This window comes from Cibotium barometz, chromosome 13 (genome assembly GCF_041138505.1).
Source record: "Cibotium barometz isolate CiBa-2024 chromosome 13, ASM4113850v1, whole genome shotgun sequence".
Classification (NCBI taxonomy): domain Eukaryota; kingdom Viridiplantae; phylum Streptophyta; class Polypodiopsida; order Cyatheales; family Cibotiaceae; genus Cibotium; species Cibotium barometz.
In genome coordinates this window covers 14785849-14857937 of record NC_141058.1, presented here as the reverse complement: position 1 = coordinate 14857937, position 72089 = coordinate 14785849, and the positions used below count along the sequence as shown (strand labels likewise).

The 72089-nt window shown below is 38.4% G+C and overlaps 1 protein-coding gene across 5 annotated transcripts; it reads right to left on the bottom strand.

Annotated features, from left to right (window-relative positions):
- Positions 1 to 21727: 21727 nt before the first annotated feature.
- LOC147632398 (MADS-box transcription factor 23-like) lies at positions 21728 to 56916 on the bottom strand. 5 transcript variants are annotated; one of them, XR_015267190.1, is made up of 8 exons: positions 56440 to 56916; positions 49647 to 49722; positions 26936 to 26997; positions 26579 to 26678; positions 26441 to 26482; positions 22480 to 22521; positions 22166 to 22283; positions 21728 to 22005 (listed from the first exon to the last, which is right to left on the bottom strand). XR_015267190.1 is itself a non-coding variant. In XM_086807198.1 (8 exons), the coding sequence occupies exons 1-8, from the start codon at positions 56850 to 56852 to the stop codon at positions 21981 to 21983; spliced, it is 885 nt and encodes a 294-aa protein (XP_086663324.1). In that variant the 5' UTR covers positions 56853 to 56916; the 3' UTR covers positions 21728 to 21980. The 5 variants fall into 5 exon arrangements, 4 of the variants coding, with proteins under 4 accessions (XP_086663324.1, XP_086663325.1, XP_086663327.1 ...); XM_086807198.1 differs by having other exon boundaries at positions 22166 to 22290; XM_086807199.1 differs by lacking the exon at positions 22480 to 22521 and having other exon boundaries at positions 22166 to 22290.
- Between the last annotated feature and the right edge of the window lie 15173 nt (positions 56917 to 72089).

The window sequence follows — 72089 nt, the reverse complement described above, 5'->3', positions numbered from 1 at the left end:
CATATCGAGTCTTAGGTATCCTCAAGAACACAGAGTCTCCTTCTTTGAATTCCAATGGCCTTCGATGTGCATCTTCATAATGCTTCATCTTCTCTTGAGACTTCTTGATGTTCTCTTTGCATGTTTGCAAAAGAGTTTGCATTCTTTCCACTTCATCCCTTGCATGTGGATTTGCATTCTCTTGCTTGAATGCTAAAATCGGTACATGCACCTTATAGCCATACATAACCTCAAAAGGTGACATTCCAATGCTATTATGATAGGTGCTATTGTAGGCAAACTCCGCCAAATGCAACCAATCATCCCATGCATGTTGTGTTTCATATCAATAATGCCTCAAGTAAGTCTCAAGCCACTTATTGACCCTTTCGGTGTGACCATCGATTTTCAGATGATAGGCCGTACTAGGAGTCAACTTAGTGCCCATGCTCTCAAACAATGTACGCCAAAATGTGCCCATAAACTTCACATCTCGATCACTCACTATTTGCTGTGGCATACCACGCAACTTGAACACATTTTCCATGAATTGGTGTGCCACCATAGATGCCGAGTGTCTCACTTTTGTTGGTACAAAATGGGCAGCTTTTGTCAATCGGTCAGCCACCACATAAATGCTATCCCATCGATTAGCCACTCAAAGTATGGAGTGACAACATGGGTGTAGGAGCACCATCCATGAGTAGGAAGAAGGGAAAGATTGCTATGAAAGCTGATTAGCTTGTAAAATTTGATTAGTATGAGTTAATTACGATTAGTTATTCACATTGGCCTATATACCATGGCTCCCTTTTCACACACTTATTAGTGTCCACCCCCACTTGGCCTTTGGCCCATAAGCCTATGGCCCTCAATTACAATTGGCCCTTTGGCTCAATACACTTATGCTTGGCCCTTTTGGCCTCATATGTACAAGTCGTGTCCACAATTATGTGTCGACCGCTTCATTACAACACACCCTTTGATGTGTCTGCAAGCTTACTCCGTTGATGAGGGACATTGACAGTGTCTCTCTTTGATTGAGCTGTTGCCTCCTCACCTGGATCCGCTATTCATAATTTACCACTCCTTCTGCACAGCTCTAGATCTGATCTTGTGTTTGCGCCTGGGGAAGGGCTTGTGTCCTTGTGGCCTGGTCCAGCTTCTATAGGCTATTTCAACTTAGTCATCATGAACTTAGCTATGTCAACCCAGTTGGAAGGCCTCAGGGCTCCTACCTGTTGTGCGTGAAGAGTGCACTAATCGCTGCATACACTGTAGGGCTGTCTCTTTCCAAGTGCTCAAGCTTTTCTGGCCTAACTCCTCTTATAGCTTAAGCTTCCACTCTTCTTTGGCCCTTTTTTCATGGTTGGCCTAGCCTTGGAAATCCTGAATCATTTTATCTTTGGACTATAGTTCCTCGGTGTAGGATTTTCTCATGGCATCCATCTGTTTTGCTTTCTTTTTGATCTCAGCATTGGCAGTTTGTTAGTGCCACATTAAGCTCATTAATGCTCATTTTCATGCCTTGCCCCCTTGTCATCCTTGTGGGTGTGGTTGCCTCTACTTCCTTCATTAATGTTTTGATGGTCTTGCCATCTTGCTTTTGCTGTTCCTTATATTCCTCGATGGTGCTTCCAGCTCCTCCACCTGGACACATAGTAGCGCTGCTTCATCATTTGTTTTCTCTTCAAATTTCTTTTAGCTCATTTGTCAGGATATGATCCAATGTAGAGCCGGTCCACAACACTATTTCTTTACCTTTTCCATCTGTTTCTGTTTTGCTGGCTTCTTTCCTTCTCCTTTCAGGGCAACAAATTTCTTCTTCCATGTTTCCACTTCCTATTGTGCAGCTCCTCATTCTCTTTTTACAGTTCTTTAGTCCTGTTGTTGCCACCACCTCTATTGCCACTTACTTCTTTTTAAGCTCCACTTGAGGCTGGTGCATCCGGAGCCTTTCTTGATTCTGGGGCTGAGGATATAGTCAAACTTGGATATCCTGACCCTCTGTCCGGATTCTTGTCTCCTGGTTTAACGAGGAATTATTTGTTTACAGGCAGGTGTGGGTGCTTCTTTCCATTATTGATTTCAACTTTTCCAAGTATGTCCTCCACACCTCCTTGAGGTCTCCCTGACATGAGTTTCCCATTGCTCCATCCTCTCTGCCTCCAACTCATACACTTTTGGATATTCCTCGGCATCCACCAACACTGCCATAGATGTGTCTCCGCCTTCACCAGATCCACTTTATCTATGTCTGATCTGTTTGGACATCCGTTATGATTCTTCTGTGCTCCTCCCTAATGAGGGCGACTTGTGCTTCCATGCTTCCATGCCTCTCTATGGCCCTATTGAGATCATTCTACATCTGTTGGGCTTCTTGGTCCCTTTTGGCCATGTTTCTTTTCATCTCTTCCACCTCCTTCCCCAACCATTTGTTGGCTTGTTGGAGCTCCATTAGCTGCCTTTGCAGGTCGTCTACCTTGCTGGATTCTGCTCTTCTTTTGCGTAGCTCTTCTTGCAATGGCTCTTCAGGTCCTGTAGTGCTTTTGTGCTTTGAGCACATGTAACATCCTTCTCCCTGATGATTTTTTGTAGCTTGGTCATTTTGTTGACCCCATCATTCATGCATTTTTGCAGGCACTTTAAGGATCCCTGCACCTATCATCTTCGAAAAATTGGACGGGCTTGACACAAGCGGAGCCATTCTAGAGATTTTCCCTTTCTTTGTGCTGACCTTCTTCTCCCCAAACTCAAACAACCTCTTTTTGCCGCCCTGACCTGTGGTGGCTGGTTCTTCTTGCATCCTTCCAGAGGGCTTTGAGCTTTCAGATCTTCTAGGGGCATTGTCCTTTGAGCCTTCCTCCTTTTCCTTCTCTGCTTCTAGTTGAACCTTGCCTTTGAAGAGAGCATTAAGGTATGGCCTGATTTTTGTTTTTGTGTTTGGCCTAGTGAGCTTCCCGGTCTTCTCTTTGAGATTGTGGTAGAGTACCTCTTCCCATCCCACCCATGTGCTTGATTCTACAGCTTTCACCATGCCAAACATTTTCTTGGACATGTAACAGGGTTTGTGAGTGAGGTTTATTATCTCCACCACAAACCTCATCTGCTTCTACATGTCCTCATCAGTAGTTTTAGTTATTTTATACTCTTTGGCTTTTCCCTCTATAGCGGGCCGAATTCTGCGAAAATGAGGTCATCATCTTCTGTAGGCTTGATTTCAACTTCACCTTCTATCACCAGCATCGTAGAACACATCAAACACGTACAAGGGATTGAACTCCTTCTCTCTTGAGAGCAGTGTGATGATGTTGGAATGTAAAGCTGTTCCAATTGTTCTCCTACCTTGAAGTTACGTTAAAGCTCTTCCTAGGGTAGCTTTGCAAACTCCTTCAAGTCCATCTTCTCTAGCCATTCTACGTGTTTGTCTGCTTTCTTGCTATAGGGTGGATGATGACAGGTACTCAAACTCCACCATCCTGCCACGCAACAGATAGCTAGAGGAGGGTGAGAGAAGGCAGGGGTTCACAACGAAGTTTAGCAAAGAGGGGACATGTAGCGCAATAAAGCTTATCAAAGAGAGAGCACAGAATCGAGCTTTTGCACAATAGAGAAATGCAAACCAAGCACGGTGGGCATTTGAGTGAGAAATTGCAGTGCCTCCTCCTGGCCGTTGTCATGGTTGTCGTGGCGCACACGTCCCCTTGGTATAGCCATAATTGCCTGATGTTTTCATGATTTTTGTAAAATTCGTTTGAGATATTGTTTATCAATGCCTACTGCACATGCCATGAGGCTGTTTATACCCGTGGGTAGTGGTGGGGTAAAATTGATATGACACCTTTCCCTTTCCATCCATGCGCCCTTTTACGGGGCGGCACTATCAATTTTCCTGCTACCTCCATGTAATTGCCAAAGTTGGCTCTTTGCTTTCTACTCATAGTGAAATTACATTTAAAGTGATAGTTTCTATTTTTAGATCTTGTGCTTTTCCCTTTTTGCTCTTTCCAGAATCTTGTCCCACTTTCTATTCTTGATCTTGATTGGATTCGGATTCTGCTCCTTGGATGCTTTCTGGTCCATCCCATCTTCAGGGTGAGGTCCCATTCTTGGAGAATAGCAGGACTACATCTCCTTCCTCGAAGATTTTGAATTTGGTGTTCCTGTCGACGTGGAGCTTTTTTCTTTCCTGCACAATCTCAGTTGTCCATGTACAATCTTAGCTGTCCATGCACTATGCAGTCTTTTTTCATCCAATTTGAGGAATTGCTCGATTTTGTGAACTTTCGATTCTTCCGGAGATAATATTTCTACCACGGCTATTTTGAGAATTTGTGTGAATAATTCCATGCTTCCATCCCATACACCATGCTGAATGGCATAAGTCCTATCGCATACTTGTAAGCTATCTTGAATGCCCAAAATGCAGAATGTAGTTTTGTGTCCCAATCTGTCATGTTTTCATTGACTGTCTTGATCAAAATTCCTTTCAGGATTCTATTATTGGATTTCACCTGTCTAATAGCATGTGGGTAGTATACTATTGATTTCTTGTACATAATCATGTGTTGCTCTCTGTTAGCCTCTTGATCACTTCATTGAGGAAGTGTCTTCCTTGATTGTTGACTATTTCAATCAAGCATCTAAATCTTGTCATGATTGTTTCATACAAAAACTTTGCCATTGATGATGCCTTACAATCTTTCAAAGCTTTTGCTTTTGCCTGCTTTGTGTAGTAGTAGTATGTGTGGCAACAAGTATATACTTGTTTCCTGTTCTCTGAGGTGCTGGCTTGAATGGGTCTACAAAGTCCAACTCCATTTCTGGAATGGCTCTAGTGGTAGTATCGGGGTGTGAAGCATTTTGTCTAAATCATTTGGCTGCCATAGCCTTTGGCACATGTCGCACTCTTTTACAAACCTGTGGGAATATTTCAATGCTATTGGCCACCACAATACTTCTTGGAAAGCTTTCCTTGTGGTGATTTGTTTGGAAAGCGTCCTCCACTATTCCCTTGCTGTGCCTCTACCAGCACAGCTTGCTGTTCATGTTCAAGAACACACCTTCTTATATAATTGTCCTGCCACCACCATGAACGACTTTCTTTGGAGAGTTAGCTTTTTCCTCTGATCTCTTGACATATGTACTCTAGAAAAGACGTCAAAAAGGAATTGCAACATCTCATCATACCAACTTGGTCTCTCTCCATCTATGAATGAAGAGGTGTGCATCTGGGAAATCATTGTCCACCCCATCTGGAGTTTCTCATGACTCCAGTTTGGATAAGAAATCTGCCCACTGCATGTTTATTTCCTAGGGTATGCTTAATGGTGAACTCAAATTCTTGCAACAACATCCCTGAGGCTAACTTACCTGCTAAATCTAGCTTGTTTACTAGATACAAGAGTGCCTTGTGGTCCACATGGAATTTGAAAACGTTACCCAATAGATAATGTCTGAATTTTTTAATTGAATAAATCATTCCCATTGATTCCTTCTCCATGGTGGAGCAATTCCTCTCTGGCTTTGACAGTCTTTTGCTTGCATAATATACCAGACGAAACCAGCCTTCATGTGACTCCTGCATTAAAGCACTTCCTATGACAAAGTTAGCAGCATCCACGAACATATGAAATACTTGCTCAAAATTTGGCTGCTAGAAAATTGGTGTTGAAGACAACATCCATTTCAAATTTCAGAATGCTTCCTGAAAGGCTCCTGACTAGACATATTCTGCATCCTTTTCACAGTCAGCAGACTGTACAGAGGTATACCTTATTTGCCAGGAACCTCATGAACCTACTGTGCCACCACTTAATCAATCCTAGGAATCTGGCTAACTCCTTGGTATTCTTAAGAGGTTGTTGCAGCTTTACTATGATCTCGACTTTTCCTAAGTCCACTGCTAGTCCTTCTAGGGACACTATGTGTCCCAATAAGGATCTGCTTGTGACTGCAAAGGCACACTTAGATCGGTTGAGACTCATCCTGGTTTTCCCTTACACTTTTCCATACACAACATCAAGTGCTTTATGTGGTCTTCTTTTCTCCCAAACACACTGAAGTCATCTACAAAAACCCTCATGAATGTGGTCTTCTTTTCTCCCAAACACACTGAAGTTGTCTACAAAAACCCTCATGAATGTGGTTAAATATTCATAGAATATTTCTTCTTGCACCATTCTCAAGAAGGTGGCTAGAGCGTTCTTCAGTCTGAAGGTCATCACATTAGAAGCAAAAGCCCCTCATTCGATTATAAAGGTTGTTTTTTTCTTTGTTTTTTGGAGCCATGCACACTTGGTTGTAACCACTGCATCATCTAGAAATGAATAAATCTCATGTCTTTCTAGAGCATCTATTAGTGAGTCGTCTTGAATGTAGAGGAAATCGATCCGATATTGTGGAGGCGTTCAGCTTTCTGTAGTCTATGCAGACTTTGAGCTTCCCATTCTTCTTGGTGGGGACAATGACCACGGATGATGGCCATTCTGCTGTCTATCGGGTAGATGAATCCCACTCTCAATAACTTATCTCTTTCTTGACCTGCTTGGCGCGGTCAGGATTCATCCTGTACCTACTCTGCCTTATTGGAATTGCATCCTTCTTCTAGATTGATCTTGTACTGATAGAAGCTTGGATAAATTCCTTTCATGTCAGAGTAGTTCCGTGCACATACATCTTTGTAGGGTCTCAATAGCTCCAACAGTGTTTCCCTAAATTCTTGACTTAGTTTTGCAATGACTTTGACTATTTTGGGCTCTTGATCATCTCCTAAGTTTATCTCTTCAAGCTCATCTTCCTCCACTCTGATGTTACGCCTCTTCCATTTGTCTTCTTCTTTATTGTTGAGAACAAACATGTCCTTCTCTTGCTCTTCCTCCCTGTATCTCTGTTATCCAGTCCTGATTGTCTTGACTATCTTCATCTTCTTCCCCATTTTGTTATTTTGAATTTTCTTCATTCATTAGCACCTCAGATTAAGTGACCAAGACTTCTGGATAGCACCTCTGGACAATCCACCACTCTATGTCTACTTCGAAGAGTGATAGTAGGTCTGAATTCTCTCTCTGGATCTTCTCTTCTTCATCATCTTCCACCCCTTCCAAATAGTTTAGACCTTCAGTATGCAATGGCCGGCTGGCTAGACTGATCTTGTCCTTCCCCGCCCCGCAAACTAAGATGTATACATTTTTCTTTCCTTTCCTCATTGTAATCCTATCCGTCTCCCAGTTGTGTTTGATTCTTCCACTCCCGAGCCACGGTCTTCCTAGCAACATGGGATATGCACCTATGATCTCCGTCATCTTCAGGACTATAAATATGACAGTGAACACACATCCTGCCACCTCAATTTTCTCTCCTGTGATGATTCCAACTGGCCGAAGCCTTCTTTGATCAGCCATCTTGATCTAGAATGGAGCAGCATGCATTTCTGTAATTCCTAGCTTCTTCGCTAGGCTGTCTGATATTATATTGACTCCCAATCCTCCATCCAGGATGACTCGTGACACTGCCTGCTCTCTATTTTTATAATCACTTCAGGAATAGCTGTGTCGTTGCAGTCTTGAATTGTTTCCATATTTCTGTATTCTCCCATCGGATTCTCCATTTTTAAAATGGGCCCTTGCACCAGTTTTTCACTCGGCACTATTGCATGGAGCAACTTTTGCTTATAGTTGGGCGCCGGATTCAATATTTGATCTAGCGTTATATTTAGCTTCATTTTGCTGAGATCCTCCCATAGGTTATATTCCTCCTCAGAGTTGTTGCTCCTCACTTCCTGACTTAGCATACTTTGGCCTCCGTTCACCTTTCCTTTTTCCTTATTGGCTTCTCTTTCTTTTTCCTGACCTTCCTCTTTCAGTTCTTTTATTTAGACTTTCTCTGGATTCCTTTCCAGTTCCTTTTGCAAGATGCTTTTAGTACTTTGGGCTGTTATAGGCTCCATTTGGCACTTTTGCATCCCTTCTTCAGTCATCGTAACATTTCTTAGTGGCTTCTTGCTTGCTACAATGTCTTTCTCTTTATTTTAAATTTTTTTAATGTGTTGTTCTCTCTCTCTCTCTCTCTCTCTCTCTCTCTCTCTCTCTCTCTCTCTCTATCTTCATAAATGGGCTAGTGCATTTTGAGTGGAAGGCCGAATCATTTGTTGAATGGAAGCCAAAGTATTGTATGAATTTGAATGGAAGCCAAAGTATTATATGAATTTGAATGGAAGGCCGAATCATTTGAATGGAAGCCAAAGTATTGTATGAATTTGAATGGAATGTTAAATCAATTTTTGCATTTTGAATGGAATGATATAGGCTTCAATCTCCCACACTAGAGTTGCCTTGAGGATGCCATACAAAAATCCCTTAAGAAATCTTCTCTGACATGGTCACAGCCAAGTGGGAAGGATAATTATGCTAATTTTAGCCTTCTTATATTATTTAATGTTTTTCAGCATTTAAACAATTGCAAGATAGTACATGCATGCATATATTCAAACCAATCATTTCATGTTATTTAAAATTCATACTTATTATTGTATATATTATTTACCAATGTGTACATGTTTCATATTCTCTTTAGTATTTACATATTATTTATTTATCTATTAGATATGGTAAAATATAGGGATGTGTGTGTATGTAAACCTAGATGTTTTGAGATTGTTGCATGCTAACTTCTATGTTAGATTTGTGTCTCGTAGAGGCATTGCATATTGGCATGCACCAAACATAAACTATTCTCGATAGACATGATTTTGCCAAACAAAGGAAGAGTTCCATGAAGAGTACAACCTTAATTTGGAGGGAGAGAACCATCATAATTGAATGACAAAGATATTCCCTGAAAACCAGTGGCTCACAATGTTCAGACATAAGCATAACAATAATGATAAGATTTGTCTCAGATCAGTGTGACTAGAATTCTATGAGGAGTGTGTATTATTATACCATAGGGTCTACCACGCTACCCAGCCTAATAACAAAATCACGGTTCACTTTACTTGTGGATTTGCATTTGAGAAGTGTAGCTCAATGTGGAGTCCTTTAAAGAAAGGAAGGTATAATATTTCTTGGTGGGCAGTGTTTTTGCCGAGAGTGTAATCAAGAATGTGATTGGCCAGAAAAATTTGCATAGCAAGATGGACCAATGGAGGATTAGAAAAGGTCCATGTAACATGCATATATCTAGCACCCCCTCCGCACCACAATGCTTTATGGGGCATAAAATCTTTGATACCTCTCCAAGAGGCCACCATGCATTTTTAGGAAAACCTTGTAGCATGTTTGACATGCCATATTCAATGTAGCTAACTTCTTTAGAACATGTTTAAATGGTAGATAGCATGGTGAGTGCAACAAGGGAAAAGCTGGAAGAGAAGAAAAAAAATGCTAGAGCACGTTAGAGACTCATTAGGATGAGGCAAAAATAAAGAGAGATAACATTAAAGGTGTCAAGTATGCTACAACAACTGTGCTAGAAGATCATATCAATAGGGCCAAGGAAGAGGTGCAAGCTTTGGAACATGCTTTGATTCTAGACGAGGTTTCTAGATGTAATTACAAAGCTTAGATCATGGGATGAAAAGTAGCATTGAGTTTGCTTGGCCCGCATGTACACTTAGCCACCTTGGATGCAAGTGTGTCTTCATTGCAAGTTTTCTTGGGTCGGATGCCACCTTGGATGCAATTGTGGCTTCATTGCAACTTTTCTTGGCGTGGATGTATTCAAACACCTTGGATGCAAGTGTGGCTTCATTGTAGGTTTACTAAATTCAAATAGCTAGACCTTTTTGTTGAAATTTTTGTTTATAGAAAAGTAGAATTTATTTGAGAGCTATTGTAGAATGTTTACTTATGACAAAAGTTGTCTTATGTTTTCTGCAAGAACAACAAATTTCTCTGTTGAATGAAGTCAAAGAAATGGTTGCGCAATGCTGCTTTGTGGATGACTTGTTGAAACAAGTAGAGAAGAGTCAACTTTATACTTTGGCTCTTGCCCATACAAGAAGGGAACTTTCTTTCTGATATAGATGAGTGTGATGCTCAGATTATCAATAGAGGTCAAGGTAGTGGGTGTCTACATGCTTCCATGTAGACATCCCTAACAGCCTCTATGTTTTTCCAGTGTGTGCCATGCAAAGGAAGATTGTGTGTAGCTTGGTGCACACATAGAATCCCCAATGCTACAAAAATGATAGTGTCCATTCATCCTCAGATACTTTTCGACCATAAAATGGTGAAAGGTGTGTCATTTTTAGCACTTTGTGCAACCATGTTCATTACATCTCACTTACATTATGTGCTAGTTGTGGGCTTAGTAACATTACATTGCTTGTTTCCCTTAAGTGCTTATTTCTATAGGGGTGCCTCATATGGAGGCTTTAAATCAGTCCAAATTGCTTAGACATTAGTATAAGGTGCTTTGAAGCTAGTATTGAGAACTTGCAAAGTAGTAGAAAACACTACTTATAAATCACTGTAGACTACTTAGAAAAATATACTACTTATAAACCACTATAGACTACTTATGGACCACTATAGATTACTTAAAAAGTAGTAAAGCCTAGGAAGTAAGTAGCATTTCTAGGACCCACTATAGATTACTTAAAAATTAGTAAAGATTTTTCTAGTGCTAAGTATTGTAGTGGTGCCCCATTTGGATACTTTAAATTACTTCAGATAGCTTAGAAAGTAGTTTAGAACTGTCATGTGCATGATCAATGCCATGTACAATCCTCAAGTGGTGCTGATCCAGAAGAGGCAGCCAGATAAAGACTATGAACCAGATAAGAACCAGAAGTTGGAGCAAGGAGTGTAGATAAGGTAATAGATTAGACTTGGAGCCAAGAGATGGAATGTTGCATTGTCGGGGCTGAACCAAGAAGGGCTATCGGACAGAAGGTGGGCGGCTGGACCAAAACAAGAGGCGGATGGGCTAACCAGAGCGCTGGATTTTATGGATTTAAGGGGGCAAGACTGCTGGCCGACCAGCAGTCGGCCAGTTCTCCAAGGAAGTAGAAAAGCTATAAATAGGCCAGAATGCTCCTAGATAGAACCATTTAATCCTCTAGGGATTGGGTCTTAGGGGTCCAAGTAGGGACCAGATCTAGGGTGTTTACCACCTTTTTATGAAGGCAGCCTAGGGCTGTAGCAAAGTACCCTTTTGTACTATATGAAATATACTAAATTTTCCAGCACATCTCTCTCTCTCTCTCTCTCTATATTTGCGTTTTGCATCAGATGGTTTTCAAGCGTGTTTAGGGCTGAAAGAAGACTCCCAGAGCTTTCACGCATTACGTTGGTATGAGAGCATTAGGCTCAGCAAAGCTAAACACTTATTCAGTTCCCCATATGATGGTGTACAGGTCCAAGGTATAGGAAAGTACACGGATATGAAGCCCAAGGCAAGGAACACAGAATCGAGAAGAGCTCCCAGGAGGTTTGTTGGTGGTGTTCCACACAGAGCTAGAGGGGATGGCAGTCCCGTGAGCCAGATAGGTTCTCGGGCAACGGTCCCAAGGGAGGTTTATCCTCCAAGGGTGATGTGAGGGTGCCAGACTCATTTCCCAGGAATGAAGACCAAGACAGTGTTCAGAGTCAGGCCAGGAATGGATTGTGGACTAGATGGAAACAGATGCATAGATCTTAGTCTGTGAGACAGAGTAGTTTGGAGACCGGGTCGGGATTTCAGAGAAACGGGTTGCCAGGGATGGATGGATGACAGAGGGACTTCGGGAAAAAGAATGGGATGATGACAGTCATCCAAGAACAGGTTGGAATATCGTCATCAAGTTTAGCAGAGGGGGATGTCATGTGCATGATCAATGCTATGTACAATCCTCAGCTGTGCTGATCCAGAAGAGGCAGCCAGATAAAGACTATGAACCAGAAGCTGGAGCAAGGAGTGTAGATAAGGTAATAGATTGGACTTGGAGCCAAGAGATGGAATGTTGCACTGTCGGGGCTGAAACTGAACCAGAAAGGACTTGGCGGCTGCTTACAGAAGGTGGGCGGTTGGACAAAAACAAGAGGCGGCTGGCCAACCAGAGGGCAGTGCTGGATTTTATGGATTTACGGGGGCAAGACTATTGGGGCCGACGGCAAGTTCTCCAAGGAAGTAGAAAAGCTATAAATAGGCCCCTAGGGATTGGGTCTTAGGGGTCCAAGTAGAGACCAGATCTAGGGTGTTTACCACCTTTTTATGAAGGCAGCCTAGGGCTATAGCAAAGTACCCTTTTTGTACTATATGAAATATACTGAATTTTCCAGCACATCTCTCTCTCTACTCTCTCTCTATATTTGCGTTTTGCATCAGATGGTTTTCAGGAGTGTTTAGGGGTTGAAAGAAGACTCCCAGAGCTTCCGCATGTTTCGCACGTCACAAGAACTTACAAAGCAATAGAAAAAAGCACTAAAAACTACTTAAAAAGTACATAACAAGTAGTACTTGTTGCTAGGTAGTCCAAGAGGTGTGGAGGTGCCCCATTTGGATGCTTTAAAGAAGTCCATACTACTTAAAATATATTATAGAGTGCTAAAAAGGTAGTATATTCTTGTTATAAGCAATAGAGACCACTTTTAAAGCAATGGAGAGGGATTTCAAAGCAATGGAGAGTGATTTCAAAGCAAAGGAGAGTGCTTTTAGAGCAGTGGAGACTTCTTTCAAAGTAGTGGAGAGACTACTTTCATAACACTGGGAAGACTACTTTCAAATCAAAGATTTCAAAGCAAAGAAGAGTGATTTCAAAGCAGTGGAGACTTCTTTCAAAGTAGTGGGGACTTCTTTCAAAGCAGTGGGGACTTCTTTCAAAGCACTTGGGAGACTTATTTCAAAGCAATGGAGACTGCTTCTTTGTCCTGCACTACTTTGTAAAGTAGCATGTACTATTTTTGTGAAGTTTTTAGTGAAAGTGCTTTCAAAGTAGAGATTGCTTTCAAATAAGTATAGTCCACTTACAAAGTAATGCATACTAAGAAGCATTGCATACTGGGTAGGATTACTAGGATCAAGAAGTTGTTTCTTAGCTTTTGTAGTGCTTAGTACAAAGTGCTTCAAAAGTGTAGAGTGCTTCAAATGTAGTATTGGAAGTAGTACAAAAACTACTTAAAACAAAGTACAAGTAGAGATTACTTTTTTCAAAGTAGTACAAACTACTTAAAACAAAGTACAAGCTGCTTAAAAAGCGTTAAAGTATTTTCTAATTGCTTTGAAGTAGTGTAAACTACTTCAAAGCAGTCCAAAGCTTTTTTGGTTGCTTTGAAACATTGAAGCAGTGCATGAAAGTGAAAAAACACATGTTTGGCTTGTTATATTGTGTTGTGTTCAGTATGTAATCCATGAGTTGTTGGTTTTTTAGTGGAATCCCCAAGTGAAACTAAGATAATGTAGCAACCAGTAGAAACCCCTTTGTTAAAATGACCATTTTGGTATTGCTTCTACCCCAAATCCTAGTTTGATCTGATACAACAATATAGCTCTATTTTATCATTATATGTTAATTTTTTAATGTGCAGGCTATGTAGAGATTTTGCAAGCTGGCTATGTAGAGATGTTGTGTTCAGTATGTAATCCATGAGTTGTTGGTTTTTTAGTGGAATCCCCAAGTGAAACTAAGATAATGTAGCAACCAGTAGAAACCCCTTTGTTAAAATGACCATTTCGGTATTGCTTCTACCCCAAATCCTAGTTTGATCTGATACAACAATATAGCTCTATTTTATCATTATATGTTAATTTTTTAATGTGCAGGTTATGTAGAGATTTTGCAAGCTAGCTCCTCACACAAGCCCATTGCACAACTTTTCCCTACTCACAATTCCTTTTGGAGGCTAGTTTTATGAATAATGTGGGTGACAACAATGACAAACAGAAGACCTATACTGTAGACAGTACCCTCTAGTGGAAAAGGGGGAATGCATGGATGTTGATGGGAATGTTGGGAAGCAAGCTAAAGGGGAGTGTACTACTAAAGGGCATATATGTGCTATTGTGAGAAAGAAGGTGATCTAGATAGAGTTGCTGCCTTGGGTGTTGTTTGCAGAGCCACCATGAAAGACCCTAATTTAGTTAAGGATGTGGAAAAGGTGCATGATGAGCATCAGGACCAGATTGTTGAAAACATGACTCTTGATGAATTCAAAAACATGGGGATTAGGAAAAGCGAAAAGGTATGCAAGGCATGGACCAAGAGCTTGAGCTTGGTATGTAATTGTATCTTTTTTTTTCGAGGCTTAATATTATTCCTACATCTGAAGAATGGATACTTCATGTAAATATCATAATATAAAAATTAGGTTTCCTAATAATCACATTTTTTCTTTAACCAATAATAAGGTTTATTACTATATAAATGTTCTAAGAATAAAAAATAGTGTATGAATATAGTCTACTAGTTAGCTCCTTTTGTTCACCATTTCTCCACTAGCCCACCATCATTTTTGGTAGGCATAAGCAACCATTGGCTTTTACTTGTTTTTATGGGTACTAATGTGCATCATGTACTACTAGCCACCACCAAAGTTTTTTAAGCAACAATTGGCTAGCACTTTACATATTAAGTGTGAGTGGTCAAATCTAAAATATGCTAGCCAACATCCCAATATTCTTATCCAATAATTGAGACCATATCTTAAAATCATATTGGGAGGAGGTATTATAATAAGGGATAATTGCATGCCATTATGGAAAAAACTTGCACAAAACACATTGAATTTCAGTATCAATTTGTATGCATGCCAATCATGGAGGGAGAAGCTAACCTAATGCTAGATGGGATAATTATGCTAAAGTTTCTTAGTGTAAATTAATGAGAGATGTAACTTTATTGGCTTTGCATTAAGCACATGGAAAATTATCATATTTTGGTGTGTACTAAGGGAGTGTTAAAATTTTAATATGATTTATCATACTTGAATATTTCTTTCTCATGATTTATACTTGAGACTTAAGTTTCTTAATGTTTTCAAAGTGAGTTCAAAGTCCAACCCTTAGTAATCCTTAAAAAATCAAAACCCATGCTTCACCACACCAACAACAAGGATGTGTTAAGCATTAAGAGATGCAACCTTAAAGCACCTTGAGTTGTGTGGCTCATTTGGAGGCCATGTGAAGTAGATCCATTATATGCAGTGGCTTGTGGATGAGTTAAAATAATTAAGATAATTCAAAGTCAATGTTCAAATCTTATAACCAAGTAAGGTTAAGTAAAACCAATATATTTTTCATTATTTTATGGAGGTTAAGTTGATGTAAATAGGTAGCATACATGTTTAGACCAATGCTCCACGCTAACAAGGGCATGTTTAGCACTTAAGAGGTGCAACCTTAAGCACTTTGAGTTGTGTGGCTCATGTGAAGTAGATCCATTATATGCAATGGCTTGTGCATGTGTAAGGTTCCCCCCTTCCAAAATGGGGGAAACAGTTAAGATAGTCCACTAAGTCTTAACTTGGAGAAAATTTCCTACTCATCGACACCTTGACCATGCAGAGATTCAAGGATACGATTCATAGGTAAGACCTAGTCCTATCCCGTAGGGGGAGTGTGATCTTCTAAACATCAAATCACCCATAGGGTAATTGATCATAATTTGGGCAACTACTAGTCTTGATTCCTAGAGAGACGATGCTTTTTTCCTCATCCATGCAAGGCACAGCCGCTGGCCTATTCTTCTAGAATAGAATTTCCCGAGAACCTATTTATCTAGCGTAGGGTTTTCACTTAATCTATTGGAAAGCTACCCAACTAATCGGGTCCACCCGTCCATAGGATGGTGCCGTCGGGGCATTCCATCCTCCCACTTTCCACCCTACTCACGCGTCAATTTGTTTTCTAATTAATCCTACCACACTGTTTGACATAAACAAACATGTTCCTTAATTAAGGCCCTTTTCAGTTAAAATAGCCTTTTTCCATAGTACAATAATGCCAAAGACAAGATTTATAAAAAACGTTTATACATGAATTAATTACATACAAGCCAAATTGACACTCTTATTCTTTTCCTTTATACTGCCGATGATCTAGAATTCGGCCTTCCAGCCTCTACGCTGGGCAAAACCCTACGGGACCATACACCTCATTGTCGACTGCTTGGCGAGGATTTAAGCCGACCTGTCGCCCTCTCAGGCTTCGTTGCTCGATCCTCCCACCCCCTCAGAGGGATGTCCACGCACTAGGGTGGGCTAATTCACCGCACTAGCCTGGGCCCTCTGAACTAGGTAGCATCACAATTACTCACCTCAATCGGCGAACCTCATTCTCCCAATGGTATGAGGTATACCATGGGTCAACTCCAAGCCTTACTAATGTCTTCGCCGTCTGGCTATACAAGCACAAGAACGGGTCAGCGTCAAGGCAGGGAGAATTGTACCTGTACCTTAATTTAACCAAGATAACAATCCATTTACTCAACTAAACCATAGGACTAGAATCCATGTTACCTTCTTAAGAAAACAATCCTTTTCACAAAGATTTTAGCATTTCAACTTGAGATTGTGATAAGACATTCTTTATTAAGGCATATGTTGTTGTTTAAAAGAATACAAACTTTAACTAGTAAATCGATTAAATAGATCACTATTAATAATTAATAGAGAAGCCGGGGCTATACCTCCACTCCTAAGAATGATATATAATTGAAAAATAAAAAAATATATACCTTACAAAAATTTATCGTTTATCGTTTTCTTTGCTCGTTAATAAGAGTTTAAGAACTTGATATATGAGAATAGAGAGTCTTCTAATACCTTCTCTTACGTTTGAAATCATCCGATCATCCCCAAGATTTATCTCCTCTTACTTGTACTCTGACTTTTCTCTCTTTTGAAGGTCTATGGCAAAATAGCCTTCTCTTAAAGGGCTACGGCATACTATTCGTTCTTTAAAAGAAAAGCTATGGAGTTTTTTGGTCTCTTCCTCTGAAAGACCATAACAATCTAACCTTGTCTTCTAAGAGATTAGATAAGAATGAAGGGATATATACATCTCAAGTTCTAGGATTACCTTGATGCTACTTGCTGCCTTCTTACAGTTTTTCCTATGTGTAGAGACCCTGGCAGAATCAGCAAATTGTTTTGGCCATAACTCTCTGATAAGAACTCATAATATGGTCGTATAACGAGTCAAAAGAACTGAAAGCCATCTAGTCTATAAGCCACACGGGTAGAATAGGCAAAAATGTATGTATACAGCTGCAATGTACCATCTTTAGAAACGCGTTGCTTTTCCATAGTTTTAGTATGCATGGACTCTAAATATGTAAAAGTACTCTAAATATGACCTCTTATCACCTAAATTCAAATTTTTATTTTTGGAGATACTTATCTCTTAATAGAACTATTCTTGTCTTCTTATTTCTTTTAGGATTTTTGGAGCTAATATTTTTATTCTAACACTTCCCTAATGTTTCTAACCTTATTGTCTTAGTCTTCTCTAGGTGCACTCTCTTTCCTTCTTGAAATCTATATTAAAAGAGACACATACATACATGGCTTAGGAGGGACCTTACAATCTCCCCCACTTAAAAGATTCGAGATGTCCTCATCTCGCGAGCTGGGGTAGTATCTAAGTAAATCCTCCTGTCTCATCCAAAGTGGTGTCCCCACCACTAGGTAGAAATCTTCTTTTATCTAAACATTGTTCTTAAAGAGTCCCTTATTTCATGTGTTATCCTTGTTTTGTTGTGCCAGCAAAAGGTCTATTATTCTAAAGTTAAAATGTCTTATTATCCTAAGTTCATGCATCCATATACCTCTCATATGATATGAACCTTCGAATTCCTTATTCTATACCCCCATGTAATATAGTACTTAACAAATTGTCATGGAAAAACGTAAGGGAATCGATCCTTTACGCAATCTAACCTATGATAGTAATTTCATAATCTTAGTATAGTCTTATAGAATACCTCTATTCATCATGTACATTACTTCACATGAATCTTGCACCAATCGTCTTCTATTTACACATAGAAATACTTGTTGAATTCGGTTATCTTTAACTCTGCTTTCCCTATTTCTTGACCTAATTTTTGCTCTAGCTCATAATTCCTTGTAGCCAGGGGGGTGGGCTTGACATTCCTCTTGAATTAGGAGACCTCTTCTTGATTAACATGGAAGGACTTATGTTCTTCTCGACACTTTCTATATAAAAAAACTTTATCATAGTCTCTGGCTATAATTATGGCTTCTGAAATAGAGGATGGTTTTGCATTCTTAACGAGGTTATTTAAAAGTAGATTAAGATTCCAAATGAATCGATGCAGAAGAGCTACCTCATCCATCTCTAGAGCAAATCGGAGAAGTTTAACAAAATTTTGGTGGTATTCTTTTAGGGTCTTCCTTTCTTGGGTTAGCTCCAAAAATTCATTCATTTTATCCTCTCGAAATCGAGGGGGATAAAACCTTTCATGAAGGTTTACTTTCATGGCATCCCATAGCTGATTCTGGTTCCAGTGGTTAGATTGACAACAATGCTTCCAACTAATTTGGCATTTCTTATGATTTTTAGACGAGCAAGGGTGAACTTGCTTCTTTCATTGTATCCATGAAAAGTTTAAAACTATCAAATACTTATCATAGCGCCACATCTAAAGGCACTCTGGATTAATATATCTGAGATGTTCATTTTTTGAGAATTACACATCTGGTGCCTTGGGATTGACACATCCAAAGATTATTAGGATTAACACATCTGAGATGATTAGTTTTCTAAAAATTACACATCTAATATCTTGGGATTAACACATCTAAGAGCATGATTCTCTGGGAATTCCACATCCAAAGTTAGACCCATGTTTGTCTGAGATGGGTTGAAGATCTTAGATGATCATTGTAGTGTGAAGCATCCAATGGATGGCATTCACACGTCAACTATCCAAACCTTAATGGAGTTATAATCTTAATAATTTATAATATGCAAATAATGAGATATATTCTAAAAATTTCTCTAAAAAAAGTTTCGGTCTATCCTTCTAGTCATTCAGTCTCTCACTAGTTTCTTAATTTGATCACCCTATGTTTTCTCTCAAAAGGTTTCCTCCCCAATCTTATTTCTCAAATTTATTGTACAAATATTTTGCGCGTGCACCCCCAAGATACAAGCACAACTTTCATAGGATGATTGTCTCAACATGTGAGGATATTCAAATCACTTCTATGGCCAGTAGAGATGATTGATTTGTCCCTCATATGATAAACAATCACTTGTTTTAATCCCTTGACAGTTAACCTTTGAAAAATAAATCCTAAGAACTAAGATCGGCTCTCATACCACTTGTAAGGTTCCCCCCTTCCAAAATGGGGGAAACACTTAAGATATTCCACTAAGTCTTAACTTGGAGAAAATTTCCTACTCATCGACACCTTGACCATGCAGAGATTCAAGGATACGATTCATATGTAAGACCTAGTCCTATCCCGCAGGGGGAGCGTGATCTTCTAAACATTAAATCACCTATAGGGTAATTGATTATAATTTGCGCAACTACTAGTCTTGATTCCTAGAGACAACGCTTTTTTCCTCATCCATGCAAGGCACAGCTGCCCCGCTGGCCTATTCTTCTAGAATAGAATTGCCCGAGAACCTATTTATCTAGCATAGGGCTTTCACTTAATCTGTTGGAAAGCTACCCGACTAATCGGGTCCACCCATCCGTAGGATGGTGTCGTCGAGGCATTCCATCCTCCCACTTTCCACCCTAATCACACGTCAATTTGTTTTGTAATTAATCCTACCACACTGTTTGACATAAATAAACATGTTCCTTAATTAAGGCTCTTTTCACAAGGTTCGTTAAAATAGCCTTTTTCCATAGTACAATAATGCCAAAGATAAGATTTATAAAAAATGTTTATACATGAATCAATTCCATACAAGCCAAACTGACTCTCTTATTCTTTTCTTTTATACTGCCGATGATCTAAAATTCGGCCTTCCAGCCTCTACATGCTAGGCAAAACCCTACGGGACCATATACCTCATCGTCGGCTGTGCTGGGTGGTGACGAGGACTCAAGTCGGGGCCTGTCGCCATCTTAGGCTCCGTCGCTCGATCCTCCCGCCCCTCAGAGGGATGTCTATGCACTAGGGTGGGCTAATTCACTGCACTAGCATGGGCCCTCAGAACTACGCAGCATCACAATCACTCGCCTCAATCGGCGAACCTCATTCTCCCAATGGTATGAGGGATACCATGGGCCAACTCTGGCCCTTACTAATGTCTCCGCTGTCCGGCTATATAAGCACAAGAACGGGACAGTGTCAAGGTAGGGAGAGTTGTACCTGTACCTTAATTTAACCAAGATAACAATCCATTTACTCAACTAAACCACATGACTAGAATCCATGTTACCTTCTTAAGAAAACAATCCTTTTCACAAAGATTTTAGCATTTCAACTTGAGATTGTGATAAGACATTCTTTATTAAGGCATATGCTATTGTTTAAAAGAATATAAACTTTAACTAGTAAATCAATCAAATAGATCACTATTAACAATTAATAGAGAAGCCAGGGCCATACCTCCACCCCTAAGAATGATATATAATTGAAAAACAAAAAAAAATATACCTTATAGAAATTTATCGTTTATCGTTGTCTTTGCTCATTTATAAGAGTTTCAAAACTTGATATATGAGAATAGAGAGTCTTCTAATACCTTCTCTTACGATTGAAATCATCCGATCATCCCCAAGATTTATCTCCTCTTACTCGTACTCTGACTTTTCTCTCTTTCGAAGGTCCATGGCAAAATAGCCTTCTCTTACAGGGCTACGGCATACTATTCTTTCTTTAAAAGAAAAGCTATGGAGTTTTTTGGTCTCTTTCTCTGAAAGACCATAGCAATCTAACCTTCTCTTCTAAGAGATTAGATAAGAATGAAGGGATATATACATCTCAAGCTCTAGGATTACCTTGATGCTACTTGCTGCCTTCTTATAGTTTTCCATGTGTAGAGACCCTGACAGAATTAGCAAATTGTTTTGGCCATATTTCTCTGATAAGAACTCAAAGTATGATTGTATAACCAGTCAAAAGAACTGGAAGCCATCTAGTCTACAGCCTACATGGGTAGAATAGGCAAAAACATCTGTATATGGCTGCAAACACGCCATCTTTAGAAACGCGTTGCTTTTTCACATTTTTAGTATGCATGGACTCTAATTATGTAAAGGTACTCTAAATATGACCTCTTATCACCTAAATTCTAATTTCTATTTTTGGAGATACTTATCTCTTAATAGAACTATTCTTGTCTTCTTATTTCTTTTAGGATTTTTGGAGCTAATATTTTTATTCTAACACTTTCCTAATGTTTCTAGCCTTATTGTCTCACTCTTCTCCAGGTGCACTCTCTTTCCTTCTTCTTGAAATCTATATTAAAAGAGATACATACATACATGGCTTGGGAGGGACCTTGCAGGATGAGAGTTAAAATAATTAAGATAAGTATTTATCATGCAATCTATTATATAGAAAAGTGGATGATTAATGACTCAGTTAGGCTTTGACTTCCCCATGGAGGATTATTTGTGCTCATTACACATAACCCTACCTTTTTATTCTAGAAGAAAATACACATTGGGACCTTAAAAGTGAAAACACCACATCACATTACCCCCAAGGGAAGAGATGACTATATGATTCTATCAATGTAAACATCTCAAGTAAGAAAAATCTTCACGTTATTTTTTTAACCAATCAAATCAATTTAATTTAAAACTCACATGTATATAACTGGTATAGTGGTGAGATAAGGAAATTAACAATGCCAATATATATTTACCTTTAAATGCACAAAGTGAAATTTTCATCCTTAGTGGGAGTATCCAAAAGCTTATAATGTAAAATATATGTAGGTATCACAAATGAGTTACTTGAAAATATGTAGCTTATAATGTAAAATATATGTAGGTATCACAAATGAGTTACTTGAAAATATGAATTAATTTACATCTACTTCAAAAGCTAGAATTAAGAGTTTTAAAAAGGCAATAGACTTTTCTCTCAAGTGCTTGAAAAGAGATCCAACCTGGACACATGAATGTAACACAATTTCCTTATTAGGATCACATGCTTGGAAAGACATCCATACTAGACACATGAGTGTCTTACAATCACATGCTATTTCTTGGATTTATGAAACCTTTATGTAATTGAGAGATTACATTCATGTGATTTATAGAACATACCCGAGCTTTAAGTTTGTGTCAAGAGCTTTGTGTGGATGGCTATTTGCCAAATCCCTTGAAGGTAAGCCATTGCTTACACAAGTCGTTTGACTATCAAGAGTTGATTGCAATACTGCTTCTGCAAGCTAAAATCAAAGAAGGTATAGTTTCTTACACAGGTCATTTAATTATCAAGAATTAATTATAATACTACTTCTGCAAGCTAAAATCAAAGAAGATATAGTTCTCATTAAATAACATGTGTCGCATTCATCAGCCAACAACAACATGGAATTTGTTTCACAGTCTTGAAATCATGAAGAGTTATATCATACCTTTTGCTTGAGCAATTCATTCTCTTTCCATAACATGTTTCCCTTGAAGAAAAAAATATTTTCTTTTAATGAGAAACTATAATAAAAGTGCTCTAGAAATATTGAGAGAAAAGACATGAAATATTTATATGCAACTACGTGTCAAATGAATGACTTTGCAAAGAGATTCACATTTTTTGTGACAATATATAATAGATAAGCTTATTTTGACGTAGTGTTTTAACTAATCTATTGTGCTACTTGAGCTTTTTTATCTTTTGCACATGGATTAGTTTTTATCTTATTTTGAATATGTATTTACTATCTAAATGTAAGGCCCAAATGAGCACCTCAATGAGTCCAAATATTCCTTTTGTAGTCAATGTTATTCTCAAGTCAAATGGTATGGTTAATTGAGTCAAGTGGGGCTCGACATAGAAGGATCACTATGATCGACACCATATATAAATGGGTAGCATAGCCCCTCTATATTTATATATTTGTCCGCATTTACTGCTAATGCACCCTTGTATTCTTAATGTATACAAATTTCAAAACACACCATAGAAGCTCCTTACACCAAAGAACACAAGTGGAAAGTAGATCCATCATCTATCATAGAAATAATTCAAGATTATTCTCTATCTCTATTTAGTTACAAGTTTTCCTTAATTTCTATTTTGTAGTTTTTTTAATGTGTATTTACAAAAAAAATGTAATTTCTTGCATGGAATTATTTGATCTAAGGGTCTAAGCAAGGCTCCTTGAGTAGCCACCATGTTTCACTTGTTAGAAAAAATGACATCACTACCACCTACACTCTTTAGAAGTGTAGTTGGAAAAAATGACATTAGTACTATTTGGAGAAACTAGAAAACACCAACTACACTCTTTTTGAAGTTTAAGATAAAAGGAAATTTCATTATTGCATAAGTTGCAAGCAACAACCATTTGAATTAATTAGATAGTAAGGGTGGGAAGAATGTGATAAGAGATCCAAATGACATAAGTTAAATGGTTTCTCTAGATCTCGTTCTTATTTCTACCTAGAGAAGAAGAATGTCAATGTAGTGTGTTTCATTATCACCAACTAATTAGTTTTATCATCATGACTTTCAGCTAGTATATCTCATCCTTTACATTAGGTGGTTACAGAAATGTATAAGGTAATAAATCAAAAAAGAATTTAGAACCTTGAGAATCAGCTTACATTTGTCTAAGAGAAAAACATTAAAGAAGTTTGTAAGCCTTTTGTGATTAAATGAAAACAATTAGGATCACAATTAAACATTGATGATTTAGCAGAATGGTGCATCAAGGTCATGCATTATAATCATGACATAGTATTAAGAGATCCACCTCTTGTGTTTTGAGTAGTTAAGTGATATTTTGGAGGAGGAGTTGTGTTAAAAGACTCAACAAGACATGGACTTGGGATTCTACACTAGTCCAATTAAGAAAAGAAAAGGTAAAGACTCAAGTAGCCCTCCACTTCAAAATAATAGAAAAGGTAAAGACTCAAGTTTCCTAAAGGAAAAGAAAAGCTAAAGACCCAAAGTATTGCTTGACTTCAAAAGAAAAGGTAAACACTCAAAAGAGAAGAAGAAGGTAAAATGTTTTTACTACAACAAGAAGGGCCGTGTCTAGAATAAGTATAGGACGGAATAGGCAAATGCCATAATTGTTACTCTAAAGCTCAAAGAAGAGAAAACATTACATCAAGGTTGAACAAAAAGCTTTAAATGGCAATCAAAGAAGTTTATAAATGACCAACCAAAAGGGATCAGTCAAAAGGATTTATAAAAATGTCAAGCTTGAACTAAAAGATTTTAATGGAAACCAAAGAAGTTTATAAATGACCAGTCAAAAGGATTTATGAGAAATTATGTCAAGGCTGAACCAAAAGTTTTTAATGGAAACCAAAGAAGTTTATAAATTATGTTAAGGGTTGCTTACATAATTAGATTGACAACAATTTGCAACGTCCTTTCTTTGGCAACAAAGGATAGGATGTAGATGAGATGTAGATAAACATGAATTTTTCTTTTCCTAGAAATAACATTAAGAAAGCATAAGCTTAGATATTTTTATGCCTAATTCAAAAAGAATAAAATTTTATCCTCAATTCACAAAGCACAGTTTGCATCCTATGTTAGGTCCCTTGAGCATGGCACCAATGAATTAACACCTACTTTATAGAGTATATTCTTACTAAATATTTCTAAAACATGAAATTATATGTTTTCTCTAAGCAAGGTAACTACACAAAATTATTTTCTCATCTTAACAAGTAACCATTAGGAAAATATCTTTAAAACAAAGCATCTATTGAGAAAAGAGATTGAAATGATGGCCTTATGCACTTGTGTTTAGATTAAATTCTAGTAGGATCTATCTGCATTACTTTCATCATTTAGAAAAATAATGAAAAATATCAAGTGAGCCATTATAATAAAATCTTGTGGGAAGACTAATCTTTTTGTGTAACCTGAAATTGTATGTTAACTTAGATGGAATGTAGAGATTAAGGTGGATCAAACAATTGAGAGGGCATTTTATACAAAAGGAACAAAAAAAGGCTAATCTTTATGTGTAACATAAAATGGAATGTTAAATTAGATGAAATATAGAGCTTAAGGTGGAGGATCAAAGAATTAAGAGGGCATTTTATCAAAAAAAGAAATATTAAGTTAAATGAATCATGCACAGATTTACATTAGATTTGGGCCTCTTAAATAAGCAAAGTATGCATGATTTATCTCTTCATCAAATCACACTCTATAAATTCCTCTTAAGTAGAAGGTAAGATTGGAGAAAATTAAGCAAGAAAGAAGTGCAACCATGAGCGTGGACACTGAGTGTGTTAGACACACCACATTCATAGTGGCTAAGAATGGAGAAAACTAAGAAAGAAAGACCATGAGCTTGGACATTAGGATGACAGCTAAGTGTGTGTAGGTTAGCAATAATGGCCCACCAACACTTAGCCAATGTGTGTGGACACAACATACTCATAAAATGTAAGATTGGAGAAATTTAAGCAAGAACAAAGTGGAAGCTAGGCACCTATTGTGGAGAAGCTTGAGCTTAGTTTTATGTGTGAAATTAGAATAGAATTAACCTAATTTTAATTGATTTCTCACTAATCTAGTCTTAATTTATTGCCCATGATATACCTTGTGTAATGCTCTCATTTAACTATATTATAAAGCTTCCCCATGATATACCTTGTGTAATGCTCTCATTTAACTATATTATAAAGCTTCCCCATGGACTATTTTGGGCTATCAAAAATGTCATTAAGCATATGGCACTGGTCCACATGATTGATCCCAAGAGGTCTTAGCTACATACACTCGTGGAGTCATCAAAGATAAGACAACCTCCCCCTAGAGAACAAGATGCCCTCTCCCTTAGAGATTCAGAACTTTCACCCATCAAATCTACATTCACAACACCCATTAATGCCATATGGAGGCACTAGCATGAATATTTAAGATCTCTAGGTCTATTATTTCATTGTACACATAGGGATCTATATGGTACATAGGGACCTACGTAGTACATAGGCCATGTGTTTTTCTTTTCTTTTTTGTGTTTGGACATCTAGTCTACACATGGATCATGATTCATAGTTGTATCCAGACACATGCACACTTTTTCTTTTCTTTCTTTTCTTCCGACGATCGGAAGAACACATTTGTATTATTTTTTGTCTCATAGGCCGACTTTGGCCTCTCGTAGACGTTAATATATCTTTCTTTCTTTCTTTCTCTCTCTGTGCATGCACACATGCTTGTGCTTTCATCATGTATCTACCCACCCCCCAACACACACACACACAAGCACATATACATAATTCCTAACAAGATTACTATTTATGCAGCTTAAATTTGTTAGGATTTATCTTCTTTGCCGTTTCTTGAGCTTGTATTCCAAATACAATACTATTCATGCAACTTAAAAAATGATCAAGATTTACCTTCTTTGTCATTTCTTGAGCTTGTATTTCAAGTAATTCTATCTGCAAAATTCATGAGAAATATATGTTGAATGCAAACATTTCAAATAAATTTAAAGAAAATTACATTAAGAAGCTTCATAATTTATTGAGGCTTACTTTTCTTTCTTTTATCTTGTGGATTGCTAGTTCAAGCCTTGATTCAATCTTTTGGATTTCATTGAGAGATAAAGGCATAACACTTTCTCCCATTATGCACCTGAACACATATTAAAAGAAATGATGCTACTTGTAATAAACATGTTACAAAGATATCCAAAATCTTTTTAGAAAATATTTTTTCAAAGAAAGAAAAAATAATTGGGAATGTTCCCAAACTTAAATGTACAAAGTTGCGAATTTAACGACAAGGATATCATGCTTAGATGTTTATATTTTTGTATAAGGTTTTATTAATAGTTATGAATATTGAATTTTAAAGGTAAAGATAAAAAATGCAAATATTGATTGCCTCACCGTTGTAAATCATTTAAGTATCCAACTTTCTTTGTCAATAGAAGAGTTTCATGCCTCCAATACTATTTAAAGAAATAAGTTAGTAAACAAGATAAATATTTGATTTCATAAAAGGAAACAAATGTATTATTTTTTATTAAAACAAAAATATTGATAATTACCATAAATAAAATTTTAAATAACAAAATATTGATGATTGCCACAAATATTTTTTTATAAGAGAATACATGTGGCATATCGAAGGCACATGAAGAAGAATGCTTTATAAAACAAAAATTGAACTCAAATTGTAACAATAGCAAAGATGAAGAAAATTATTATGTTTTCAATGTTTGAATACAATAGAGGACTAAGTCCCGCATCCATGCACTCTAGTGAAGGAAGTTTTGATGGATGATCTTGAATTCTCAAAACAAAGATTTCATGCTCGCAAAAGCCAATGTGTAGTTAGTTCATAATGAAGGTGAAAAATATAATGTGGGTGCTCTAAATAGTTTTCAAAAAGTGCATTCAATCTTGGGAGTCCTTTGATACTATTGTATTATGAACTATATCAATATTACCATTAACTAATCTCAATGAGTCATTAACCAAACTCAATGAGTCATAAAGAGTCTATTATCCTAATATAGCTTTCAAGACCATCTAGACCATCAAGGTGCATGTTGAAGCTCCCAGATGTAAGATACCTGCCCCATCCCGTCACCAGGGATAGGGAGACACCCCACTCGGTAAGATCAATCCCAGCCCATTGTGAGAGCTATCTGATTAGTGCCTCTTCTGACGATCCAATTTATAAGTGATCTCCACAAGCTTGGGGGTCCTATCTAATATATCAAAAGATCTCATTTTGGTTTCTAGTCTCTTGTAAGGAAACACCCAAGTTAGGTCCACTCGACCGACCACTTCCCAACGACTAGAATCGTTCATCTTTGGGGTTTCTCCTAAGTTACTAAGCACATTGTTTTCACTAATTCAAGTTACAATGCAATTCAATTATTTATTCTTGTGCACATGTTTTTTATCCCTTAATGAATAAATTCTTTTCCAATCAAGTCATTCCACACATAGGTACAAATTCATCATAAGAACAACCATAATTTCAAAACGTCGGTGTCCCAACCATAAGAACAACCATAGTTTCAAAACCTCGATATCCCAAGTTATATCCATCTCCAATCCCTCAGCTCACCGAGTCACAAAATAGTCTAGAGCTTACAACCGTCGTGGCAAAAAATAACTCACAATAGTAGAACGAGAAATGTTCCCTTCACCCTCTTCTTGTTATGGAAGACCTTTCCAACTCAAGCTTGTAACTACTAGAAAGAACCCGCCCCATGGTGGGTCACCCAATGAAGGTGGTTTCCCTAACCTCTATTGTAGTAGAGTGAGACTTAAGCTGAGACATGGGACAAATCCCCATGGAAGCTTGCACAACAATCAAGCTTGATAACCCCATGAAGCCTAAGTGGTTAATCTCATACTAAGACGATGGAATAAACCTTTCATAGGCCTATGACGGTAGCCAAAGGTTCCAAGAACATACCAATGATCAAGAGGTATCAAATGATAAAATGTGCAAAGATACAAATGATGGCCCATGAGCCCCTTCTATACTTGATCCCATCACCATGGTCCTAGACCTAATTTATAAAGTTGTTGCTTCATTACAAACCATCCACTCCTATAATGATTTCGTCCTTAAAATCAAAGGCGGTCTTACAAAAATTAAACATATACAACAAGCTATACACATTAGCCAAAATCTCACATAATCATAGTGTCAATGCTAAGGAGAGGGCAGGTAGATGCCGAACATGAATCGCCAAAGTCTCAAAGCTCCCAAAATCAAATGAAAAGGGTGATGGACTCCCGTCGATGTTGAAGCTAACCAAGAAACCACCTAGATCAAAGGAAAATGCAATCCATGCAAGCTCTAAAGAAATGGATCTCCATTGGATCAAATGGAAGATATAAAGAACCAATGTCGATGTCGAAGCTAGCTATGTATCCACCAAGATCAAATGGATAGCCATGGTATGCATCATAAATCCCTGAACTTGATGTAGCAACAGCTCCTCGATTGAAGAGAAAGCTCAAGTCCACCCCTCCTCGTGGACAATCGTGTGAAATCAACATCCAAAGTATCCACTAAATGAAATCATATCCTTTGGATGGAATGTCAAATGATCGTGATATAAAAGAACCATCATGTAGGCCAAGCCCAAGATCTATTACATGTGCATTGGAGTGATATGCCATGTAATCATCTACCATATATCTCAAATGCATATGATGCACCCAAAGATAAATGTCTCGGCTCCAAAGAAAATAGGATCATACCAGACAATCATGGAAGCCATATAGGAATATGACTCAAAGTCAGGATCATGTAAGATTAAATGTGAATTAATGCCACCGTCCCATGTAGCATTGCTCAAAAAATTAAAGGCATGATGCACTGCATCAATATGTATATAAGCATGATCCAAACTATGCACCCTATCCTCATGTCTAAAATCCCCTATGTGTATATGATGATTCCAAGTAGAAGTACGATTATCAAAATCATCACTGAATACCAACAAGGTATCCACACATGAGAGATAAGCGGTGTCAACAACCACATCACACTAATCATGGTATCCTCAAGGTCACTAAGGTCATCCCCATAGGTATGATCTATCTCCATTAATGATACTCCTATATGACCTATATCCCATGATAAGTCAATCTCTATCAATACTGGATCTAAACAGATCTCCAAATCAAAAGTAAAACACTCTATCCATGTGTATAAATCTTCCTCTCTCTGCGAGGTCTCACCTCAACAAACTCGTCATCATGCACTATGCCTGATTGCTCAAACATGAGTGTGTTTTTTTTGGGAGCTTTTAATTTAGAGCTTTTTGCAAGAAATTTAGAGCTTTTGTAGTTCATGGCTCTTAGATCGATTTCTTCTAGGGAGTATGCATGTCTCTACATATACACATACATACATATATAGACACATACATATCTACATCTATCTACATATACATACATACTTTCATACATATACAATACGTGAGCGCTCAAGTCTCTCTCTCTCTCTTTCACTGGTTGGTCAAAATCTTACAAAAACTCAACCAATTCTTCATGAGTTATTCTTTACTTGACAGCATATATATATTGCACAAAAAAATAAATGCATGTATCAAAAATTTACCTAATAAAAAATGAAGATGCGTTTAAGTGTTGTCATTATAAACACATAAATGAAGTCAAAATAAACACTATCACATAAATGTTTCTACATCGCTTGAAGTAGCCAAAATTTTCTAACCTTTTACATCACCTAATTGCTTAAAGGACTCATCCGAGACGGGCTTGACTCAAAATAAAAAAGAGATCGCTCACTTAAAGTAGGCTAATGTATAATTATATGTTGTTTGCAATGAAGACTAAGCACACGAGTGTAAACAAAATACATGTGCTTACACACTAAGTAAGGCTTTTTCTCTTTCTCACGCTGTTGAAAATCTAGGCAAGTACATATTGGCTCATCCTTGATATGCACATCATAGTAATTTTTAGTCAATAGCTTGAAAGTAACATGACGATTACGTTTAACTATGTTCTCCTCCAACAATTGTGCATGCATTTGTGTTGATGCCTCTAATCTTTTGTTTGCCTCCTTAGAAACACCGAGCCTCCATTTCTTACTGCGCTTACTAGAACCCCCCACTTGGTTATTCTGGCCACTTATATTCTTTGCTTGGGGGCTTGTATAGCTACTTTGAAACACAAACCCTGCTCTGACCTCAGGCTTGCCATTTTATCCAATGTAACCTCAGACCCCTTATCTATCACCCACCATAAATTTGGAGTTTCCGAAGGTCCTTTCACTTGCTTGGCCACTACTTGTGTGTGTTGGACATCATGATTGCAAAACTACATCCATTGATGTTGGGTGTTACCCTGTTGGAATTAGGGTTAGGGTTGCAACAATGCACACACACAAGATAGAGAAGCTTAAGAGCACACAAACTCACTAGATTAGAATGAACAAATATGTGCCAGATACAAAGGATAAGTACACACCCCAAAATGAGTAGATAAGAGGGTGTACATATGCAGGAGGAAAAAAACCTCCTAGTGAGTGAAAAAGTGCTCCGATAGTCCTAAGTGTGTTCACACACATCACTACCATATAATGCTACAAACCCCCCCTTGGAGTGATGATGTACAGGGTATGGCCGATCAATCGTGAAAAGCAACACCCAAATTAGCCATAAGATGTTTGAGCCACACACTCACCTGTAGTTGTAAAAGCTGCCCTCTATACTCGGCTTCATAGTTGGAAGTGGCCACTGTAGCCATAAGATGTCTGAGCCACACACTCACCTGTAGTTGTAAAAGCTGCCCTCTGTACTCGGCTTCATAGTTGGAAGTGGCCACTGTAGGCTGCTTCTTGCTAAGCTATGATATACATGAATCACCAAGGCGAAAGCAAAACCCACTAATGGACACGTGTGTCATAACATCCAGCCTAATTTGAATCACTGAAAGCATGCAGCTGTGACTCACCCCCCTTTGGATAAAATAATCCAAAATACTAAGTGCCCTGTAAATAGCGAAAAACCCACTTAATAGCCTGCCAATGCTTTCGTACCTGGGCTATGCATAAATTTGCTCAATTATGAGACCGCATACTGTATATCTGGCCTCATGTTGCACACATAAAGAAAGGATCCAACATCTTGCTGTGATACAAACTAGCATCAAAAGAGTCTCCTGCATCTTGAAGACTAAGTCGAGTACCTGTCTCCATAGGTGTAGCCACAAGTTTACAGTCTTCAAGATTAAACCTCTTCAATAGCTTTTGTATATATTTAGACTGTAGCATAACAATGCCATCATTGTACTGCATAAACTGAATCCCCAAATAGTAATGCAAGGGCCCCAAATCTGACATCTCAAATGATGACTGCAAATTAGCCTTCCTGCACGAGTTTTGTTAGGTACAGGAGCTGTCAACTTGCTATCCCTCAATGTCTGCAGCATAAGCCATTTTGGCATACGCCTAGATTCTTCTATGGTTGCTTTCTTGTCATCCACTACATCCTCAATAATTGCCTCATCAAAAGGTTGATTTGAAGGCTGATTTTGCACCTACAAAGGCTGAATTTCAACACTTGGTTGAGCATTCAATTGCTTTACATATGGCTACCCTCCAGTAAACAAAGGTAGGAGCGAATCAAACATGTCCTGTGAGCATACATCATTCTGCTGTTTATTGCATGAAAGCATGGTCTGAACTACATGTTCGACAAAAACAACATCTCTACTTACCAAAATTCGCTTTGGGGCTGGATGGTTGTGTCTATATCCCTTTCTTTCTGAACTGTATCCCACAAATATGCATTTAACTACCTTATCATCAAGCTTATTGCGTTGTTTCTTAGGCATAGGAGCATAAGTAAGACAACCAAACACACGCAAATGAGCCAAAAAAGGCTTCCTGCCATGCCAAACTTCATAAGGAGTTTTAGACTGCAAGGCCTTGGTAGGGCATTTGTTCAACACATAGTTGCCTCTAACCAAAAACCATGAGGTAAATCTTGGGCTTTCACCATACATTGTGCCATCTCCATGAGAGACCCGTTCTTCCTCTTAGCCACACCATTTTGCTGAGGTGTGTATGGCACTATACATTGATGCCTTATGCCTTTTTCAGCCATATATACATGAAAGTCCTTGGACATATACTCCCCCCCTCGATCTAAACGAAGGGTGCCAACTTTATATTCACATGCATTTTCAGCCATGGATACAAAGTACCTAAAGCATATAAAAACCTTTGACTTCTGCTTTAATGGATACACCCAGCTATATCTGGAGTAATCATTAATAAAAGTGATGAAGTAGAGATATAGCCCAATAGATGGTGTCCTTATAGGACCACATACATCACTATGTATAAGTTGTAATTTCTTAACAGCTCTCACAGATCCATCCTTTGGAAATCATGCCCGATATATTTTACCAAGAATACACCTCTCACATACATGTCTAGCAGGGGTCTTAAGAGTTGGCAACTCAGACATTATATCATGCCTTTGAAGGCATAAAAAAACTGCCATAATTCAGATGGCCAAATCGTGCATGCTATAATTCTGCATCACTCATAGCACGAGCTGAAGACTGAGCAAGCATCATGCTACAACTTCTCAAATACATCCATCTTGTATAGGCCATGAAATAAGGTACCTGAGGTAATGATAGAATAACCATCATTTCTATCCTGAACTATACATCTATCATCCACAAATTTCACCATCAAGCCTGACAAGGCTAAGGTTGAAACTGACTATGCAAGTTCTTAATTCTTGGCACATTTAAAAGTGTAGAAAGAGTAAATGTGCCCCCATTTTTAGTAGTGAGAAAAACTCTACCAACTCCTTTGATAGGATATGAGGAACCATTTGCACATGTGCCAGTTCCCGCACTTGGGACAGATTCTAGAGATGAGAACAATTTTTTTGTGAGGTAATATGCTTACTAGTACCATTGTCAAAGTACTAAGCATCCAATTCTGCCAGTGACATGCATACATTATGAACAAAAGGGTCATAACTGCAATGTATAGTCCATGCCCAATCATCTTGAGAAAATCTTACAGATTCCTTCTTCTTTGCACTTGGTGCAGATGCATCATAGCCATGCCTGATTCTTTCTTTTTCTCCTTCTCTAGATTTTTCTTGCACTCATTTATGTAGTGCCCTAGCTTCCTACAATAGTGACACCACTTGCCCTTCTTTTTAGGCTTATCACCTTCTTTCTCTGCATCCTTACCTGAGTATTATGATTTTGGCTTATAGCCACCATGCGAAGAAGCTTTGCCTTTGCCTTTTTGACTGGCAATAAAAGCTTAGTTACCAACTCGCATTACAGATCTGTTTTGCCTAGACTGCGCTTCTTGCAAGAGTACTGAAACCAGCTCATCAAATGTAAGGGCATTTGGATTTCCCTTCATCACTCATGAGTCTAAGGATAGAGGCAGAATCCGACAATGCATTGAGAACTGTGGGCACCAATGTACTATCAGGATATATCTCATCCACACTAGCGAGTTGCTCCTTATAATCTTTGATCTTGGTCAAGAAGCTGTCCATTGAGTCTCCCTCATTCATGTGCTCAGCCTCCAACTGTTTGTGTAGATATGCAACACGTGCTTCATTGCGCACTTGGTATAATGCAGCAAGTGCATCCCATGCCTGTTTTGAAGTCTTACATGACCGAATATGAGGAATAATGCTTCACTTTACGGAAAGTGCAAGCAATGCATGTACCTATGTATCTCTTCCATCCCATCATCTCGTTTGAGCAGCAGTGGGAGGAGCCACATCTGTTATCAGATTCTACTTCAGATGTACCTGCAGCACCTGGTTGCACTGGTAGTTGTGAAACAGGATGAGTTTCACTACCACTGACCATATTCCAAAGGCCTTTAGCAACCAGTACATGCCTCATCATATAGGACCACAATGGGTAGTTAGTCCCATCAAGTTTGTTCTCCTCAGCAGACAACATGTTGAATACATCACTCTACTGGCAGCCATGTGACTCTCTACCAAATGTAAAATCTTTCAACACACTGCAAGTACTCAGTATTCATTGAATGCAACCCCGGATGGCTACCAAAAACTGATTGAATCACCTACAAAGTGTATGAAAAATAACACAGAGTAGAGAATAGTGTTATTGGCAAAAGTATGATGGGCAATGTTGTTGAAGACACTGTAGATGCTGTTGCATGCCAAATCTTTACTGCTACACAGCCCAAACACCCAAAATTGAGTAGAACCAATCCAAAATGACACCTCTCCAGAACGTCTGCTTGTGGTGCCTAAAACGCACCTGAATCGTGTCGTGGACCTTGAAAATTTTGTATACTTCGTATACACCACACTACAGTATATACCTTCTTCTCCTAAGAGGGTATCTCAATCGGAGACAGAAAAACAGGATCGTGATGAGGAGGGAGGCAGACTGCTAGGTCAAGTGTCAACACGGAAGCTAGCTCTGATACCAATTATTGAAATTAGGGTTAGGGTTGCAACAATGCACACACATAAGATAGATAAGCTTGAGAGCACACAAACTCACTAGATTAGAATGAACAAATGTGTGCCAGATATAAAAGACAAGTATACACCCCATAATATGAGTAGATAAGAGGATGTACATATGCACGGGGGAAAAAACCTCCTAGTGAGGGAAAAAGTATCCCGGTGGTCCTAAGTGTGTTCACACACATCACTACCATATAATGCTACATACCCTTGTATGTACGTTCTCCCCAAAAACAAGGAGCCACTAGACCAAGTGATTGGCTGCATCATGGTTGTACATCGTTTACCCTACACCACACCAAATCATTTCCAAACACGAGTTGGCATTCTTCTAATTACCTAACTGCCCTTGGTTACATCCACCTTATGGCTTGTGACCACAAAGTCATTATTTGATGTTGTTTTGTAGGTTGCATCATTTGTGATACCTTCACTAATTTCATCATCTATAGTTTTTGCATTTACATCAAAAATCTATTTACTCAAATGTGTGTGTGCTCTTTCTTGACTTTCAAATGCTATTTACAAGGACGACCATGTTCTTTACGCTGCCTAGATTCCATCACAAAGCCAGGTTTACGGGAGCTATTCTCTAAAGTGCCCCTTTCTCTTTTCCTTTGCACGGTCTCCTTATCCCCATGGACGACCATGTTCTTTACGCTGCCTAGATTCCATCACAAAGCCAGGTTTACGGGAGCTATTCTCTAAAGTACCCCTTTCTCTTTTCCTTTGCACGGTCTCCTTATCCCCATGGAGTATTGGCTCTTCATACAAGAGTGTACCAGCCCCACTGCGACCTGGACCACATGTGCCACCATAGAAGGACTTGGGCTCTTTTTAGAGAGGACACTCTCTCAAGAAATGTTTGCATGTTAGGACCTGTTTCTATATATCGGCTAGTTAAATAACCATGTTGTTTTGTGCATTATATGTAAGCATTGATCACATCTGTAACACATGCATCATACAACAAAATCTTTTTGCTACCTCCTTCTCTAGCTAGCCAGCTTGCATGAACACTCTTTGATAAGTACAAATTTATTAAGGGGCACACTTTGGGGATTATAAAAAATTAAGATCTTGCATGAGGTAAGAAGCATATCGGCTACATATGTTTAACGAGGCATGCATTCAAATTGCCAAGTTTGAGGTGGAAGGGCCTCAAATGCTTAAGAATTTTGAGGGATATTTTAAAGCCCAACAAAAAATTCATGTGATAAATGCATACTCTCACATGTTAGGCAACATGAAGAGTGCTTCTGATGGGATTAACATGCCTAAGTTGCCATTCTCAAGCAAGAGGCTTGTATACAGGTAGTGTTACATTTCATTCTCTAGCCATTTAAGTATATGTTAGTTTGCTTCTTATGTCATCTAAAATCTATGGTTTGAAAAGCATGATGAACTCTCTTTTATAGATGGCTCTTGGATTTCATTGAGCACAAATCCATTTTAGATATGCCCTCGGAGATTGCAGAGTGGCTAGATCCACATGATGAGAACACTATGTTCTTAACTACCTTGGTGGAGAGGGGTATTACTGCATGGGAGTGCACCCATTATCCTTGGTGGATTGAGTACCCTCTTGGAGTTATCCCTAAGCAAGAGCAGTAGTTGCATGCCCGTAAGTAAACTTAAACCTACTTGACACTCTTAAAATTAAGATAGTTATAAGTATTAAGGGTTTTGTCTACATGAAGGCTTTCTTCAAGAAAATTTCAAAGTGGTTTTGAATGTGAGCATCACATCTCCACCCACCATAGAGGAGGTGATAGAAATAATTGAGAAAAAGACTTCAAAGAAAACCAACAAAGGGAAAGAGAAGATCCATGGTGAGGAGCCATATACCCAAATAAATAGGGTGGTTATAGAGGATGAGGATGGGGATGAGAGTGAGCCATCCCTTTTTATTCGCAAGGGGGGGGGGGAAATCTGTACCTGCCACTACAAGCAGGTCTACGATTCTTGAGTCTATCATGGATCGTCCGGCTTCAAAGAGGCGCCCAACAATGTGTACTACACAAGTACAAGACTTTAATGATGTGCTTATTCGTGAATTTGAAATGAACATGCTACTTTAAAAGACTTCTATTTGTGTTTTGAGTAACTCTATGTAAATGTATATGGCAATGGGAAGGGGACCAATACACAACTTTTGTGGATGCCCTTTTGGTGGATGTGGCAGCCATTGATGACTTTGTATGGGATAGGTAGAGTAATTGCATTAAACATCTTATTATATAGTGGATTTCGAGCCAAGCTTGTGCCTAAAGTTACCTTAGCTAATATGTCTTTACATTCATGTAGTATTAAGGAGTGGTTTGAGACCTCACACTCTACCTTGTATCGCCACGCGTACCACCAACATGGAGTATCCTTTAATACAATGGCTTGAATTGTATTTGCCGATTTTCCAACATCCATGCTAGTGCATGGAGTGCACGTTGCCTCATCAGGTAGACAAATTGTTAGAACACATATTGTATATTTTAATTTCATTTTATCTTGCACTTACAATATTTCTGCTGGAAATTAGAGGGAGTACTTCTTGACAATGTGACATTCCTGAGTGGAATGTATTCTCAATAATGTCCGTTTACCTAAATTTAACGGTTGTTTATGTGGGGGATAAATGCATCTTATAGGTAAGAAATGTAAATTTGAGTCCCAAATTCAAAAAGCTCTAAATTTCTTGCAAAAAGCTCTAAATTCGAAGCTCACAAATTTATTATCCCCCTCAAGCACGTGAACTATCCCAACATTAACACTGCAAGGTAATCTATGAAAACTAGGAGCAGTGATCATATGCGAATGGTCTCCAAATGTGAAATCTCTAGAGGAGTAGCCGAACACATCTAACATAGATAACTCACGTCTATACTCCCCATGGTCTATCATATGCTCAAGAGCATGTAAAGTATCATTAATCTCATGAGCAACGATAGACGTATCACTAGTCAAATGCATGTGATTATCTAAAAGACCCTCATGATCAACTAATGCATCACCATGATCCCTAGGAAGGTAGGTAGTAGAAATACATTCCTCATTCCCCAAGAGAATGTAGAGAGGGACCATATGAAAGGCTTGGTTTAAACTGTGGATTTGGATGTATGTGTGAGGATAAAAAAATAGAGCGTAGTGGGTGTGAAAGGAAAAGCAAAGAAAACCCTAGAATCGGATGGTTTGTTTTCCTTTTTATTTTGCTCAACTGATAGTAGCTTCTCACTCTCCCTCTTTACGCGGCGCAGGCAGCACTGAAAGCTCCATGAGCTCGATGATGCTCCCACGAGCTTTACTTCTTGCACTGGCGGCTCCTTCTTCTCTCCTGTTCTTGTTGTTTGAAGCTTTTCCTCTTCTTCTTCTTTTAACAAGTCTGCTCTGCCTGAGCCTTCAGGCAATGAAGCTTACTTATTTTAAATGTGCTGGCTCGCGTTCATCGCTGGCGGTTTCTGTGTGTGTCTCTGATAACGAAGAAGGGAACACCCCCAAAAAATTCTGAGTTCAGGTTGCGTGCACTATACACACATGCCGGATGTAAGTCGCCTTTTGATGCACACTCGCGAGTACCTGTTTCTTTCAGAGAGAAGCATCAATTGTGCTAGATCTGCTGCCAAATTGTACATGTGGACTCTTTGCAACAAAAATATAAGGAACATCAGCTATTAGTGGCTATTTGTTCTTCCCCAATGCCGACCCTTTGGTGAATGCATCCCCAAGTGGCTTGAGCTGTTGCTATTCAGTAGCATCTGTTTGCTTGCATTTGACATGAAACCATCTCATTGCTGCTAAGTGCCGATGATCTGTGCAGTTTGGCCTTGATAAACTATGCTGCGTGAAGCTGGCTTAGCTTACTCTTGTGTAGTTTCCACCTAGTCAGAACCAACGGAGGCTGACCGGAAGAAAGCTTGTGTAGGCTCGGCAAGCTCGGTGCCTTTAGTGTATTTTATCAAGGCGAACTTTGGACCTAAAGGGAAAAAAAATTGTCTAATCTTTTTTTCAAATTTTTCAAAAAGGAGAAAATTTGATCAACTTGATATTCACGGTAGGACAAAAGTTTTCCTTTTTTTTTTCAAGGGTTATGTATAAGTATGTACTTACTTTAAAGGACATAAAATATATATAGTCAGCCTTGTTGGTGATGTGCTTGCTGGATATACACTAGGGTGCCATGTAGCCGGTCGTGCCTCTCACCTGCGTGATGCTGCTCGTGTTGGCCTTCTCGCCCACTAGCTGGGCTATCCCAAAGTTTGAAACCTTGGCGTTGAAGTCCTCGACGTGCAACTTGTCTAGCCATTATCTTAGACAAGCTACGTGTACTAGTAACCAGGCTCCAGTCGTGGCCCATTAGCCTCACACGCACACAGTCGAAGAGTCTAAGGTCTTTGTTGCAGCGGCCAGCGTCGAGCGCTCGCGGCTCTAGAGTCTACGTGCGTCGTGCGACGTGTACCATTGTACCTGTAAGGATGTAACCTACTACCACCCACTGGTGATTGCTCGTGAGTTGTCTCTCGAGTCCTCGACGGCCAGTAGCCCAGGCCCTACCAGTTCTCTTCACAGGTCCCAGGCTCTTTGAACAGTGAAACACATAATCTATTGTAGAAACATTGTACACAATCGTCACTCATTTGCAAATTGTGCTCGTCTCTCCACAGCGGCCTAGGTCTGAGTGCTCTTCACAAGTTCATTGTTCAGCGCTTCAGTCCGCCAGCGCTCTTCTCTGCAGACTCCAGAGTCCCAGACTCTAGTCGCTTGCATTTTCCTAGTGACCAACGCTCTTGAGTCTTCACTGTTCAGCATTTCAGTGCTCTTCTCTGCAACCGCCGCGTGAGGAGTCCAGAGGTCCATGGCAAACTTTGTCCAGTCAAGCATACTTAACATGCATGGCTTTACAAAAAAGGATGCACCTTTCGTATCCAAGAAGTAAAGACTTGGTAGTTTTGGGGAGCTCTCAAGTGGTCCTTTTGATACAGGCACCCAAGTTGGAAGTTGTGAGGTGGAGCTTTCGTGTGAAGAGATTGAGGCGAATCGACAGGAGAAAGCTAGGAAGGATTGAAATTCAGCATGGGTAGACATCTACGATTGGGCCTTTTTTGATGACAAGATAGGTCGTATTTTTTGTAGAGAAGTTTCGAAGTGTAGAAATCCTTGTAGTAAGGAAGGTTCAATAAATATTCAAGTTAGTACTTTGTCTAATCATGCTGGGACCAAAATGCATCAGTTTGCTGTATATAAGTGTGATCCTAATAAAGTTTTGGTTTCTGATACTTTGGAAAAGAGTAAAGATAAAATTGAGTCGGCATCGCTTAGTTTGTTTTTTGCTGCATATCACGTGGCAAAGGAACATCTCTCATTTTGTAAGTTTTTCAAAGCATTATATTAGTAAGTCCTTACTAAGGTCACAGCTAGAAAAGCTAAAAAAGTCTCCATTTTTTAGCTTGATGCTGGACGAATCGACCGACATGGGCACGAATCAAAATTTGATTGTTTATGCATCATTGTATGACTCTTGCATAGGTTTCATGGTGCAATATGGCTTGGATTTGAATAAGCTTATATGTTTGGGTATGATGGTGCATCATCAATGGTTGGGCATCATAATGGGCTAGCGACCTGCTTGAAAAGAGCTAATCCATTCATGACAAGCATTCATTGTATTGCACACATAGGACTAGTTTATGTTTGGTTGATGCTGTAAAGAATTCTAGTATTGCACAAGAAGTTAATGCTTGCTTGAATTCAACTGCTGCACTCTTTTCTAAAACTTATATCAAGAAAAAAGCTCTAGAAAGTCTACAAGATGAGTTTAATTGTGCTATTTTGCACATGAGTCGCATCCACAAGGTAAGGTGGTTGAGTAGACAAATGGCTGTTAGAAAATTGTGTGAGTCATATGAGGCACTCTTGGAGTTTACGAGAACTAAAAATGTTACTCTATTTCAGACGCTCTCAAGCTTTGAGTTCATGTACAATATTTATTTTTTGGCTGATGTTCTAGATAGACTTGCAATTCTTAGCAAAGTATTTCAGCACACCTTTGTAAATGTGACCTCTCTTGTTAGAATCATTGAGACTGAGATAAATGTTACTTTATTTCAGATGCTCTCAAGCTTTGAGTTCATGTACAATATTTATTTTTTTGGTTGATGTTCTAGATAGACTTGCAATTCTTAGCAAAGTATTTCAGCACACCTTTGTAGATGTGACCTCTCTTGTTAGAATCATTGAGACTGAGATAAATGCACTAGAGTCCTATTTTTTGGTGGATCTTGTAATTGATGTCAATGCATGTACTGAAGATCGACATGAATTTTTTAGTATTCTAGAGTACGGGCCTCCTGACGATGGCCAACTTCATACTCTACGAACTTCCATTCGAGGCTCTATGTATAGGAGCATTCAAATCCACATGAAGCAGGAGGGGTTTGATTTTCTTAATTGTATGTCATTTCAGAGATCTTTTGTTGAATCAGTAATAGCTAACTTGAAAGATCGTTTTTTTGATAATAGCATCTTATCTTGCTTTAAGGCATTGGCACCTTGTAGTTTTCCTCCTAGTAAAGAGGCCTTTCGACAATTTGGGAATCGTGAAATTGACATGCTTGCATCATTTTATGGGGTTAGAAAAAATAATTGGACAGTAGAGGAATTGGATTTTATAATTGGAGATTTTTAGATAAAAAGGGAGTATGAAACCTTTAAGTTTCAAGCTCCGAAGGAGTGGAAAGAATGGAGCCTTAGAGATACTTGGGTTACTATTGGGATATGCTTTTAAGACTAGCTGGAATAACATTGCTCCAATCCTATAGTACAACTTGTGAGAAAGGTTTTAGTATAAAGAATCTCATAAAGACCAAGCTTCAAAATGTACTCAATGTTGAAATTTGAGCAAAATGATGAGCTATGGTGGATCAAACACTAGAATCAACATGATTAACAAAGTGATTAAGACGTAATTAGTGAATAATTAGCAGATAGATTAATGTAGGCATGGATACTCAAAAACCAGCAAATTCTCATTAGGGCTATGCCTCAATTTATAGTGTTTACATCAAGCATCAAATCCCATTGATTTCTCCATGATTCACTCCCTGAATATCTCCACCTTTTGCCTGATTCTCTCCACCTCTTCTCTTTTCCCTGAATATCTCCCAGAATATCTCCACACTCCTAAATTCCCTCATGCTACCCAATATTCTCTCCCAGTAGATTCTCCTAACCTTTTCACAGGTTCTTTCACAATTACATCTCCTCTTTTACAGCCTCTATCCAAGAGCTTGTTCCCACACACACCCTATTCACTTGTATTTTCAACACCTCCCCTCAAGTGAATAATCCTAACACACCTGGACCCTGTATCAAGTTTCCCTCTTACTTGATAGCCTGCGACCAGTGCCTCAAGTCCCTAAACTCCATAGTCCTTGACACTCTCTCTCTCTATGTGTCCAAGGCTACTATAAGTGCCCGTGACCTTGACTAAAGTGCTCACACATACATCTACCACTTGGCCTACATCATCGGTGGCTCAGAGGTGGTTTTACTTTATTGGGGCAGGTTACATTGGGTTGTGGGTTCTCTCTCTCTCTCTCTCTCAGAAAAGATGATCCGACTCCACTTCTCTTGGAGCCTCCATGAAGTTTGCCGATGTCGTTCCTTCTTCACTGGGTTTGCTGTAGCAGTCTCTCGCCATGTGTCCTGGCTTTCCACATTTGTGGCAAGTGAAGGTCCTCCCTCCTACTCTGCCTCTTCCTCGTCCTCGTCCTCGAGAGAATCCTCCTCGGGTGAAGAATGCTTTTTCCTCTCCTGCTGTTGAGTCGAGCTCTTTCTTCTCTTTGCCTCTGCTCTCTTGCTCTAGTAGAGCTGCTTCTATCTCATGTATCTTCAGTTCAGGTACATTCTTTAGTGTTGCTACAATGTTTTCATAATCTCCTTTGTCCACACTCTTCAAAAGTACAGCTAATGCTTCATCATCTTCTACCTTTTTGCCAATAGCTGCCAGCTGTTGCTTAATGCTTTTATATTTGTTCAAGTGTGTGATTAAGGGTTCACTTTCCTTCATGTCCAATTTGTAAAACTGCATTAATAGATTTATCTTGGAATTTTTTGCTTGTGTACCAAATAATTTATTGAGTTCATCCCATGCATCTTTTGCCCACTGTATCCCTGTGATATGGTGAATGATCTCATCATTTAAACTGAGTGCAATAAGCCCCAATGCTTTTTCATTCCTACACTTCCACTCATTTTCCCCTCTCTCTGGGCATTCATCTCTCCCTTCAACTAATCCCCACAGATTTTTCCTCATCAGCAAATACATGGTTTTTGTTTGCCATGTATAAAACTGTTCTCCATTAAATTTGGCTATTTCCTGTGCTGAATTCATGGTGATGTGAAGGGGGTCTTACCTCTTGATCCAAATTCAAGATTCAAGGGCAGTGTCTACCCTTTTACAACTCAATCTGGTGTTTAATAGATGTTTACAACAATTTTATCAGCATAAAATCACCAGAAATTACATTAAATTGAGAGTAACCAATTTGTACGGGATGGTTGGAGTATCAAACCAACTCCGATTTGCAATCTGAAGCTTTAGGGATCTGTATCAGATACCTAATGGTTAATTTGAACCCTCAATTGCACCAAAGTACAGTGATTAGCACTGATTAATCACTGATTAGCAAATTAATGCTCTGGTTTGTGTGCAGAAAACAGAGTATGCGGGGAGCTCAGATCTGGTGCCTTCCACTTCAAATGAGCTCAAATGCTTTGAAAGGCATCAATAGCAATGAGTCTAGTAGAGGATTAAGCCAAGAAACACAAGATTTGACCAAATAATGAAAGCTTAATCTCTGTTTTACCAAAGTCACCTGCAGATTTGATGAAGAGCTTTGATCTCTCTGTAGACTTGATGAAACTCAATTCTGACTTCACCAGCTTGTAGAGCATGCTTGATTACCCTTTGTGCTAAGAGGAATTGAAGACATTTGAACTGAGCAAAGAGAAATCTTAATTCTTCTGTAGAAAAACGGCGCCTGCAAAAATCGTGAAATCAGCTGCTTCCGTCGGCGGTTTGCTGCGTGGAGTGGATGGGCTTGAAGCTAAGGACCTTAGCTAGCTTGTGTTAGAAGCACAAGACCTAATTTTAACTGTGCTAGATGCTAGAGACCCTCCACTGGCTGGGGGTGAAGGGGAAGAGTGAAAACTTACTAAAAAATTGATTTTTTGCTAATTATCTTACTAATCCTGATTAATTCACTAATGGGCTCATAAATCTGGTTGATTCTAGGCATGGCTCTGATACCATGTTGAAATTTGAGCAAAATGATGAGCTATGGTGGATCAAACACTAGAATCAACATGATTAACAAAGTGATTAAGAAATGATTAAGACGTAATTAGTGAATAATTAGCAGATAGATTAATGTAGGCATGGATACTCAAAAACCAGCAAATTCTCATTAGGGCTATGCCTCAATTTATAGTGTTTACATCAAGCATCAAATCCCATTGATTTCTCCATGATTCACTCCCTGAATATCTCCACCTTTTGCCTGATTCTCTCCACCTCTTCTCTTTTCCCTGAATATCTCCCAGAATATCTCCACACTCCTAAATTCCCTCATGCTACCCAATATTCTCTCCCAGTAGATTCTCCTAACCTTTTCACAGGTTCTTTCACAATTACATCTCCTCTTTTACAGCCTCTATCCAAGAGCTTGTTCCCACACACACCCTATTCACTTGTATTTTCAACACTCAATACCAGAGTTATAGTCTTTGATGAGAATATCTATTGACAGCCCAGATTTGTTCGAGGATTTTGATTTTGTAGATGCAATAGATTTGTGAAAACGTGGAGCAAAAACAAGCAGACATCTTTATGGTGGTGAAGGTGTTAGGTGGGCTTCACTATATGCACAATACTCAATTATTTTTCTATGTTATTTTATGCAGCGTTCTGATTGTTTATTCTTTCTTTGTAGGTCTTCAATTGGGTGAACAAATCTTGGAGGCTTTTTATCCCTTCACACACACACACACACACACACACACACACACACACACACACACACACATTTTTTCTTTTCTAGATGTGGTGGGTGTGGTGTTAACGCTCTTTGTTTTTCGTACTTTTGAGCTTGTAAATAAGAACCCCCTACCATGTTTGAGGCCAAAATAAACTAATAATCTTCATTGTTTGCAAGGTTCATTGATTTTTTTAATAGTCTAGACTTCAATTTGGTTGCCTATTTTTTGTAGTATCATGTGTCAACATGCATTGCTCACATTGGACTCTTGGAGGTATTCTCAATGGCTACAAAATGGGAAAGCGGGAGGAAATTTGAGTTGGTCTCGACTGTGAGTGGTTATTTTATGCAAATAGCTTTGTTTGGCAACATACTGAAAGAGGATTAGTTTTAGAGTTGTGTTTTTTAAATGGTTTTTGGTTAGCTAAGAGCTTCTCTTTTAAAATCCAAAATGATTGTTGTTTTGGCTTTGAAAAACTGGCGTACTTGACATGGCACCATTTGAATTAGAAGTAGGGGGTTTTTTCACTCGCTTAAAAAATCATTTTTTGTGAGAGAGAAGTAAAAGTAGATTTGGTGCTAGCATCTGCCTCAGTTTTACGTACAGGCATCCTCTAGGTGTCAGATTCTGTTAGAGATTGAGAATTTGCCCTCCAACAGAAACGGGTCGCCAGGCTACCATACAAGTCTAGCGGAAAACGGTTTGTGCTTCTCGATGATGGTGTTCTCACTGCTCCTCTTGTCCTCATTACCTTAGCATCACTTATAGCATTGTTGTTGAAGAGGAAGTCCTATGCACCCTTGGTCTACCAAGCGCAAGGTCAGAGGCTTCTTTGTAGCATGGTACTCATTCTCAGAAATGTAGGCTACAAACAAAATATTGTAAAGAATGTTATTTCGCAAATGCAGATATCTCCGTAGGTTGACCTTCTCCTTTTTGAAATAGCATACCCCTCTGACAAATCCACACACTGGCTCAGCTAGATACAAGAGCAAAATGTAGCCTTCTTGCTCTTGAAACTCTTCCTCTATATCTTGCCTTTGTTTCCTATTGTAAAGCCTTAAACTAGAGCAATTTGCTTAAAGTGATAGATCAATTCTCAATAGAGCTTATACAATGGAGCTTACACAATGCCTTAAACTAGTAATTTGCTCAAAGTGTAGATGTTAGAAGCATCGTTAAATTATGTAAGCCTCATTAGAGACTGCAAACCTCAAAAGTCTTCAAAAAATTCTCTAAAACACCAAGAAAAACTTCTTGAACTTTCTTTTGCACTAAGACTTGGCAAAATAAGCCTCAACCAATCTTAAGGATCTCTAGTCAAGCTGTTGCAATTATTAACTAATCCGGTAGAGATTAATCAATCCATTTAATCTTTTGTTAGCACTTCATGATCTGCTTCTTTGATTTTGTCAATATCCATCAAGATCATAAGATTAGCACTTATCTTTGTTGTTAGCCATTTTCTTGATCAAGAAACTATCTTAATGGCCCTTAATCAACAACCATTGGCCTACTCTTGCACCATTGTCACCAAGAATCAGTAATCTTGATTAAGGGCCATTTTCTTAATAGCCCTTAATCAACAACCGTTGGCCTAGTCTTTTGGTGCATAGGTGAGGACTTTAACATGATAGAGTCAACAGAAGATAGACTCGGAGGAGACACTCCTATAGTCTCAGGCTCAAAGTGCTCTACTTGGGAGGAGTTGATCCTTGCACCTTAGGGGACAGGGCCCTCGGCACTTGCCAAAGTTCGGATGCAGCTCCGAGATTTTGTGCTTCTCGCGGTCTAATAGGAGGAGCACCGGCCCTAATCTTCCTCAACTTGATAGATTCTATGTTGAGTGAGCTTGCGATCGCGGGGGCATGATTGGTATATTGGGGGGCACTACTTTCTTTGATCATACTCTAGTTATTTTATCCTTGGAGGACCACAAGACAGACACCTGAGCACTAGGAATTTGAACAGCCTCATACATGACTCTGAGATGTGCAGAGCAGTAGGATAGAGTAGATATAGAAGGGACTGGATTTTCTCTCAGGATGTGGGCCTTGGCGAGATCAACAGCTTATTTTGCAGGAGGTAACACATAGCAGATTCGCGAGATTCCATGAGAGTAGAAGAGGAGCATTCGATGGGGTCTTGCTTCTCTTAAGTGACTTCAGGAGAGTTCTCGAGATAACCCGTGGATTGAGAGTCATCTGCCTCCCGCTGGTATAGAGCTTAGATCCATAGAGGAGAGGAGGGTGGAGTAAAAATACCATGCTAGAGCTTCCTTCTGGACGCATCCCAATGATCACGAGGTATCAAATGATAAAATCTCCAAAGATACAAATGATGGCCCATGAGCCCCTTATAAACTTGAGCCCATGACCATGGTCCTAGACCTAATCTATAAAGTTGCTGCTTCATTACATCTATTCTAAGAATTTCTAGAGTCGGTTGCCCCGGGTGGGGAGTACCCGACTGCCCTAGACCGATCACTAAATAGATCACATCGAAATGGTTGCCCCATATCGATCTTGTCTGAATGGTTATCCTAGGGAAAGTTCCCGAATTCACAAATTCATCATCATCATCATCATCATTCACACTTTGAGAACACATCTTTATGACACCAAAATAAACAATTCCATATAAGACAATCACCTTTCTATGAAAAGAATAATCACTTTTCTATAATATGCAATAAACAATTTTAATTTTTAATCAATGGGGTTAATAATCAAGATCTTGTCCTAGTACTCAAGTCAGGTAGAGACAAATATGGGAACACTAGTATTCTCAAGCCAAATCCTAGGTCTTGGGAAATCACATAGACTTAAGTATAAATTAACCCATGGAAGGAATCAAGTCCTATCATGTGATGAATAGACCAACTACAAAAAAATATTTCAATTTTGGTCACAACTTAGGATGGTTTAATCAGTGCGAGCATCTCATTCTGTATCAACTCGAGTCTTTCTTTTCAAAAACAAAATGAATTTAAACTATGCTCCCAAGTAGTCAAATAATTATGAAAAGGTTTTTCGTTAAGATTAATGTACTTGCAGTGCAAGTAGAAATGAAGACGGCTAACTTGGATGACGGGAGAGTGGGTGAGGGGTTGAAGGAGGGTTGACGGGAGGGTGAGTGAGGGGGAGAGGGAAAGCGCATGACAGGGGGAGAGAGCTGGCAAGGGGCTGACGGGAGGGTGAGTGAGGGAGAGGGAGAGAAAGCGCATGAGAGAGGGAGGAGTGAGAGAGAGAGGGGGGCAAGGGGGTCACCGCAGAGGGGGGTGGCGAGGGAACGAGAGTGAGGGGGTGATGGGCTATAGAGAAGGGGTGTCGGGCCATAGAGAAGGGGATGTCTCGCTACTAAGAAGAGAGGGGGGGTTTAAATAGGAGAGCAGCGGGAGGATTGCTACGAGATAGAGATAGAGATAAAGGTAGAGAGAGAGAGAGAGAGAGAGAGAGAGGCATGGTGGCTGGCCGACACCCGACGCACAAGGAAGAGGAAGAGTGATCTACCTCATGTGGACGGTGGGGGAAATGACAGAGAGACAAAGATTTTGAGTGCATAGAGAGAGCCTTATGGTGGTAACAAAGATGAGAGAGAAGGAGATCGACGACGCAGGAAAGGGGGGCCCGGATGGGCAGCAGCAGCGTGAGAAGAAGAAGGGGGGGTGGTTAGTCGGGTGCTGAGAGAGGAGGACGTCGATGACATTAGAAAGAGGGGCCTGTATGGGCAGTGTGAGAAGAAGGGGGGTGGTTAGCAGGGTATTGACCACCTCCTCCATATGTATATATATATATACATATACATACATACATATATATATATATACATATATACATATATATATAAAGGTGGTGAGGTTCTCACATGCAGATTAAAAAGATGGGATTTTACACCAGAGCTTGAGGGTATGTTACTATGGAGTAAATCCCACTAATTTCGTGTATGAATCCATATAGAGATATTGGTCCACAAAAGCATGTAGCCTACTTGGCACTCTATCAAGCCCTCCTAACATCGCATGTGGGCATGTGGATATGCCAGGTATGTATTTACTTATGTATGTGAAGACAGAAAGAAAGAAGAAAACAAAAGATCCAAGAGTCTATGAGAAGAACAAAAGAAAGAATGAAAGGAAAACAAAAGACTTTATGTATGTATTTACTTATGTGTGTAAAGAAAGAAAGAAAGAAAGAAGAAAACAAAAGACCGAAGAGTCTATGAGACTAAATTGAGCACATGTGATGGACATGGATAACTAGGTGTCAGAAACATAGAAAAAATTAGCTGCCAACAGAAAAAAGGGCCCATATACTACAAGGACCTGTATGTACAATGAATAAATTTATAGCTCATGTAATGTCCTCCTCCTCTCCTGAGTGGAATATAAATCGAAAATGCCCACCATGTGTGTGTGTGTGTGTGTGTGAGAGAGAGAGAGAGAGAGAGAGAGAGAGAGAGAGAGAGAGATTTAAGTTTTGTCAAAGGAAAGATAAAAGATTATCATAGGGTGAGCGCAATAAGTATGCCAAAAAAGGAGTCGTGTGTTGAATATGTTTTTTTACCTCTTCCTCTTGCAAAAGAAATTTACTTGAAGTATGAGGTTGGTGGTCTTCGTATTGCTTGATAATGTGACACATGCTGGAGAAAAGACATTGGAAAAAGACAAAACACAAGTAAGAAGATTAGATCTTAATAAAATGAGACATTTATCTTCTAAAGTGCATATACATATAATGCAACCATGAGCACAGCCAAGTACAATAATTTCCACTCAAAATTCTAAACTTTATAAACTCTAAAACCTACCTACCTCTAGGCAATAAAGTCTACCATTAGAAATCTTTATAATGTGAATCTTAAATAAGGTAATAAAGTCTACCATTGAAAATCATTATAATGTGAATTTGAGAATAACTATTATCATAAAAGTTGCATCCCTAAGAATGAATGTACTTGGGGTACTTAAAACAACTCAACGATAAAGCTTGAGCTCTAGAAGTTGGCGACCCCAGAGTTGAATACTCACCATTCTCCTCACACCATAGTAAAGGATACGATTAAAGAAATGAAGTGGAGAAAAAATTAAAAAAATAATGATTGTACTTAAAATATATTAGGCTAAGGGGTGTGATTAAAGAAATGGAGTAGGAAAACAAAAAATAAAATAAAATGATTGTACTTATACTAGTTCTGCACACGCGTGCCATTGCGACACTAGTCCACCTGTGCACAATATGCCCCTTTTGTACACTCCTGCCAGGAGAGAAAATAGTTTTAAAAGAGATTAAAAGAGATTAGAGAAGATGCTAGAGAGAGTTACAAGTGGAAAGGGGAAAGCCAATGTAGATTAGGCTATTGAATCTCTTAGTGCCAACTTTGAGTAATGTTCCCCCCCCCCCCCCCTCTCTCTCTCTCTCTCTCTATCTATATATATATATATATATATATATATATATATATATATATATATGTATATTTACATATATGCATGTGCTGCGGCTGTGCACCTTCCCATTTCCGCCCTCTCATACGCGTGCTGCGCCCGTTTTGCCCGTTACTGTAGACCTCCCTCCCGGGCGCATTTGGCACTTCTCTTCTCGCTTGACCATTTCCTGCTTCAAGTTGAATTTGCTTTCATTTTGGCAGCGCCACACCCACCAGTGTTCGGCGCGCCTAACCTCTAATCGACGCCCATCCGCCCTGCCCTGCCCTGCCCCTCCTGCACTTGCCCTGATCAAAGGTTGAAGATCACGGATCTCAAGAATCCCCCCCCCCCCCCCCCCCCCCGCCCCCGATGGACGAAAGGAACCCACTAAAGCCATAGCGGAGGAAGTTCACAAGGGAAAAAGAGCTGGAGCAGCTGAACGAGGAGGACATTTAAGGTCCGTGCGGCGTGAAGAGCTTCAATCAGCAATGAAGAAGGAAATCATAAAGGAAGCTCCCACAGACTTGGTTGACATTAGTCCATTGCACCACAAGGGTGTTTGGATCTCTCGCAGCTATCTAGGTTGGTATTAACTGGATGAAGCTCGTGTGCGTCTTCATTCAAGGCACGCATTTTTTGCCACCCCACCCCCACCATTACATTACATGTGTATATTTATTTGTAATATAGCATTATGTATTTACCCACTAGACATATTCCGTCTCCTGCTACATTTATTAACGCCCTTCACGGGCCCTAATTAATTAATAGTACTAAGGTGAAGCCTTAGTGTTCAAACCGACCCTCCCCCCCTCTCTCTCTCTCTCTCTCCTCGTTTCTCTCTATGCTTCCCTCCGTCCCTCTCTCCCCATTTCTCTCTGTTGCCCCGCACCCTTCCCATTTCTCTCTACGCTGCCCTGCACCCTCCCTCACTTTCTGCTTAGCCCCACGCTCCCTTCCCCCCGGCCCCGAATCTGTCTCTCCCCCCGTTTGTGCAAACTCTCGAAGACCAATTTTTTTAATAAAATAAGATAAAATACGTTCTCGCGAACCCTCTAGAAGCGTCGTTTTGTTTAAGGTCCCATCAAATTTTTAAAATCTTTTACCGAAAGTCCTTTGCCTAAGGACCCATCAGTTTCCTCCTTCCTAACTAATTAATTAATACCTAAACAAAATTTGGCACCCATATTCTGCATTTAAGTTTCTCTCTTTTAGTCATATGCATTATAATATACATTTGAAAAATAATTCAAAATATACAGCCTATAAGTTATATGCTTATGTTATGAAATAGTAATAATATAAACTAGAAATATCTTCCTTAAATAAATGTAAATAATTATAACATTAATGCATTATTCTAAGTAGCACTTCAATGCTATTAGTCTTTTCTAAGTACATCTAAGTACATAGGTCTTTTTGAAATTGTATGTGTGCATGTAAGAAAAAACAACTATGTAGGGCATTTAGAAAGATTAATAAAAGGTGTTTCATGGTGAATATGATATGGCTTTTGCCGCTAGGATCCTTGGTTGATTTTACAATCTCTTACTCCCAACGGCTTAGTTTTTGATAATCATTCCACATGATGCAAGGTAATAAAAGTCTTATTTGAATTGCTTCAGATACTCGTTTGGGCCTCATAATCCACGCACAAGTTGTCTTACAAAAGATCTAGGCCTTAGTGTAGCTTGTGGATGTGGAAATGATGCATTTGGTGTGGAAATAATGATCCATACTTGAATTAAGCATGTAGGATCCTTGGTTGATTTTAACATCTCTTACTCCCAACGGCTTAGTTTTTGATAATCCTTCCACATGATGCAAGGTAATAATAGTCGCACAAGTTGTCTTCCAAAAGATCTAGGCCTTAGTGTAGCTTGTGGATGTGGAAATGATGCATCTGGTGTGGAAATGATGCATCTAGTGTAGCTTGTGGATGTGGAAATGATGCATCTGGTGTGGAAATAATGATCCATACTTGAATTAAGCATGTAGTATGAAGTATACCAAACCTAACTATTCCATATATAACCATAGGCCTTTAGCAACCATTATTAAACCAAAACATGATGAGTGTCAAGCTCTCAGCCTAGGGAACTTATGTCCACATAATTCTCCATTATTAGGGAGTAGATCTAATGGGATTACAAACAAAGTGATACCGAATAAAGATATTTATACAATTATCCATTATATAAATAGTAGACCATCTCAAAGTTGAAATGAAATTTGGTCAAGTGTCCTTAGTGGTGTTAACACACTAGGTGTGAACATTCTCTTATTTAGGGTCAAAAGACAAGGCATTGGTTTCTATGTGTACCAAACCTAACTATTCCATATATAACCATAGGTCTCTAGCAACCATTATTAAACCAAAACATGATGAGTATCAAGCTCTCAGCCTAGGGAACTTATGTCCACATAATTCTCCATTATTAGGAAGTAGATCTAATGGGATTACAAACAGAGTGATACCGAATAAAGATATCTATACAATTCTTCATTGTTGGATAGTAGACTATCTCAAAGTTGAATTGGAATTTGGTCAAGTGTCCTTAGTGGTGTTAACACATTAGGTGTGAACATCCTCTTATTTAGGGTCAAAGACAAGGGCTTGGTGCCTATAAAAGCATATATTGGGGTGGATTCATTATCATAGCAAATATCATTTGTGTTGTGCAAACCTACTCTCTTGGCTTAAGTATCCCTCTCTCTCTCTCTCTCTCTCTCTCCTTCCTTGCTTTATCTCTCTTCTACACACTCTGTAGGAATTGAAATGCAATCACTCAAGATTTTATCTTGCACAATAAAGTTGAAAGAGGAGCAACACATAGCTCTTACCAAGTAAATCTAACTTGGTAAAAATACCTTGGTTAAAGTAGTTTTCCTACATTAAAGTATGCTAAAAAAATCAATTTACATATGACTTTAGATAGAGAGTAAGTATCATCCAAAAAATCACCTTGATTAAGATTTGTTATGAAGAAAGAGCTATGTAAGATCAAAATACTCACAAAATTTGAAGCTCTCTAACAAAAGTTATGAAGACTCATCTCTACAAGATAGGCTTCAATTTTAAAACCAAACAACTCCAATAAACCAATATGTTTGGATAAAAAGCAATATCGTGGACTCACTAAGATCCCACTAAGAAATATCTATATATAACCGAGATTGTCTTCACCCAGAAAAGATATTTCTAACTCCAAAAAACTCAAGAAACTCTCAAAAATAGATAAAGTTAATCCAACTCAAAACCTCAAAATAAGCAAATATTCCATTCTATCCCTAAATCTTTTACGCAACCATGAACCTATAGCCACATTACCAACCGCTTTATAATCTCGAAACGTGATTTTTTCAATCTCTAACTCCTTAATTTCTTTGTAGAAAGAAATGTGACTATTCTCTTTTTGTAGTGAAATCACTTAACGTTTATCTCATTAATATGAAATTACTATATTCAACCACATATATCATTAGATTCATTCTTCGTAAATACCTTGCACTATCTATGATATAAATCATTAAAAAGACTAATAAAACTATGAATCAAATACTATTTAAAAATAAATAAAAAATAATATAATTATATTTTTAAATATTTAAAATTATTTACTAAATCAATTAATGAATGATTAATCCTTAGATAAAAAAATATTTTAACATACTTTATTTTTTAATATAAAATTTACTTTTAATATTATACACACACACACACACACACACACTCTAAATTGTATACAAACTTAGCAATGACAGGATGAAAACTTGTGATTTCATATGATTTTTTTCAATAATCGACTAAATAATTACAGTGCTAATTATTCAATTTCCAAGTTGACATGTTTCCTTTTAAAATACTACTTTAAAGTTATATAATTTATGTTTTAAATTCATTAAGACTTCTCATCATAAAACACTACACTTTTAATAATTTAGGATGTTTACTTCATATGAAAATTATAAGTATGAAAAAACTTACTAGATAAAGATTCCATTTTATAGCATTATTACTTAAAATGGTTATAAGTTCATCCCTTTTAAAACCTACTCTCTCCTAGATTCTCACCTATATTTATATAAACCCCTTTACGTAAGGCATAAAGAAGGAACCAAATTTTAAACATTCAAAATGAAGATCCGTGTGTCTAAACCTTATCACTTTATACTATCAAAATACTCTTAATATGCATTACTCATTCATGATACAAACTAAACTTTATCACTCTATACTATCAAAATACTCTTAGTACGAATAATCATGTTACAAACTATATCTTGCAAAAATATGTGAACAAATTTAAAATAAGCTACATAAATGTCAATGTCAATGTCAAAAGTCTATTAAAAAAGATACTATGACCTTGATGTGATATTAAACCAAACATTACATAAAAATAAAAAAATACCTAAATAAGATACTCTAATATTTCTAACTATATCTTGCAAAAATATGTGAACAAAATTAAAATAAGCTACATAAATGTTAATGTCAGAAGTCTATTGAAAAAGATACTATGACCTTGATGTGATATTAAACTAAACATTACATAATAATTAAAAAAATACATAAATAAGATACTCTAATATTTCTAACTATATCTTGTAAAAATATGTGAACAAATTTAAAATAAGCTACATAAATATTAATGTCAGAAGTCTATTGAAAAAGATACTATGACCTTGATGTGATATTAAACCAAACATTACATAATAATAAAAAAATACCTAAATATTAATGTCAGAAGTCTATTGAAAAAGATACTATGACCTTGATGTGATATTAAACCAAACATTACATAATAATAAAAAAATACCTAAATAAGACACTCTCATATTTCTAAAATGTAAGCATAACTTTAAGAATTAGTACCTCTCTTTCTTATTGTGATAGGTCTATATTTTTTGCCAGCTATATCTCATTAAGTCTAGATAAATTTTGAAATCCTTTATTTGTTGTGTGCATTCCATAAGGCTCCATTCACATATAGCAAATTATCCACCAATGGCATTTGAAGGTAAGTTTTCTTCGATGGTTTTTTTTAAAATCCTTTTAATAATTATATTAACATATAGACTAGTGATAAGATTACTCGTAAGTATTGTGTGTGTCATGGCTTTGATACTAAGAGAGATTATACATGCTAAATTTCAAGCTAAAACATGAGAACTTAGCTTTTTCACAACTTAAGGAAGAGGAGACTTAAAACATGAATATATTATTAGAAAGTGTCATTTCAAATAAGACAAACTAAGGTCTTCTATGGGTTGAAGGAAGCTAAGGTAGAACAAAAAGTGGTGTCTCGGAACATTGGTTGCTAATTATACTCTTAAAAAGTGTCATTTCAAATAAAGATCGTCTATGGATTGAAGGAGGCTAAGGTGGAACAAAAAGTAGTGTCTCAAACTTGCGAATTATACTCTTATTTGATACTTTTTAGTATTATCTTAAAAAAAACTAAATTCAAAAACATTCTATTTTTCTAGAGTGTCCTTAGTTAGTATATTTGATTTGATATGTTATGATAGGTGAGGAGTGTTTTGTGTTGGATGTTAGAAGCACAAAAAGCACACTACCTAACCATGTTCGAATGCATCTATCCATCTTGCTTTGAAGTCTAATCTTACTAGCAACCTTAATGAATCTATGTATCAATCTTACTTTGAAGTCTAATCTTACTAGCAACCTTAATGATAAGCCATTTCTAACAATCATTGGTTATTGGTTTGCAACGTGCCCCTTATGATATGCATGATTAGTTAGAGCGATTCTTCTAGCGTGGGCTACGATCATTAAAGGGGTAGGCTACTTTTTTTTTTTAAAATGTAGTCATGATCTCGATGTCTATAAGTAAATCTAAGAAAAGAAATGACAGTTTTATGTAAAACATTCACAGCATAATCATGTTCGTTTTGATGAGAACCTGGAGCTGGCGAACTCAGAGAGTTTGCCGGTAGCGGAGAAGATAATGGCCGCCACCTGGGCGTCGCAAAGGACGGAGAGCTGGTAAGCCTTCTTAAGGAGGCCGTTGCGGCGCTTGCAGAAGGTGACTTGTCTGTTGGTAGCGTTCTCGATTCTTCGGATGGAGAACTTGGGCACCGTATTGTTAAGGGCTCCACTTCGAGGAGGACTCTTGTCTTTTTTGTCCTCAATGTTATCATCATTGTCTGCAGTACCAGCAGACGACGCTGACGCTGACGCTGAGTAGCTGGCTGCTAATTGGGCGTTGGCCGGCGGCGCCTTGCTGTGATGCTGCTCGTGGGCGGCGGGCTGTGTGTGTGTAAGCATGGCCAACTGTGGAGAGGCCGCGTGCAGGTGGTGCTGCTGCTGGGGCATGGTAAAGAGCAAGGTAGGAAAAGAAGATGAGCAGCCAGAGCTCCTTGTGTCGAGAAGACGGCGTACTGCTATCATTTAATAGATTTTCCCGAAATGCCACGTAGTGGGGCGCTTGGTGCTCTACACCGGTGTTCCCATCGTGGTCTCTCTTTTAAAAATATCTATACTCTCTTGGACAGGTGTATCTTTCCCACTGCATGGTTTGGAGAAAATGTATAACCGATGTGCATGGTTTGTAAAATTGATTGCCTTCAACTTTGGTAATTAAAAAAACAATCTACGCCTTTAATTCTAGAGAAATATTTAGTTAGCACTTCAAGTTGTGATATATATATTTAAAATAGTTTTAACTTTCTAAAGAAAAAGTTCAACTTTCAAAAATGCCTTACTAGTGTTGGAGAAGACTTCAACTCTAAAGTTGAGACATGGCCCATCACAACTATAAAGCCATGTGAGAGAGATATATGAGAGATATATGAGAGAGTGAGAGTGAGAGAATCTACTATTTAAGTATTCTCTCTCTCTCTCTCTCTCTCTCTCTCTCTCTCCCCCCCCCATAGTGCACACCTCTCTAAAGTGTTTCTTTTTTTTTTTTGGACTTTAAAATGCTTCACACAAGCTAGGAACATGCCATTTCACATGTCTTAAACGTAGTTCATTGTTCGCCACCATGAGTTAGCTAGCTTTACCTTCTCTTCATGCTTCTTCACCCATTGTTGGCATATAGAATACACTAGGCATATACATGGTTCATAGTTCACCTCAAAGGGTCATCTCCACTTTCTTTTCATGCTAAAATGGGAATATGTTCATATATAAAATACACATACATGTAGTTCATAACTTTCTCCTCGGTTGGTCTTAGCTTCACCTTTTCATTATGCTAAAATGGAACATGCTCCATTTTGAAGCTTCTCATAACCTTCCAACAAGCGAGGAATCTAACTTTAAAAATTGATTGCCTTCAAGTTTTTCGATTAAAAAAACAAATAAATATCTATGCCTTAAATGCTAGAGAAATATTTACTTAGCACTTCAAGTTGTAACATATTTAAAATAGTTTAACTTTCTAAAGAAGAAGTTCAACTTTGAAAAATGCCTTACAAGTGTTGGAAAATACTTCAACTATTTCGGAGCTGTAAAGTTGAGACATGGCCCATCACTACTATAAAGCCATGTGGGGAACATTTCATAGTCATTGCCCCATGCTCACTACTTTTTTTTTTTGCAATTATTAACTTTCACTAGAAAGCTTTGAGAGCCCTTCATTCATTGAAAAGATAGACAAAATAATGCCAAGTATTGATATCTTGATTCATTCTAAATTTGTATGTATACATCAATTATGATCATGAATAAAGGGTGAAAAGATCTTCCATGTAAAGCATAAAATCTTTCCTTGAAAAGATAAAGTAATGCATAATAATTAAAAAAATGGACTTCTGGCACTTTCTTGTTTGATTAAACAAAATGTCACATTGTGATTTTGACGACATTTTATCAACTTTTGTAGATATCCAAAGATATCATGAACTCGTATGTTGTTTCCATATTTCTCGAGGATAACACCTCTCTACAACTAAATGAAAAAATCCAACACTTTTAAAATGTAGCAAACACTTAAACTTACAAATGTTCTTTTTTACACAAGGAGTACCCTTATAAGTAAGAGTTGTGAGAAGGAAATATATAATATCAACTAAATATGTGTGACATTTATTAGTAGGATTCATTGAGTTTTTTCTAGAGATAATTTGAAGACAAAACAATATAATGATCAATGTTAAACTTATCATCATTGGTTGGTTTTTACATTTTTGAAAGCTACTCTTTATCTACAAAGATTAGTCTTCATAAACATGCTAAGGATATTTAACAGATGCTACTAAAAAACTCAAAAAAAAGTCATGTAATAATCTATAAAGGAGGTCATTTTACATAGAGAGAATCTTGAGAACATTGTTCAAGTCAAGAGCTTAGATTAGCCTTTGTTGAAACAAGTGTCGTTCGGTCTTTTCCATAGAGCCATAAATAATAATTTATAAAGTACATGTAATAACTAATAAAGGAGGTCAATTTATATAGAGGAAATCTTGAGGATATTGTTCCAGTCAAAAGCTTACATTGGCCTTTGCTTAAGAAAGTGCATATTATAATTTATAAAAGATGTCATTTTATATAAAGGGAATCTTCAGGACATTGTTTAAGTCAAGAGCTTACATTAGCCTTAAATTGTCTAAAAAGGTGTCATTTGGTCTTTGCCTTTGAGCCATAAATGCAACTTCTCAATGTATATGCGCTAGCTTGTCCATTGTTTCCTCACTCCGTAGCTACATCGGAATACTTCCTTTGCTAAAGGGGTGAAGGAAGAGCTCTCTTTTCTTAGATGGAGGCAAGAAGAGAATGGCCTTTACAGAGGTTCTCTCTCACAAGAGGTGGGTGAAGAAAAAGAGAATAAGAGGCCTATTATTCAAGAAATAAAACAATCAAAGCATACAAGAATCCAACAAAACATAAGCAAGCAAGAGTAGAGAAGAAGAAGGACAGTTTATAAGTATTCTATTACAAGGGAATGAATGCATATTGCTTAATGTCAAAATTGACACGTATACAAATGAATAGCTTTCAAATTAGATCGGACAAACTTTTAAATAGTCCTAGGCCACTTGTTTTAGTCTTAATTAAGTATGTATATGAAGTTGGTAACTTGTCTACAATATTCTAGTCTTAATTAAGAATTGTTAAACCCTAAGATCTCCCTAGATAATTGTTATGCATAAACATGCATAAATCAGGCATAAACTCAGCCACCTGACCACCCCCGAGCCCAAGGAATGCACATATGAATTATAATGAAATACATCATACCTTGACCTTGATGTCCCATACTATCAAGAGGTATAACTCCAATCCAATAGCATGTAGCCATAGTGTGAAATGGTAGGTGAGTAGTTATGATCCTCTACACAAAAGAGCATAACATAACCTAGCCTCAAGCTAACATCAAGAGACCATAGCCTAAGCCTCAAGATAACATAGCCTTGGCCTCCAAGCCTCCCTTGAGTGTGCCCCATGCCCCTATTATATAGGAGGGTCCTCAAGTGACTCTTGACTCTCCATTTCCCATGTGTGACCCTTGGATGCCTGACCCTAACCTTAACCCTTAAACCCATGCTCCACTAGAGCTTGTTCCTATGCTCCCACGCTCACAAGCCTAATGTGGGTTAGCCTCCTAGTATATGCACACATAATGTGCATATAACATACTTCCCCTCTCTCAAAACATTGCACTCTTGCAATGAAAAGAAGGAGAACAGCACTGAACAATATCAACCGACTCCCAAGTCGAATCCTCTATTTCCTTATCTTTTCACCTAATTTTAACCTCAGGGATCAGTCAACTACAAAGTTTCCTTTCCTTGAATTCAAGTACCTTATCAAGTTACATAGGATAATTCTTTGACTTCAACGAGTTCTTGAGGAGTAACTATGTTATTCTCACCTCCCAGTTCCCTTTCAATCTATTGATATGAAAGATTGGATGAACTCTAACAATTGGAGGTAGTTTTAGTTCATACGCAACCGTGCCAATCCGATGTATAACTCGAAATGGACCACAGTATCTAGGAGATAAATTTAAGCATTTTCCTTTTCACAAAGTCTGAAAATCTTTAGGAACTTTTAAATAAACCAACGCTCTTGGTTCAAAAGACCAAATTGAGCGTCCTCTATCAGCATAGAACGTGTGCCCTATCCTGAGCACTCCTGATAGAATCCCGAGCTTTGGTCAGTATTTCTTGCATATCATGCAAGAAATCTCTCGATGTATCAAGCTCGATGTCCTTAAGGATCGACATCAATAGGTGCCCTAGGTTGATACTACCCATACATAAGCATGAACGTATCCGAGTTGGAATATGTACAAGAGTACAAGCAATATACTCCAAAATTATGTGCAAAAAACGAAGGCAAATGCTACCTTCAAAGCACATGATATTATCCAAAAGATCAAAAGATCCTTATAAAACCATGGATAAAAGCATAAAAGCTCCTCGAATCCATGAAAACCATAGTTGATCATAAAAATCAATGCATGCCATCTAATGGTCATTAATCATGCCAAAAGAAGCATTAAAATTGGTGGCCAACTCATCAATACAGGGAGTATATGAACGTGATGTCGTTCAAGAAAAACTCCAAAGTAAGCAAGTGAAACACATGTGTGTAACACTCATTAAAAAACTCCTAGATACAAGTGATCTAGGTAGAACTTGATGAGTCATATAAAACTTGGAAAACATCCAATAAAATCCACCAAAACAAACAGATCAACTAACCCATGATAGAATTTATCTTAGGCTTAAGAAATTAAGCATAGACCACACTTAAACAAGTGTAAAATAAAATATCATAGAAAAGTATCAAAGGTGAGATACACTTTGAACGTAGATTCTAGTCCCATCATTGAAAAAATTAAAGATCATGTCCAAAAAGAATGGCTAAACAATGGTAAAAAATCATGAAGACATCGTTTAGAATTAATCCAAACAAAAATAACTACTAATACGAGGTATAATCGTATTAATAATATGTGAATAACTCGCATCTATCTAATGTCAGCAGCACGATGTCAGCAGTACGAGAAAATGTACTTCAACATTAAATAATCCTCGAAAATATTAAATTCTCGAGAAAAAAAATTATCATGATTTTTTCCAAAATTTTCCTAATTTTATAGGGCCTCAAAATATGATCATTTGGAATTCCACCAAACCTATCTTATGGCATTCCAAACCTATATTTTTTCAAAAAACATTTAGCAAATAATTTTACCAAAATACCATTGATATTTAAAAATACCAATTTTTAGGATTTCTAAAAATAATTTCTAGAATATTTCTAATTTTTCCTGAGAATCCCATTGTTCACGAAATTTCCAATTCCGCCCGACAATTCTCAAATCCAATGAAAAATTTTAATCTTCTGGGTCAAAAAATATATTTTTAAAGGAATTTGAATGGTCATGGGCGCCCGAATGGACACACCACATGCCAAACACCAACCCCACGTTCTCTAGAAATTTAAAATAACATTTGTCTAATTTTTCACTAATTTTTAGGAATTTTTTAAAATTTTTAATTAACCCCAAATGCATTTAGAATTCGAACGATCAAAAAGTTTCAGAATCCCAATGGTTTTTCCAGAATACAGAAAGCCAACAGTTTCGGGAAAATGAAAAGACAAAAAAAAATTGGAATGTGAAAGGTCAAAAGTTTCTGGAATCTGAATGGTCAAAAGATTTTCCGGAATTCGGAAAGCCAAAAGGTTTCCCGGGAATGCAGAAAGCCAAAGGATTCCAAGAAAAAAATTTCAAAAAATTCTAGAGTTTTTTTTCTCAATTATGATATTTTCTCATCTTTTTTAGGATTTTTTCCAAGCTTTTTTGAATAGATTTCAAAAGTTTTTTTGTAAAAAAAAACTCATTTAAAAAAAACGAAACCTTAATAAGCTTTAATAAAAGCTTATGATATTTTTTTTGGAGGGGGGGAGGGCGATTTTCGCTCGCAAGCTGTGCTGTAGCCTCCCCCCCGCGTGTGCCAAAAACCAGGAGAGAGGAGACTCCCTCTTTAAAAAATGCCAAAAATTACAATAAGAAAGAAAAATTAATAACAATTAACTAGAGATTGCTCTGATACCACTGTTAAAACCCTAAGATCTCTTTAGATAATTGTTATGCATAAACATGCATAAATCAGGCATAAACTCATCCACCCGACCACCCTCAAGCCCAAGGGATGCACACATGAATTATAATGAAATACATCATATCTTTACCTTGATGTCCCATACCATCAAAAGTATACCATCAAGAGGTATAACTCCAATCCAGTAGCATGTAGCTATAGTGTGAAATGGTAGGTGAGTAGTTATGATCCTCTACACAAAAGAGCATAATATAACCTAGCCTCAAGCTAACATCAAGAGACCATAGCCTAAGCCTCAAGATAACATAGCCTTGGCCTCCAAGCCCCCCTTGAGTGTGCTCCATGTCCCTATTATATAGGAGGGCCCTCAAGTGACTCTTGACTCTCCATTTCCCATGTGTGACCCTTGGATGCTTGACCCTAATCTTAACCCTTAAGGTTAGTCCTAACCCATGCTCCACTAGAGCTTGTTCCCATGCTCCCATGCTCACAAGCCTAATGTGGGTTAGCCTCCTAGTATATATGCACACATAATGTGCATATAACAAGTATATACATGAAGTTAGTAACTTCTCTACTTTGTATTAAGCTTAGGGTAAGGTTGCTTTATAAAGTCCAACACCATATAAAAAAAGATGGGATTTAGTTACCTTCGGGTAAGATAGCAAGGCACCTTATGGTAGGTTGGATAGATGTTAACCTACGAAGTGGTTAACATACACCTTCCTAACAGTATACACATCCTTGTGTCACCACGTTTGAGCAATGAATATGATGCCGGTTCCAAAGAGGTGTGAATGGTCAAGGATTTAGTCTTTAAGAGACCAATCCACATGCTTTAGGGCCTATTATTAGAGATAGTGCTTGGTTTATGTTAGGAAGCATGCCGAGGCTGCATGTGGTATAATATAGGTGAAAAAAAAGATGGATGTGAGGCCTTAGCTTTAGATGTGTGAATTGTTTGGGTCCCTATGAGAAAAGAGGATCCGTGGCTTTACTTGTGGATTCATGCACAAAGACCACCTTCATTCCCCATCTTCATTTCATCTTTATTTGATTGGAAATGACTGATGGTGGTCTCCATAGTTGTTTGGTGTGTAAGGTATAGTTCTAAATCTCTAGGTGAAAACTAGAGACTGGGTTTCTTCATTATTAATTGTTGATCTTTGGAGGTGAGGTTCTTGTTTATGATAGTGAAAGTAATCAAAGAAGAGGCAAATGGTCCAATGAAGACTAGAAGGAGTTGTTTTCTTTGAATATTTTTGAAGGTTTCTACACACTCAAAGAGGATCCATGTGATGGGTCATACCATGAGCCACCATGGACCAAGCTTTCACCCACCATGGATCCCCATCCAAAAATTTTACCTGGACGGCTCGATGAGGTTCAATATAAGTACATATGCAAGATATGCTTGTGAGTGCCTAAGTATGTAAGATGTGCTTGTGAAGTAAAAATTCCCATTCTGTATGGGTTATGCGAGTTGAAGGTGTGCCCCTAGATGTTCTCCTCCATATGAAAAAATCATGTTAGACATGCTCTATGCGGTTTGAAGGTGTGCCCATGTGTGTTCTCATCCATGTGACAACTCCAACTGTATGATTTTGTCAACTCTTATTTATGATTTCTTGGACATTTTTCTTTTAGCTCGTGAAGCTTTTATAATACACCTCTTTGAGTTGATGAGGGTTTTGTACCAGCTTTGGTTCCATAAACAAATTGAAAGAGTAAAGAGGGCTGGGCATAATGCCTTAGCGCCAACCCACATTGGTGTGCCAAATATATCCCTAAAGGAAGTGATGAAGGGCTTGCAAGAAGCCATCAACTGGACTACCACATGATGTCAAAGGGATATCAAAACTTGGTATCTAGTATATCCTTAAAGGTGGTCGTGGAAATATTTGACCATGTCCTATCTGTTGTTGGAAAAAAATTGGCTCTTATTAAATTCAACGACCCAGAGTCATTTACTTGTCCATTGATCCTTTGGCACCTCCTAAGAACGAGGATGATGAGCTGGAAGAAAGAGCATGTCGCAACTATGGGGTGTAGTAGAGTTGAAGTTTTTCATTCGGAGTCGCATCTCCATGGTGGTTGGGTCCATCAATGTTAGTAAAATTGTAGATGGGCCCTTTTTCTTCCATGTGCAAGAATGTGTGCACCAAGACCACCTCCTTCTTTGATCGACATGAACTTTGGGTTAATGTAGAGTTCTCTTGGCATTGCCTTGTACTCCTTCCCATCATCTTTTGCCCTGTTCTTGTCTGTTTAATGGTGGTGCCACATTGAGGTCACGTCCCTCATGGAATGGTTCGATGATTAGGGGCGGCTCATGGATCGAGGTGATGAGGTGGTTATGGTGAGAAAGAATCTTGAGAATAGGGGGTCAAAATGGGAATGAAGCTAGGAATCCCGTGGAAGATCTTGCATGAGAATTGACATCAGAGTTTTGGGTGGGGTGTTGGTATAGAAAGGGCAGAGAAGTTGGTGGGGTGGATGTTTATGGGGGCCCAAAGCTAGTGCAAAACCCTTATAAAACTTAAAGAGGAGCGTTGTAAAATCTCCATGAAATTGATTTCCCAAAACAAGGATAACATGTAAATGTCAAAGAAGAAAAACTATGAGTTAAAGAATGCAAAGAGTTGGAGTTTTCACATGGAGGAGAATACATAGGCACACCTTCACAAGAACACACATGGAGAGGAGAATACATGGGCACACCTTCAGCCATCTCATATCCCATGCTCCATGACACCTACATTATTCACAAGGGCTTACATAATCAAATACTGACCTAGGAGATCATCTAATGCCAAGATATAATCCCTAGGAAGGTAGGTTGGCCTAGGTGTATGAACATGCATAATGCTTGATGCCAAGATATAATCCCTAGGAAGGTAGGTTGGCCTAGGTGTATGAACATGCATAATGCTTGATGCCATCCCTACCCTCGAGATCATTCCCATGTGATCTAGCTCACACACATCACTATCACATATATCAACATCATGTGCATAGGTGTTCATGGCATCATGTGCACATATATCACTATCATCATGTGCATAGGTGTCCATGTTATCATGTGCACATATATCACTATCATCATGTGTGTGTGATACATTATTATCATCATATGTATGTGTGTGCGATACATCATCATGTGTATGAGTATTAGATACACCATCATAATCTAGATTTATATTGATTTAAACTACACTATCAAGAACATAATCATGGTGGCTCAAGAGTGGGATAATCGTACAAGTCACCAAAAGGAGACTCACCCCATGCAAACTAAGCCAAACCGCATAAGCCTTGTTTATGGTACAACCATCGCATGTATCCTCTTCGAGCATATAGAAACCTGCCATAATGAGCAACTCCTTCTGGTCTCCATTGGACAATTTTTTTCCTCTTTGACTACCTTCACCATCACAACAAGAACCTCATCAACAATGAAGCACCCTAGTCTCTAGTATCACTATGAGATCTAGGAATCATAACTTGATGCACCCAATCATTTAGGACCACCATAACTATTTCTAATCAGATGAAGGTGTGGTTTCATGCATGAATCTGCAAAGCAAGCCATGGGCCCACTTTCCTTATACATGCCCAATCAACTCACAAACCTAAAGAGGGGCTACATGTGACTAACTTTTAAACTAGGCCAGACAAAAGGTAAAAATGCTCACAAGCCACTAGTTATAATCAAAATCAAGTATACACAAAGTTAGCGACTTCTTTCTTTGTTATTAAGCTCAAGGTAAGGCTGCTTTTCATAAAGTCTAATGTTGATAGGTTCCAGTTTGAGTGACTTAAAGGGGGATTCTTTGTAATAATCCAAAAAGAACCATAACATGGTCGTAACTTCAAAAAATTCGATTTCACTATTTTATACGAATGAGGAACGACAAATAAAAGAACTATATCACTTTCTTACAATTGATCATGTCAGTGATGTCGGTTAGTTGCTTGTGTTGATATTGTTCCTGAACTCGAATCATCTGATCTCAAACTTGAACAAGAATGTCTCTTATTTCTTGAACTAACTAATCCACTAATGCCACCTTATGTTGAAGAAAAAAGTTGGATGGCACAATTGGTGTATGATTGACTATAATGTCTGAGAACCTCTTCAAGAATTTTATTAAACCTTTCAGTCTGGCCATTCATCTGCAAATTATATACTAAATTGAATAACAAGTTTATGCCAAGTGACTTGAAAAGTGAAGCTTGAGTTATCTTCTTGCATGATATAAAATGTTCCATTTTGGAAAATCTATCTACCCGTTTTCAATTAAACCCATTCAATTGATGAAACCAAACCTAAACAGGAAAACCTTCACTCCTCATGGTCAAATTGTACACAAACCCAACCTTCAAGATGCTTTGAAAATTATTTCCTATCCTTATTTTGACCTTTCAAACACCATTTTCTTTTGATACAAGTGACAAACTGCTATTGAAAGATTAAAAAGAAGCTTGACTTTGATTAAACTTTCATAAACATGATAAAAGCTACAACTAATGGACTCACACAACTTGATGGTGCTCAATTCTGAGAAATTATAGCGATGGAGGTATACAAGGATGAATTCCCCAAGAAAAAAAAAAAAACTTAGCTGGATTCACACCAACCATAACTGGATCTGAGGAGGAAGCCAAGTTCCACCAACCCTGCCCCAGCGAATGGTTTCTAGACAAGCCGACCTCCAATTGGCCCCTAACCAAATCAGTGCTAGCTGCTCTAGCATCCCTTTCCATACAACCAAGTAGAATACCATGTATATAACATTGTATTTGGTACACAAGCAAAAAATTCCAAGATAAATCTATTAATGCAGTTTTACAAATTGGACATGAAGGAAAGTGAACCCTTAATCACACACTTGAACAAATATAAAAGCATTAAGCAACAGCTGGCAGCTATTGGCAAAAAGGTAGAAGATGATGAAGCATTAGCTGTACTTTTGAAGAGTGTGGATAAAGGAGATTATGAAAACATTGTAGCAACACTAAAGAATGTGCCTGAACTGAAGATACACGAGATAGAAGCAGCTCTACTGGAGCAAGAGAGCAGAGGCAAAGAGAAGAAAGAGCTCGACTCAACAGCAGGAGAGGAAAAAGCATTCTTCACCCGAGGAGGATTCTCTCGAGGACGAGGACGAGGAAGAGGCAGAGTAGGAGGGAGGACCTTCACTTGCCACAAATGTGGAAAGCCAGGACACATGGCGAGAGACTGCTACAGCAAACCCAGTGAAGAAGGAACGACATCGGCAAACTTCATGGAGGCTCCAAGAGAAGTGGAGTCGGATCATCTTTTCTGAGAGAGAGAGAGAGAGAGAGCCCACAACCCAATGTAACCTGCCCCAACAAAGTAAAACCACCTCTGAGCCACCGATGATGTAGGCCAAGTGGTAGATGTATGTATGAGCACTTTAGTCAAGGTCGCGGGCACTTATAGTAGCCTTGGACACATAGAGAGAGAGAGTGTCAAGGACTATGGAGTTTAGGGACTTGAGGCACTGGCCGCGGGCTATCAAGTAAGAGGGAAACTTGATACAGGGTCCAGGTGTGTTAGGATTATTCACTTGAGGGGAGGTGTTGAAATATACAAGTGAAAAGGGTGTGTGTGGGAACAAGCTCTTGGATAGAGGTTGTAAAAGAGGAGATGTAATTGTGAAAGAACCTGTGAAAAGGTTAGGAGAATCTACTGGGAGAGAATAATGGGTAGCATGAGGGAATTTAGGAGTGTGGAGATATTCTGGGAGATATTCAGGGAAAAGAGAAGAGGTGGAGAGAATCAGGCAAGAGGTGGAGATATTCAGGGAGTGAATCATGGAGAAATCAAGGGGATTTGATGCTTGATGTAAACTCTATAAATTGAGGCATAGCCCTAATGAGAATTTGCTGGTTTTTGAGTATCCATGCCTACATTAATCTATGTGCTAATTATTCACTAATTACGTCTTAATCACTTGCTAATCACTTTGTTAATTATGCTGATTCTAGTGTTTGATCCACCATAGCTCATCATTTTGCTCAAATTTCAACAAAAGAGGCCACTCCAAACTTGATGGCCAAGGGCACTTGTAACCCTCCACCTGGTCCATCACCATATATTCTTGTTGCTCACCTGCATGAGACCTGCATATATTCTTGTTGCTCACCTGCATGAGACCTGCATATAATCCAAAGACTATACTTGCATGATTCCAAAAATCCTTCATGCCTGCACACACATCTCCATCCTACACCATCAAACCAAACTCGAGAAACAACCTGAGCACTGTCATCCAAATAGCCTAGCTACACCCCTTGGTCAACATCCTCAGCTTCTTGAAAAACTTCAGCATTTAGCTCCTACATATCAGCAACTCTCTTCTTCAAAAATTCTAGCCTAACATAAACCTTCTCCATATTCACCTTCATGTCCAAATCTTCATAACTGTTGGATTCTTGACTATCCAAGCTTACAATATTTGTGTTATCCCAACCCTTAAACATATCTTCATCGTCAACATCAACCCAAGTTTCATCATCTTCATAAAAAACTACCTGTTCCCAGCACTCTATGTTCTACACACTCTCAACTAAAACAATCTTCAACAGTAGCCAAATCCTCCTCAACTTCAACACTGCTAACAAAACAGGAGTCAGTCCAACACTTCACCTTCAACATCTTGATCAGCACTAACCTAGGCATCTTCATGATGGGATTTCTTCATCTCAGCACCTAAATCATTCTCTTTATAAAGAAAACTTGTAAATCATCTCAGATCCTAATTCAGAGGAAGGATAGGAACTCCACATACCCATCCTATCCTTCCTCTGAATTAGGATCTTTTCCAAGGAAACACCATGAGCTTCTTCATTCCAAAACCTTCTCACAGCATCTAAAAGCTCATCATCCTTGATACATACTCTAGCATCCACATGGACATCAACCTGCTCAACAACACCTACATCCACGGATTCTTCAAGAAAACTAAAGACACCCTCCAAAGTGTCACCCAACAAATCATCCACATCACTATCCATATATTCATCCACATATAATTTATCATCCATGCTATTATCATCATGACCTATATCATCATACAAAGGCAACTTTGACATACTCTCTACTTCACACTCTGACACATCACAAGACAAACCTGTAGACTTCACACTGGCATCCTCTGATGAAGCAACCCCCAAATCAGGTACTTGTGATATCTTCAACACACTACGGACCACTTGCCCCTCCATAGTAGACTCACCAACCTTTGAGTAATCCTCCATCACTTTGCCAGCATCTACTACCTCCAACTCTAGGTCCACAGCCATACAACCTGCACTTTCTATAACTTCACAAACACATTGATCCAATGCCTTTGCATCCACTCACACATCACTCACATAGTGATCCACAACATGCACACCTGTTGCCAGCATGGCACACATCAGGCAAAAAAAATGTATCAACTCTACCTGGCATAGTGATTGGCATACAAAAACTAGGTCTCCATCTCATCTTCCTCTCTTGGTACATAGCAATCTTCACAACTTTTGCAAATGTACTTGGATCTTTCAGTTCCACCTTCTTCTTAATGCTGATATGCAAAACTTCAACAAACTTTTCCTTCTTTAGGAAGTCAGGGGGAGCTTGGTTTTCTCCCAAAGTTCTCATAATATTTCTCCATATAGCTTCAGACCTACTAACAAAGACTGCCATCTCTTCATCCCTTCCCTGGTTCAATATGCTAAGCTCCCTGCACAAGACTATCTAGCTTTCCATACCTTCCTCTCAGGGCTTCTCTCAACCCATCCTAGCTTCCTCTTTTAGCATATGTGGCTTCATCCTCAAACCACTCCCTGGCTGTATCTTCTAACGACAACCCCACCATTTTCAACTTATGAGAATCTGCATCCCTGTTATTCCTCAAAGCTGCCAGCTCAACCCTCCTCAGGAACTAAGTGACATCTTCTCCCTTCTCACCTCTGAACATATCATATCCAAAACCAACCATGGCTCCTGAGTTGATTAGCAAGTGGATTCTAGCCTGCTGGTCAAAGCCCTTAGCTAGAACTCTCCAATCCTCAGGGGGGACACCAAAACATGTGAGGGATGTGGGTGATGGCCTCTATAACAACACTAGACACCACACAAGTGAGAAATGTACAGATTCAAGAAATTCAGACTCACAAACCACCTCTTCCAAAAGCATCTACCAACCCAAATAATATTATCAAAGTCCTTGTGGATCAAGCAAGCCTAAACCAATAGTTACAACCTCTTTGGAGAGATGGAGGTGATCCCTTCTTGCACTCCTCTATTTCTCTAGATCAATGGACAACCAACCTCCTTCAACCTCAAAAAACCCCTATGATGGCAGCCAATCACTTTGACCACCTCTTGATTCTATATGTACACCTTATTCAAGTCAAGTAAAAAACTTCCCTGTTTCTCAGTCATCTCAGTCTTAGATTCATCTCAAATTGGCTCCTCTTCTAACAGTCCAAAAAAACGCATCTCTTGTATCCTTTAGGAGACTTAGATTTAAAACACAAACAGACTTCAAATATCTAATGACCATCCTACATTTTTAGAAAGCTACTAAACTTTGCCTAGAAAATGTAGCACATATCATCCAGCTTGCAAACCCAATATACCACTACTCACACAGTAACATTTGCTGGCACAATTTGTATACCAAAGCCAGTCCATGTCACCATGTTAAGAGTTGTAAAATCTATTTTTTCTACTTGGTGTAGGTCCAACAAAGAGTACGCACAACCTTTAAAGTGTGAATTCCATGTAGTGAAACCTCAGGAGGGCATGCAAATCATTTATCTTACCAGAAACTGTTGAAATCAATTACTCAACCTGAAGCGTTAGCCCATTGAAAAGCACAAGAGAATGTCTTTCTAGAGTAGAATATATAAAGCCAAGCTCTGCACCATTTAAATGTCCAAACCTCTTTCCATCAAGAAGCAAAAGTACCCCTTAGGGTTAAGACACTTTTTTCAAGCACTGTATTTCAATTAAAACCATTCAATTGATGAAACCAAACTTGAATGGGCAAACTGTCACTCCTCGTGGGGTCAAATTGTACACAAACCCAACCTTCAAGATGCTCTGTAAATCGCCGCATGTCCTTACTTTGACCTTTCAAACACTATTTTCTTTTGATACCAGTGACAAACTGCTATATTAAAAGATTAAAAAGAAGCCTGACTTTGATTAAAATTTCATAAACATGATAAAGCTATGAGGCTTATGGACTCACACTTGATGGTGCTCAAGATATACAAGGATGAATTCCCCAAGAAAAAAAAAACAAATGCTTAGCTGAGATTCACACCAACCATAACTAGATCTGAGGAGGAAACCAAATTCACAACCCTACAACCAATGGTTTCCAGATAAGCCACCCTCCAATTGTTGGCCCCTACCCTATAACCAAATTAGTGCTATCTACTCTACCCTCTCATCCTAAGATCCAATATGATTGAAAAGCTTCATTACTTTGCTCACACAGTTCTT

What these genes read in the sequence shown, in the direction of transcription:
- LOC147632398 (XM_086807198.1), bottom strand. Translation starts at nt 56,852, where the DNA reads ATGCCCCAGCAGCAGCACCACCTGCACGCGGCCTCTCCACAGTTGGCC. An exon ending in TCTGAGTTCGCCAGCTCCAG is followed by an intron (nt 49,723 to 56,439) that starts GTTCTCATCAAA and finishes TCTTTTCTCCAG; the next exon opens with CATGTGTCACATTATCAAGC. An exon ending in TACTTAAATGATTTACAACG is followed by an intron (nt 26,679 to 26,935) that starts GTGAGGCAATCA and finishes ATATGTGTTCAG; the next exon opens with GTGCATAATGGGAGAAAGTG.